The sequence below is a fragment of the Xenopus tropicalis genome, chromosome 6 (assembly GCF_000004195.4).
Source record: "Xenopus tropicalis strain Nigerian chromosome 6, UCB_Xtro_10.0, whole genome shotgun sequence".
Taxonomy (NCBI): Eukaryota; Metazoa; Chordata; class Amphibia; order Anura; family Pipidae; genus Xenopus; species Xenopus tropicalis.
This window is the reverse complement of record NC_030682.2, coordinates 3,027,737-3,089,912: the sequence shown is the minus strand read 5'-3', so window position 1 is coordinate 3,089,912 and position 62,176 is coordinate 3,027,737. Positions and strand designations below refer to the sequence as shown.

The window sequence follows — 62,176 nt, the reverse complement described above, 5'->3', positions numbered from 1 at the left end:
GAAACTTAGCAGTAGCGGCTGCATTTCCCACCCTGGGCTTATACTCGAGTCAATACGTTTTTCCAGTTTTCTTAGGTAAAATTAGGTACCTCGGCTTATATTCCGATCGGCTTATACTCGAGTATATACGGTATATCTTAGTTGGGATCAAGTACAGGTACTGTTTTATTATTACAGAGAAAAGGGAATCATTTAACCATTAAATAAACCCAATAGGGCTGTTCTGCCCCCAATAAGGGGTAATTATATCTTAGTTGGGATCAAGTACAGGTACTGTTTTATTATTACAGAGAAAAGGGAATCATTTAACCATGAAATAAACCCAATAGGGCTGTTCTGCCCCAATAAGGGGTAATTATATCTTAGTTGGGATCAAGTACAGGTACTGTTTTATTATTACAGAGAAAAGGGAATCATTTAACCATTAAATAAACCCAATAGGGCTGTTCTGCCCCAATAAGGGGTAATTATATCTTAGTTGGGATCAAGTACAGGTACTGTTTTATTATTACAGAGAAAAGGGAATCATTTAACCATGAAATAAACCCAATAGGGCTGTTCTGCCCCAATAAGGGGTAATTATATCTTAGTTGGGATCAAGTACAGGTACTGTTTTATTATTACAGAGAAAAGGGAATCATTTAACCATTAAATAAACCCAATAGGGCTGTTCTGCCCCAATAAGGGGTAATTATATCTTAGTTGGGATCAAGTACAGGTACTGTTTTATTATTACAGAGAAAAGGGAATAATTTAACCATTAAATAAACCCAATAGGGCTGTTCTGCCCCCAATAAGGGGTAATTATATCTTAGTTGGGATCAAGTACAGGTACTGTTTTATTATTACAGAGAAAAGGGAATCATTTAACCATTAAATAAACCCAATAGGGCTGTTCTGCCCCCAATAAGGGGTAATTATATCTTAGTTGGGATCAAGTACAGGTACTGTTTTATTATTACAGAGAAAAGGGAATCATTTAACCATTAAATAAACCCAATAGGGCTGTTCTGCCCCAATAAGGGGTAATTATATCTTAGTTGGGATCAAGTACAGGTACGGTTTTATTATTATAGGGTTCGTGACCTGAATTATTTCATTAAAATGGAGTCTATGGGAGACGGGCTTTCTGTAAGTTGGAGCTTTCTGGATAATGGGTTTCCGGATAAGGGATCCCATACCTGTACTAAAACACAAACATAACAAACTTGTTACTGATGGCCATCACACGTTAGTGTCGGCACATTTTCAGAGAAAAGTGTTAGAAAACAAAACAACATTGGATTGCATTTTAGACAACATTAGTTTGAATGGTAAATTAGTTGGGTGATTAAAACAAGAGGATTGGAGAGGTTTCACCCACAGCAGAGACTGTAACCATTTCATCATAAGATGTGGCTGGGTGTCTGACTTTCCTAAATAAAATAAAGGAATAAAGAAAACCCAACAAGGAATCAAAACAAACACAATGAATAATTACAGTTGGAAATAGCTCCCATGTTCATTGGGTTTCTGTTGGTTTGTACAGTAGTTGGCTCATTCCAAGGCAAACGGTTCCATGTTATTGTGTATATACAAGAGTGCCCATTTCTAATCAGCGCCTTATACTCTTCCCCCCTTGGGCACCTTGTGTAATAATAAACACGGTAATTCAAACTGTCACAATGAACAAAAATCTCCAAAAAGTACTGCGAGCATTTGGGTGGGGCGGGTTTTTACCAGTTGTGGCGCCGATGGTGTAAACTCTCAATAATTGGGCTGAACCATGTCTGGTGCATTTCCCCCAGGGGTTAATGAGAGGGGCAGTTTGGTTCCCTCACTGTAATAATAATGAGAAAAGGCCCAACTCACACACAGACAGTGGGACATTCATGTTAAACAGGTGCCTGAGGGAGTGAGGCTGCACCTTTATTGTGTTACATAGTTTCCCCCCAGGGGGCAAATTAAGGCTCCACCCTCTCATTATCCCATGCTAATTACCTGCCTTTGATAAACATGTGACTATGCTAATGAAGGGCGTTAGAGTACAGGAACCCATCAGCCTTCCTTTCCATATTGTGGGAGGAACCTTTTCCCCCAAACAAAGGCCCCGCCCATAGGGGGTGGGATCCAAAATGGGCTAAAAAGCTGCGGGAATGAGAGCTGAGTTAGTTTGGGGAAGAGACGTGTGGGTACAGGGTACAGGGGCTCTGCAGGCTAATGAGGAGACTCTGCCCAAGGACAGGTAACTATATCAGTGTTTCCTTGGCACTGATCCCTGAATTCTGTGCCACTGGGCTCAGCTTGTGGCTACTGATTTGCCTATTTGTTTGCCTCTCATACTGCTCACTTATTGCTTTTGTGCCCTTATGTCATACTGTGCTTATGGCTCATTTATTCATGTTGGGGGGATTTATTGGGGCGCGGGCTCCCTTTGTTTAATGCTGTATTGCACTTACTGGGGGGCTTGGGTTTCCTGTTTGTCGGTTTAGCTAAGATTTTATGATATGTATATGGTTACTTATTTGTTGTTTTGCCCTTTCCGTAATTTATTGTATGTTATTATCTGTAATACTCTCCTCAAATCCCCCCCTAACTGGCCTTCAGGCTGGGCCCCCTTAGCCCATAACAAGGTTACAGATATATAGAAACATTGGGGTAACAGTCACCCCGCTATAGTTCCAGGGGTACCCAGGGCACAAATAAGCACTCACCCCAAATCCCCCCCTAACTGGCCTTCAGGCTGGGCCCCCTTAGCCCATAACAAGGTTACAGATATATAGAAACATTGGGGTAACAGTCACCCCGCTATAGTTCCAGGGGTACCCAGGGCACAAATAAGCACTCACCCCAAATCCCCCCTAACTGGCCTTCAGGCTGGGCCCCCTTAGCCCATAACAAGGTTACAGATATATAGAAACATTGGGGTAACAGTCACCCCGCTATAGTTCCAGGGGTACCCAGGGCACAAATAAGCACTCACCCCAAATCCCCCCTAACTGGCCTTCAGGCTGGGCCCCCTTAGCCCATAACAAGGTTACAGACATATAGAAACATTGGGGTAACAGTCACCCCGCTATAGTTCCAGGGGTACCCAGGGCACAAATAAGCACTCACCCCAAATCCCCCCCTAACTGGCCTTCAGGCTGGGCCCCCTTAGCCCATAACAAGGTTACAGATATATAGAAACATTGGGGTAACAGAAACGTGATTGGCTAAAATGCAAATTGATAAAACTTAATTATTGATTAAAATGCTCTTTTTTTCTCAGTCTTTTACTTATTTACTTAAAAACAGAAGAGGCACAGAAGCCCCAGAAGCTGACAATTCTCTGATTCTTTGGATAAAGACAAGAGGCCATTAGACCGTGCAACTTCTCCAACACCAGGAAATCCACACATTGGGGAGAAAAATCTGTATCCGACTGAGAAAAAGCTTTAGAGCAATGAGCATTCCCAACTCCCAGATGGAACTTCCCTCAGTGGCACAACATGAATGCCCAGAATGTGGGAAAAGATTCTTGAAGAAAAACAAACTTATTATTCATTTCAGAGTTCACACTGGGGAGAAACCATTCATGTGCACGGAATGTGGGAAAAATTTCAGGCGAAAGCAATACCTTACAGAACACCAATTAATTCACACGGGGGAGAAACCATTCATGTGCACGGAATGTGGGAAAAATTTCAGGCGAAAGCAATACCTTACAGAACACCAATTAATTCACACTGGGGAGAAACCATTCATGTGCACGGAATGTGGGAAAAATTTCAGCCGAAAGCACTACCTTACAGAACACCAATTAATTCACACAGGGGAGAAACCATTCGTGTGCATGGAATGTGGGAAAAGTTTTAGAGTAAAGCATATCCTAACAGATCACCAGAGACTTCATACAGGGGAGAAACCCTATGCATGTACAGAATGTGATAAACAATTCAATTAAAGGAGTAGCCTTCTCGGCCACCAGAGGATTCATACAGGGGTGAAACCATTTGTGTGCATGGAATGTGGGAAAAGCTTCTCCGACAAGAGCACCTTTCAAAAGCACCAGAGAATTCACACGGGGGAGAACCCATTTTCTTGCACAGAATGTGGGAAATGTTTCACCACAAAGAGCCAGCTTACTCGCCATTACAAGGTTCACACAGGGGAGAAACCATTTTCTTGCACAGAATGTTGGAAATGTTTCCTTACAAAGACCAAGCTTAGCAGCCATTACATGGTTCACACAGGGGAGAAACCCTTTGCTTGCGCAGATTGTGGGAAATGTTTCACCAAAAAGAGCCAACTTAGCAGCCATTACAAGGTTCACACAGGGGAGAAACCCTTTGTTTGTGCAGATTGTGGAAAAAGTTTCATTTCAAAAGGAAACCTTACTAAACACCAGAGAATTCATGTGTGAGAGCAACTTTCATTTGTAGGGAATTCGGGAAACCTTATACTGCAAAGTCCAACCAGCAACACCATCATCCCCACAGGGGAGAAACCATCCACTCGCACAGAATGGGGTTTCCCCAATAGAAGGTTTCATCTCCTCCCCCAGAACATTCATACAGGGGAAGAGATACAGTCACTGATTTCTCCTCCATATTCTCCCATTCCAACATTGCCTATTGGCCATTGGAGCTGCCAATCATATCTGTAGGTACCAACCCACACACTATGGGGTTATTTGTATGTAAAATATATTCCTCAATAAATGTAATGCAATATTTCAGTTGTTTATTCCTCGTTTTATGTTTATTTTAGTGCTTCTTAGAGTTCGGTGCATTCTCTATGTGCTTAAGGGCAATTACACCTTTTCCATGGGAAATTTCCTAAATGAAAAATGTTTTTGATGCCTTGGGAATATCTTGGGCTGAGTGAAAACGTAAAGGGGAAATAATATATAAAAATAATATTGTGCCAATGAATTGTACTCATCTAAATAGAGAAGGAATGGGCTTAAAAAATGTTGTGTTTCAGACTGATTTATTGAGAAATTCCCTCAAACCTCACTAGCCCCGCCCATCTGTTCCACTTCCTGCTGCCTCCTTTCCCAGGCTGTGCAGGGGGCCGGTGGCACTGTAGGATAGGAACCAATTAGAAGCTAGGCTGACCTGATAGGGAACTGAAGCCTGTCTGTGCTTGTGTGACTGCAGGGACTTGGTTATCAAATGTTTAAAAGATTTTATGGTACTTAATATCAGAGCGATTGCAATGGGCCTTGTGTTTATATTATATCAAGGTTGATTCTGTGTTGCTGCCAATACAGTATTTCATCCAGAGGTTACATGGAGGGGCAGCTGAAGGGAGGCGCTCACCCATTTAGCTCCTGGATCGATTATACAACAGCCTCTTCTGATCAGCAGCCTTCTGTGTTTGGCCGACCTTATCCATAGCAGGATCCCATTCCTGTATGAGCAGGGTAAGGAAGAACTTGCTGATTTAGATGGGAACCCAGAGACGCAACTCTGTACTGGAACTCAACCTGTTATTAAGGAGTAGGTGAGTGGAGGAGAGGTCTGGGTAAGAAATAGAGAATACTGTATATACTCGAGTATAAGCCTAGTTTTTCAGCACCCAAAATGTGCTGAAAAAGTCACGCTTGGCTTATACTCAAATCGGGTGCCATGGGTCCCTCTAGACTAGCACCCTCTGTCCTTTGTGTGCAAATTAATCCCCCTGCAACCAGACCCCCCAGTGCCCTGGCCTAGGCTCCCACTAGCAATACTTATTTCCCCTTATATCCCTCCGGGACTGGGTCTGCTGCCAGTTTGTGCAATGAGTGGGGGGTAGTACTCATATTGTTTTTATTGACCCTCTTCTCCACTTACAGAGCTAGTTTACTGTTTTTCTTTTAAATAAATATTGGAAAACATATAACCCACTGATGCCTCAATTAATGTCATTTTATTGGTATTTATTTTGATTATTAAAACTTAGCAGTAGCAGCTGCATTTCCCACCCTGGGCTTATACTCGAGTCAATACGTTTTTCCAGTTTTCTTAGGTAAAATTAAGTAAGTCGGCTTATATTCCGATCGGCTTATACTCGAGTATATACGGTATATGTTCAAGATTTGAACAAAAGGGAGGAGCTGTTAATGAAAAAAGAAACCATCTTGTTTCTTTACTCCATCTTGTTCATATCATTTAATATCAGAGGGGTTTTAAATACATTTTATAACAATGTTTCTTTTTCCTGTTGTAAAAACATTTTTGATGAGTCCGCAAACTTGTGAAAAGAGGCCCCGTGGGTGTGTTGGGCGCGTTGGTCAACTGGGCCTCTCTGCCTGTTCTGTTCTTAGAGATAACAGCGCTACTACTGATACGGGAGTCTCAGGGTTATAAGACTAACAGGTTGTGTGACATTCGATGCAGTATCAGCTCAGAGACAGTTAAGAATGTCGGGATTCTGCCTTCGTACAAATACAATGCAGCTACAATCAAACTGGCCAGTCCAACAGTTTGTCCTTGACAGCTTCTCATATGATTAATGCGCTAATATGGTTAATATGATAGAATTAAGATATTAGGGCCGATTCACTAAAGTGCGTTAAAACGAGCGCTATTTATAGCATACATTATAAATTTTATCGCGTCTAATTTTTCACGTCTTAACGCTCGATTCACTAAAAAGATACTTGCATTCATTTAGACGCGATGCTGCTTGCCTTATTTTAGTTGCGAAGACTATTTACGTGCGGTTTTGATGGAACGAGCGCTAATCAACACATTGCGCACAAATAGTCGCCGCATGTGAATAAACGCACGCCATGTTAGCCATACACGCCATTACTTTCGGAAAACTACTGTACTGAAAATGCCCATTTCCCTGCAAACTGGCGGCTGCATCGCTCTGGGGCCAACACAGACTGAATAAATCCCACTGCAAAGTCCGTATTGTGTTCCCCAAGCTCATTTACTGTACTTTTCTATAATTACCACCTGCCCCAAGTAGGGGTTAATTTTTGCATAGAACAATGCGATATTTAGTGCGTCTAAGTGTTTGTGAATCATGCGTTAGTGTTATTTCTGCGCGCTAATTAACGCATGTGGTTGCATGTAAATTAACGCACACGACATGCAACAACGTATGCGATAATACTTTAGCGAATCACATGTTTTTTTCACGCCAATTTCAACGCAAAAAAGCATGTGATAAAACTTATCAGCCTTTAGTGAATCAGCCCTATTGTGTTTTATTGACTTGTATGTTAATGGGGGGATATGAGGCATATAATAATGAGGGTTAGGCTGGGAGATAATAGGAATGGCCTTAAGTTATCATATTAATGTTTATTGTTTTGTTTTCTTTAAAGCTCATTCTCAGGAACAAAATCCCTAGAAACATCATTACATCAGTGTTATGGTGCAGCATCAGTACAGCACTATATTCCCCATCCATTTGGAAGAACTTCTGGTTAAAAATCTACAACACAGCAGCCATTAGAGGGCGCCCTCTATAGCAGGCCAGACAGTATCCTCAGCACTAGGGATAATGCAGCTTGTGGGGCAGAGCTGGCAGCTTTTCATATTGTCAAACAAATCATTGTGTGTGTGTGTGTGTGTGTGTGTGTGTGTGTGTGTGTGTGTGTGTGTGTTTGTGTGCAAACACTTTATAGACAAATTAAAACAGTAGGAAGACCAGTAAATTGACTCCAGTTAAAACCTGCATATTATTGGATAATGAATATGCCTGTTTCTTATTGGCTCAGTAATTTGACTGACAGTGTTGTTTCACAGAATGGATATTTTATCAGTTTGGTGGAACTGAGTATTCCTTTTGTTTGGTAGAATGAATTCTGCGCTATAAAATCTTGCTTTCTGTCACACGCATCTATTTTGTCATGAAAATCTAGCTGGAATATGCTATTCAGTTACACCATTATATATTTCGTTAAAGTTTTGTATTACATTATTCATTCTGTAAGTAACTTTACACATAATTGTTTTTTGTATGGATGTTAAACATTTGTGAGACAGAACGCTTGTTAAAATTTACAGAATGGAGTTTGTAATATATTAATATCCTTTTGTGCATAAAATTGATTTTGTTCACAATTCTGTCTACTGGGGATTGCTTTTTGTATATAGAATGTATTTATATAGAGAAAATGTACTTTGGACAAACGGCCCCCCATAGTCCCCATGGGACGGGGACAAATGGTAAGCTTAGTGTCAAGCCAAGCGAGTCCGACGGGATTGCCACCCACAAGCACCTCACACTAGGCTGGAGGCTTAACCTGAGAGTGAGACAGGAAGCGCAGCAGTGGAGAGAGGCTGGAAGGCCAAATAGCGAAGTACCGTAGGAGTAAGTGAAGGCGTAGTCAAAACAGGTCCGGGTCAAGGCAGGCAGCAGTGTTCAGAAGCGGAGAGTCAGGCAGAGGGTCAAAATCACAAAGTTTCAAATCAGAAGGAATTGCTAGGCATGCAAAAAGCGATAACCGAGCAAAGTGTGTTGTTTTGAATGGGTTTTTAAATCTCCCGCCGACGTAGCGAGCGTCATGACGTCATCGCGCACGCGTGCGTCAAGTACAAGCGTCGCGCATGCGCACACGCGCGCTGGAACGCAAATGGCGCATGCGTTCCATTCGCCGAACGCTATGCGCTGAAGGGACTCGGCGGCGGCAGAGCCGGTGAGTGCCCTTACATGGCCCCCCCCTTAGGAGCGGCCTCCGGACGCGAACCTTGCTTTTAGAATCATACTTGCGGTGGAACTTCTGTAATATCTCAGGTGCATGAATATTACGAGCTGGTTCCCAAGAATTCTCTTCCCGACCGTACCCCTTCCATTTAACAAATATTGAGGTTGTCTCCCCCTTAGCCTGTAATCAAGGATGTCCTCAACCTCAAATTCTTCTTGACCGTCGACTCTGATGGGAGGAGGTGGGATAGGGACCCGTCCAACAAAAGAATTAGCAGTCACTGGTTTCAATAAAGCAGTATGGAAAACTGGATGGATACGCCAGGAATTAGGAAGCTTAAGCTGAAACGCCACAGGATTGATTTGTTTGAGAATCTCGAAAGGACCAAGAAAACGGTGACCCAGCTTCCGTGTAGGACAAGATAATTTAAGGTTTACAGAAGAGAGCCAAACCTTATCGCCTACTTTAAAATTGGGATCTTTACCTCTCCTTCTATCCGCGTAAGACTTGAAGCTGTCCTGGGCTTTTTTGATAGCTTCCTGCAGAGTCTTAAAGTTCTCTTTTAAAAATAATAACCGTTCTTTTACAGCAGGAACGGAGATTTCATTAAACGAAGAGGGAAAGATGGCAGGATGCAAGCCGTAATTGGCAAAGAAAGGGGATTGTTGGATGGAGTGATGCAAACTATTGTTGTATGCAAATTCCGCAAGGGGCAACAAGGAAACCCAATCGTCTTGACGATAGGAAGTGAAACACCTTAGATATTGCTCTAGGGTCTGATTGGTTCTCTCCGTCTGCCCATTAGTTTGAGGATGAAAAGCCGAAGAAAGAGACATCCTGATTTGCAAAGCTTGGCATAAGGACCTCCAAAATTGAGACGTAAACTGAGTTCCTCTATCAGAAATTATCTCATCGGGCACCCCATGTAATCTGACAATTTCTTTAATAAAGTATTCTGCGGTGGAGGCAGCAGAGGGAAGCTTGGGAAGGGGAATAAAATGAGCCATCTTGGTTAGACGATCCACTATGACAAAAATAGTTGTGTGTCCTGAAGACGGAGGTAAGTCTGAAATAAAGTCCATAGAAATGGATCCCCAAGGTCTGGAAGGAACTGGAAGGGGAAGCAGTGAACCCAAAGGCTTAGTACGTGAGTCCTTGGATCTAGCACAAATTTCACAGGACTTGGTATACTTAGTGCAGTCTGAAGTTAATTTAGGCCACCAAAAGAATCTTTTGGCTAGAACAATAGTCTTTTTAATACCAGGGTGACCTGCCAACTTTCAGGTACAAAAATTTTGTCCTTAAAAAAGAATAGTCCATCCTTAGAGGTCAAATCCAAACCAGAGGGAATGGATACTGAGGCTTGCCTAATCTGGTCAATCAAAGAGCATTGAATGAACAAAAAATTTTGAGGTGAGAGGACCGTCTCAGGTGAGGTTGGAGCAGTTTCTTGAGTAGAGTGGATTCTGGATAACGCATCTGCTTTGGAGTTTTTAGAGCCTGGACGGTAGGTAAGATGAAAATTGAACCTCATGAAGAAAAGTGCCCATCGCGCTTGTCGAGGTCTAAGTCTCTTGGCGACACGGAGATACTCCAGATTCTTATGATCAGTATAAATCAAGATGGGGTGAGGACCACCCTCCAGGAGATACCGCCATTCTTCTAAGGCAAGTTTGATGGCTAGGAGTTCTCGATCGGCTACATCATAATTTTGTTCAGACTTATTCATCTTCCGCGAAAAATAGGCGACCGGATGAAGTGCTCCAGAGGCGGGAAATCTTTGAGAGAGAACGGTGCCCACTGCAGATTCTGAAGCGTCGACTTCTAAAATGAAAGGTCTTGCCGGATCTGGATGCTGAAGGATAGGTGCAGAGGTAAATAGAGTTTTTAACAATTCAAAAGCGGATTGAGCCTGAGGTGTCCAGTGGAATTTCGTACTTAAGCTGGTTAACCGTGTAATAGGTAACATAATCTGTGAGAAACCTTTAATAAACCTCCTGTAGAAGTTCGCAAATCCAATAAAACGTTGGACGTCTTTTCGGGACAAAGGAACCAGCCAGTCCAGAATGGCTGAGATCTTCTTTTGGTCCATTTGAATTCCTTCAGCCGAGATGATAAACCCAAGGAATTCAATAGAAGTCTTGTCAAATTCACATTTTTCAAATTTAGCAAACAGTTGGTGAGAACCGAGCCGAGAGAATATTTTTTCCATATGGACTCGATGCTCTGCCACCGATTTGGAAAAGACTAGGATGTCATCTAAGTAAATAATAACAAAAACGTCCAAATAATCTCTGAAGACATCATTAACAAAATGCTGGAACGTTGCTGGAGCGTTACAGAGACCGAAGGGCATGACTAGATATTCAAAGTGTCCGTATCTGGTACGAAAAGCGGTCTTCCATTCATCCCCTTCTCTTATTCTGACCAAGTTGTAGGCGCCTCTCAAATCAAGTTTAGAAAAGATCTTTGCTTCCCTGAGTCTTTGGAAGAGTTCCGGAATCAGAGGTAAAGGATACCTGTTCTTAATTGTAATGGAATTAAGATTTCGGTAATCAATGCAAGGCCTCAATGTGTGATCTTTTTTTTCCACGAAGAAGATTCCAGCTCCTGCAGGGGAGGTTGATGGGCGGATGAAACGTTTAGCTAGGTTTTCTTCCAGATAGCTACACAGGGCCTCTAACTCAGGCTCAGCTAGGGGATAAATTCGCCCAAAAGGTATTTGGGATCCCAGGAAAATTTCAATAGGACAGTCGTACTTTCGGTGAGGAGGTAGAGTGTCTGCTCCCTTTTTGTCAAAGACATCCAGGAAATTATAGTATTCCGGAGGTAGATTGGGAAACTTCTCTGACAGTCTCTCTGAAGAAACACAGCATAATTTTTGTAGATCAGGAAGAGGTAGACAATGAGTGCGGCAGAAGCTAGAAGAAAAGGTAATCCTGCCTTTATCCCAGTCCACTACTGGGTTGTGTTTGCGTAACCATGGCAATCCAACAATAATAGGTGAGAACGGGGAAGTTACCACATCAAAACTTAATTCTTCAGAGTGAATTTTATTTATAATGACACGTAAGGGAATGGACTCTTTCAAGATAGGACCGGAACTGATTGGAGAACCATCTGCCACTCGGATGAGGAGAGGGAGTGGCTTGGGCAATAGGGGGATCTTATGATAGTCTGCAATCTTAGAGTCCAGAAAACAGCCACTAGCTCCGGAATCAAGGATGGCCGGGAGCTCCAGGATCTTGTCTTCCCACTGAAGAGAGAGAGAGAAAGTGAGCAAGGGAGCGAAATAAGGCCGAGGCTCAGATGTATGTAGCAAAGGACCCTTACGAGGAGGAGATGGGCGAGTAGGGCAACCATTGAGAAGATGACCCGACAGGCCGCAATAAAGGCAGAGGTTCAATCTCCTCCGTCGAATGCGTTCCTCAGGGGATAGAGAAGGCCGAAGGGCACCAATTTGCATAGGTTCGGGCTCTGAGGACGTAGAGGGTCCGGAGTCAACTCGAATCGGCGGCGAGGCCTTTGGTAACACCCAGGATGACTGGAATTGACTGGCCTTTTCCGACCTCCTTTCTCTAAGGCGTTGGTCGATTTGAATTGATAATTGTATCAGGCCTTCCAGAGAGTCCGGGATTCCAATCCTAGCCAATTCGTCTTTTAGAAGGGAAGAAAGGCCAAGATGGAACTGATGTTTAAGTGCCGCTTGATTCCAATCTGTGTCAGCTGAAAATTTACGGAAGTCAATGGTGTAATCCTCCACAGGACGGGTTCCTTGACGGAGGTTCCTCAGGGCCGCTTCCGCTGTACTGACTCGATGGGGATCATCATACAGGACGGCCATTGCTTGGAAAAAAGCATCCACAGTATGCAGGACTGTGCTCTGTTGCTCCATTAACCGAAAAGCCCAGGATTGCGGCTGCCCCCGTAGTAGAGACATAACCACACCAACTTTCACCTGTTCAGTGGAATAAGTCTGTGGCTGGAGCATAAACAGAAGTTTACAGGCATTAACAAAAGTTCTGAAAGCACTGCGTTCCCCAGAGAACTTGTCCGGTAACGGTATCTTGGGTTCTGGGGCTGTGGCACCTAGCGGAGGAGGAGGCATTGCCACGGGAGCAGGAGGCGGAGCCGGGAGCTGAATGGCCTGTAGTTGCTCTTGGACTTGATTGTAGTCCGCTTGGAGCTCTCTCACAGCGTGAGCAAGGGCGGCAATCTGCTGGGTCAACGTGACAAGAGGAGAAGTATCTTCCTCACGATCCATGGCTCGGTTATACTGTCAAGCCAAGCGAGTCCGACGGGATTGCCACCCACAAGCACCTCACACTAGGCTGGAGGCTTAACCTGAGAGTGAGACAGGAAGCGCAGCAGTGGAGAGAGGCTGGAAGGCCAAATAGCGAAGTACCGTAGGAGTAAGCGAAGGCGTAGTCAAAACAGGTCCGGGTCAAGGCAGGCAGCAGGGTTCAGAAGCGGAGAGTCAGGCAGAGGGTCAAAATCACAAAGTTTCAAATCAGAAGGAATTGCTAGGCATGCAAAAAGCGATAACCGAGCAAAGTGTGTTGTTTTGAATGGGTTTTTAAATCTCCCGCCGACGTAGCGAGCGTCATGACGTCATCGCGCACGCGTGCGTCAAGTACAAGCGTCGCGCATGCGCACGCGCGCGCTGGAACGCAAATGGCGCATGCGTTCCATTCGCCGAACGCTATGCGCTGAAGGGACTCGGCGGCGGCGGAGCCGGTGAGTGCCCTTACACTTAGTGTAATTCTACATACATTCAGTCTTCTTGGGTTCTTCTGGAATGAGGTTCTGAGATCCAGGTTTCCTTTAGAAGCTGTTTCCCCCCCGTTTGGGTTGGTTGGTACATCCCACTGAGCGCTGACAGGGAGTTACTAAGGGAACAGTAAGTACATATTAATATTGATGTTGCTGCTCAACTCATTTATTCACCCATTACCATGTCAACGTTTTGTCCTTTTGTCCTTCATCATGAGACGGAGCCTCCCCCCGACACTGATACAGTAACGGCTGAATAAACAGGCGGAGCAGTAACAGCCGTATCTGTGTGAGCAGCTCCAGTTGCTATGGGTCACTGCTACGGAGACGTTACTAGGGATCCAGGGAACGGTACCAGCTATAGACCCAGGCGAGTGTGGGGAGTCTGGTCTGATTGGCTGAAAACTCCTAAAGAGAAATGGGAATTATATAGTAAATAAAGTACCCCCTTTTGTAAAATATAAAGATATTATAAGTCACAGAGGAGTCCCATGACCATATAAAGGGATGGGGCTGTAGGGCGAGGGCTTTTATACAGAACATTGAACTCCGAGGTGACTTCTAATATTCTCATATTTTACAAAAGGGGTAACTTTATTTATTATAATATACAAGTTTCAGTGAGTCATGTGACAGAAATGACATCACTAAGCTCCGATTATAACTGATGACATCACTAAGCTCCGATTATAACTGATGACATCACTAAGCATCGTTTATAAGGATATAATTTATAGTTTGGTCCCATAGGGAAATGATACATTTCAGGAAATCATAATGACTGTGATTCTGGGGAACCCTGGGGTCACCCCCAATTCCAACCCCGGCACAGTTCCATGGTTCCCACCGGGCCTGTGTCAGTAGGTGGCACACAGATTGGGCATAAGAATCATAACTGCGCCCCCTGGAAATGAAACAAAATGGAGTTTCAACGTTTGTGTCTGACACTTTCCAATACATGAAAAGCCACATTTATTAATCCCTGATTAAAGTTTTAGTTGGTTAAAAAGCTCAAGTTGAAGGTTATTCTACTTTTATTCTACCAAAACTGTAACACAAGATGTGACTGGAAAATATGAATCCTCTGAATTGGTTTTACCAGTTGTGGCGCCGATGGTGTAAACTCTCAATTACTGGGCGGAACCATGTCTGGTGCATTGCCCCCAGGGGTTAATGGGAGGGGCAGTTTGGTTCCCTCACTGTAATAATAATGAGAAAAGGCCCAACTCACACACAGACAGTGGGACATTCATGTTAAACAGGTGCCTGAGGGAGTGAGGCTGCACCTTTATTGTGTTACATAGTTTCCCCCCAGGGGGCAAATTAAGGCTCCACCCTCTCGTTATCCCATGCTAATTACCTGCCTTTGATAAACATGTGACTATGCTAATGAAGGGCGTTAGAGTACAGGAACCCATCAGCCTTCCTTTCCATATTGTGGGAGGAACCTTTTCCCCCAAACAAAGGCCCCGCCCATAGGGGGTGGGATCCAAAATGGGCTAAAAAGCTGCGGGAATGAGAGCTGAGTTAGTTTGGGGAAGAGACGTGTGGGTACAGGGTACAGGGGCTCTGCAGGCTAATGAGGAGACTCTGCCCAAGGACAGGTAACTATATCAGTGTTTCCTTGGCACTGATCCCTGAATTCTGTGCCACTGGGCTCAGCTTGTGGCTACTGATTTGCCTATTTGTTTGCCTCTCATACTGCTCACTTATTGCTTTTGTGCCCTTATGTGATTGCTTTGCTCTTTTCAGTGCTTATTTCAGTATATATTATTTCCAAGAATAATGCTTTGTTTATTACATGACTGAGGGGCTCATTTACTAACCACCAATTCACTCAATTCAGATTTTTTTTTTTGAAGTCGCAATTTGCCAGTTTAAACTTACCAAGTGTAGAAGTCAGTGGGGAAGGTCCTTTCCCTTCCCTTGAAGTTCTTTCTTTAGTCTCAAGACTTTAGAGATGTCACTGGGCTTTGTCCGAAAACTCAACCTCTAAAATTCTCGCAGCGACTGATAAAGTCTAGATGTTCGTGGTGACAACTCAAAAAAATCAAGTTTTTTGTGACTTTTCTCACAGTGACTTTTCCTTCGGACTTTTTTTCTAGTAGATATTAGACGTTCGGGAAAACAAATTTAGTTGATTTTGAAAATAAAAAATGGAGATCGATTGGGACGCTCTGTCGTGCCCTCAAGTTGCCTGACTATCAGGATGGGACACTTTAGCCCTTAGCAGGTTTATAGATCACTTGGCTGCGGTCACTTGGCTATAGTTCTAGGTAAGTTAATAGTTGATGCCATAAAGCAGGGCAGGGCTGCTGCTTTAATCATAATTACAGTTGTTTTAGTGAAAGTGCCGATTAACAACAAAGCAAATACGAGCAGAAACTCAACTGACAAAAGTACAAAAACAATATGAAAGTTCTTGGTTTATTATTGACAGTTTGTTTTACTGTTGATTCCAATCTGAATGTCATTACTTCTTCTCTTTAACATATTTGCTTGAAAAAAAGAAGCTCCACTTCTCTGATTCTTTGGATAAAGACAAGAGGCCATTAGACCATGCAACTTCTCCAACACCGGGAAATCCACACATTGGAGAGAAAAATCTGTATCCGACTGAGAAAAAGCTTTAGTGCAATGAGCATTCCCAACTCCCAGATGGAACTTCCCTCAGTGGCACAACATGAATGCCCAGAATGTGGGAAAAGATTCTCAAAACAGAAGATACTTAATATTCACCAGAAAATTCACACAGAGGGAAACCCCTATACATGCACAGAATGTGGGAAACACTTCTCTCAAATGAATAGTGTACGCAGACACCAGAGGATTCATACAGGGATAAAACCATTTGTGTGTATAGAATGTGGGAAAAGCTTTTCCCGTAAAAGCAGCCTGCAGGAACATTTCAAATTTCACACAGGGGAAAGGCTATTTCCTTGTGTAGAATGTGGGAAAAGTTTCTTTTCAAAGAGCCACCTTACCAGGCATCACCGAGCTCACACAGGGGAGAAACCATTTCCTTGTGTAGAATGTGGGAAAAGTTTCTTTTCAAAGGGCCACCTTACCAGGCATCACCGAACTCACACAGGGGAGAAACCATTTCCTTGTGCAGAATGTGGAAAAGGTTTCATTTCAAAGTTCAATCTTACCAGTCATCAACAAACTCACACAGGGGAGAAACCATTTCCTTGTGGAGAATGTGGGAAAAGTTTCTTTTCAAAGAGTGACCTTACCAGTCATCAAGAAACTCACACTGGGGATAAACCTTTTCCTTGTGCAGAATGTGGGAAAAGTTTCTCCGATAAAAGATACCTTCAGAAACACCAGAGAATTCACACAGGGGAGAAACCCTATGCATGTACAGAATGTGATAAACAGTTCTCTGAAATGGGTAATCTACTCAGGCACCAGAGGATTCATACGGGGATCAAACCATTTGTTTGCATGGAATGTGGGAAAAGCTTCTCCGATAAAAGATACCTTCAGAAACACCAGAGAATTCACACAGGGGAGAAACCCTATGCATGTACAGAATGTGATAAACAGTTCTCTGAAATGGGTAATCTACTCAGGCACCAGAGGATTCATACGGGGATCAAACCATTTGTTTGCATGGAATGTGGGAAAAGCTTCTCCGATAAAAGATACCTTCAGAAACACCAGAGAATTCACACAGGGGAGAAACCCTATTCATGTAACCAATTGTGATAAACACTTCTCTGAAAGGGATACTCTACTCAGGCACCAGAAGATTCATACGGGGATCAAACCATTTGTTTGTAAGGAATGTGGGAAAAGCTTCTCCCAGAATAGCCGCCTGCAGGCACATTTTAATGTTCACAAGAGGAGAAACCATTTCCTTGTGCAGAATGTGAGAAACAATTCTCTCGCACGATTAACTCACGTGGCATTGCAACCTTTCCCATGCACAACTGTCTAACTAACTGGGACTAACTAACTAACTGGGACTAACTAACTAACTAACTGGGACTAACTAACTAACTGGGACTAACTAACTAACTAACTGGGAATTTTCGATACAATTTGGCGCAATGATTACATTGATAATGATTGAAATTAAGGAGTGAATCTATCGATTTATTGTGTTTTCCCGTACAGTTAGAAGACAAAGTGTCCCCGTCCTTAATATATTGGCAAGTGATGCATCTATGGCAGGGATCCCCAACCTCCTTTACTTGTGAGCCCCACTCGGATGTAATAAGGTTTGGGGAGCCACACAAGCATGAAAAAAGTTCTTTGGGTGCCAAATAAGGGCTGTGATTGGCCATTAGGTAGCCCCATGGGGACGGCGGGCCTGCAGGAGGCTCTGCTTGGAGTAAAACTGTGTCTCTGGGCTTCCAAAACTTGTCTCCAAGTCAGAGATTTAAAAATGGCACGTACTTTGGGGCCACTGGGAGCAACATCCAAGGGGGTGGTGAGTAACAAGCTGCTCACAAGCTACTGGTTGGGGATCACTGCTCTATGGGCATCGACAAGAACCTTTCAATCTGAGCCACATTTTGTGTTCATTAAAGAGAATATGAGTATCACTTGGGGACAAAATATTCCCAAGCGTACGGGATTTTCTCTCTCATTATATAGTGGACTCAAAGTCCGTAAATATACAGGTAACTGGGTTGTCCGGACCTTTTTAGATACAGCACACAGAAGAAAGAGAATTCAATAGTCAGGTTTGTTGAGGACTTGATGGACGGAGTTATTTGAGATGAAGACATTTGAAATATGGAAGAAGAGGGGATGGTGGTAGAGGACACACAAATCTCTTTCTTTCTATATTTAATAAACAGTTTCATACTTACTGTGATCTTCCTTTCCCAGACGGACTCCATGTCAGTACTTATTGGGATAGCCCCTCCCTCCTGCTCATCAGAAGGACCCTCCCCGAATCTTCAAAAGACCAACCGCACCCACTTACATCTTTGTAACAAGCTTCTAATTACCAGTAAAAAAGGGGGGGAACCCACTGACATGGAGTTTGTGTAGGAAAGGAAGATCTCGGTAAGTATGAAACCATCTTCCCTTCTCCCTAGACAACCTCCATGTCAGTTCTTACGGGATGTACCAAGCTACTCTTTCCCAATGGGAGGGCAATGGGCTCTATCAGAAACCTGTTATAAGGAATGCTCTAAAATTAAGAGAGAGCCGACAAATATGTCATCTCTAAGTGAACATAACACAACGATTCCATGTAGAAGTCCCAGAATAAGACAAGGATAAGGATAAGCCTACAGTATAGACCCTATACCCCAGAATAAGACAAGGATAAGCCTACAGTATAGACCCTATACCCCAGAATAAGACAAGGATAAGCCTACAGTATAGACCCTATACCCCAGAATAAGACAAGGATAAGGATAAGCCTACAGTATAGACCCTATACCCCAGAATAAGACAAGGATAAGCCTACAGTACAGACCCTATACCCCAGAATAAGACAAGGATAAGGATAAGCCTACAGTATAGACCCAATACCCCAGAATAAGACAAGGATAAGGATAAGCCTACAGTATAGACCCTATACCCCAGAATAAGACAAGGATAAGGATAAGCCTACAGTATAGACCCTATACCCCAGAATAAGACAAGGATAAGCCTACAGTATAGACCCTATACCCCAGAATAAGACAAGGATAAGGATAAGCCTACAGTATAGACCCTATACCCCAGAATAAGACAAGGATAAGAATAAGCCTACAGTATAGACCCTATACCCCAGAATAAGACAAGGATAAGAATAAGCCTACAGTATAGACCCTATACCCCAGAATTAGACAAGGATAAGCCTACAGTATAGACCCTATACCCCAGAATAAGACAAGGATAAGGATAAGCCTACAGTATAGACCCTATACCCCAGAATAAGACAAGGATAAGGATAAGCCTACAGTATAGACCCTATACCCCAGAATAAGACAAGGTTAAGGATAAGCCTACAGCATAGACCCTATACCCCAGAATAAGACAAGGATAAGCCTACAGTATAGACCCTATACCCCAGAATCAGAGGTGCTAGCAAACCCCCAGAATGAGGAAAATATAGAGACCTGTAAGAAACAATTAGTAGAAGGGAGAACCCCAACACAGGCCTTGAAAAGGTATAGCCCTATAGACATTTTAACAAGGTATAAAGGGCACAGGTAAGTATGAGGTTGTACAATAAATACCGACTAAAGGTAGAAACAACTGTCTAGTAATCAGATCTGTTCTAACCAAAAGCTAAACCCAAGGAACAAGTACGAGGGCACCTGGGGTGAGAAGTACTTACTCAGTGTAGGATCATATGTGTGGGAACTAACAATGGCAAGCCCCAGTACCAGCTTCATATCCAGCCTAGTGGCACCCAGACCAACTACTTATGGAAAAGAACCATTGTTGGATGACAAACCGTAGCAACCTTATGAGAAAAGTCTACCTTGTTACCCCTAAAGGTTTTCAGGTATAAAATAACCCCAGAGATGCTCAAAAGGCAATCACATGAGCCAGGGAGACGGGCTGTAGCACCCAGAATCAGCCTTCCTACACAACATAAGCCCCATAAACCAAGCTGGCCCTGGGATTTCATGGACTACTTGAATATACCAGAATGGCTGCTAATCCATCAGACTAGAGCTTTATTGGGACAGATGACCAAGTGTACATGAAACTCGGCCACTCCTGGACTGGGGTTTAGAATATATTCTGATTTCATGAGGAAAAAACTTACCTTCGTAGAGCATCGTTATAATGTGAAAACCCATGAACAAAGAGAAACCACCCGAGTGTCCTATCTGAGAAGTTACCCAGACAGAGAGCCCTCTAACCAGCAACCTAGATACAACCTGTGCAGCCAAGGTAAACCACTCGGTGTTTTGTATGAACATGCCCTTGGGAGCTTGACTAAATAGCATTACCAGTGACCTAACGATTATCTCTATTTATCTAGAAGAGTGATTCTCAACCTTCCTAATGGCGCGACCCTTTAATACAGTTCCTCGTGTTGTGGTGACCCCCAACCATAAAATATGTGTTTTCCGATGGTCTTAGGCGACCCCTGTGAAAGGGTTGGACCCCCAGGTTGAGAACCGCTGATCTAGAAGATTAAAACCTACAATGCAGGTAGAAGCTGGGGCAGAACTACCCTGTAACAACTGTAGCACCTTAAGCAAGGCAGAGACTATGATACTGCAAGTTACTACGATGCAAGACATAATAGCCAGAGGCAATAAATAAGGTAAAATATATATTCCCTGCTTTGGGAACAAAGAAAAAGTAACAGGAGACATTAAGGCTCAGGCCCCTAACTAACTATGCCTAATTACTGACTGACCCTTGACTAACTGCCACCTCCCTCTCTCATCTGTAAAGATAAAAGGGTGTAGGGGCCACATACACCACTGCCACATGACGCCCTTTGGGCAGGCCTGGAGGGCACGCAGATGGGGGAACAAGCACTTGCCACCAAATGCTCAGATGGCAAAACATAAAGCCAGCCCAACCCAACACAAAGCCAGCCCAACCTAACACAAAGCCAGCCCAACCTAACACAAACCCAACCCAAACCAACCCAACACAAAGCCAGCCCAACCCAACACAAAGCCAAACCAACCCAACACAAAGCCAGCCCAACCCAACTGGCAGAAGGAGCTCAGCACTATGACAAACACAACGCCAGCCCAACCTAACACAAAGCCGGCCCAACCCAACACAAAGCCAGCCCAACCCAACACAAAGCCGGCCCAACCTAACACAAAGCCGGCCCAACCCAACACAAAGCCGGCCCAACCTAACACAAAGCCAGCCCAACCTAACACAAAGCCGGCCCAACCCAACACAAAGCCGGCCCAACCCAACACAAAGCCGGCCCAACCTAACACAAAGCCGGCCCAACCCAACACAAAGCCAGCCCAACCTAACACAAAGCCGGCCCAACCCAACACAAAGCCAGCCCAACCCAACACAAAGCCAGCCCAACCCAACACAAAGCCAGCCCAACCTAACACAAAGCCAGCCCAACCTAACACAAACCCAACCCAAACCAACCCAACACAAAGCCAGCCCAACCCAACACAAAGCCAAACCAACCCAACACAAAGCCAGCCCAACCCAACTGGCAGAAGGAGCTCAGCACTATGACAAACACAACGCCAGCCCAACCTAACACAAAGCCGGCCCAACCCAACACAAAGCCAGCCCAACCCAACACAAAGCCAGCCCAACCTAACACAAAGCCGGCCCAACCCAACACAAAGCCGGTCCAACCTAACACAAAGCCAGCCCAACCTAACACAAAGCCGGCCCAACCCAACACAAAGCCGACCCAACCCAACACAAAGCCGGCCCAACCTAACACAAAGCCGGCCCAACCCAACACAAAGCCGGCCCAACCTAACACAAAGCCGGCCCAACCCAACACAAAGCCGGCCCAACCCAACACAAAGCCAGCCCAACCCAACACAAAGCCAGCCCAACCCAACACAAAGCCGGCCCAACACAAAGCCAGCCCAACCTAACACAAAGCCAGCCCAACACAAAGCCAGCCCAACCTAACACAAAGCCGGCCCAACACAAAGCCAGCCCAACCTAACACAAAGCCAGCCCAACACAAAGCCAGCCCAACCTAACACAAAGCCAGCCCAACACAAAGCCAGCCCAACCTAACACAAAGCCGGCCCAACACAAAGCCAGCCCAACCTAACACAAAGCCAGCCCAACCCAACACAAAGCCAGCCCAACCCAACACAAAGCCAGCCCAACCCAACACAAAGCCAGCCCAACCCAACACAAAGCCAGCCCAACCCAACACAAGCTGACCTAAACCAGCCTAACCCAACACAAGCTGACCTAAACCAGCCCAACCCAACACAAGCTGACCTAAGCCAGCCACCATGCACACAGCCTCCAGTGCACCAGGTCCAGTCAGATAGATGTGTTTGACCTCTGACTGCTGACCTTAAACCCAACCAAGACGTTCATACCTTCTTGCCCCTAACACAGATCCACTACCCAACCCTACCTGCAGGGGGAAACCTTTATCCTGACACAAAACTGTGTAAACCAGAAGGGATATCACTGTGGGCTGTGGCCTAGATTTGTGGAAAGGCAAGTAAAGGCCATACTGGGGCAGATACAGGGGCAGGTTCAGCAGCTTATAGGGTCTTCCTGACTGATATCTGGCCTAAAACTGGGCAGATCTTGATCAGGCAGGTTTTACCAACCCCGGCCCACTCCCTGCAGAAATGTTAGGTTCTCCACCCCCCGAATGCAGTCGTAAGGAGGAAGCAGGGGTTTACGGATGGGGGTGGCAGCCCCAGTGAACCCCCAAATCCAACACTGTGTAGCCATGTAATACAGCCACTCTAGAGCCCTGGGACTGATCACTTACTCACACACTCTCTGTATAGTACGATGTGTAGTTCAACAACACCATAATAGGCACAGCCACGTAATTCAGCCACTCCCATTCCATTGTCAGAGGCAGGGAAACAGCTGCTGAGTGAGCAGAACCTACCCCTGGGCTCATACCTAGTAAGTACCCCCTCAGTGGGGCAGCTGGGTGCTAGGGACCGCCCACTGGTGTATGGAGTTCAGCAGCACAGTCCGGCCATTGGGCAAGGAGCCGCCCAGTTCGGTGTTACTTACACAACATCCCTAGTCAGCCAGGCACATACAGTGTGTTGTACATCTGCTTTTTTACCCACAATGCAGCAGGCGCGCTCTATTCTTTAGGCTGAAGGGGGCAGCACCGTAAGACCCCTCTTGTTATTAATGATAATGTGCCACTCGATGCTGCTATATAAACAAATGATGATCCCCCAGAAGTGCAACCGCATAACTGACCCCTTTCCCCTGCACTCAGGAGCAGCTGAGCTGTGTTGTAGTTGAACTAGAGCTCACTACAGACTGCTCATAGGGCCTACACACCATACTATACAAACGGCCGGTCTGTATCAACTTCTACAGTGGCTGAATCACATGGCTACATTTATGGTGTAGTAGTTGAACTGTAGCTCAGCACATTATTAAGAGACTGCTATAAGCTAACTGGGGCAATATTACATGACCCAGGCATCATCCACAGCAACCTTACGCTAAACTTACTAACCAATAAAATGCGTGACACAATAGCATCTTGGAATGATACCGGCCACAGCTTTATTAATTTTAGCAATACAATTCCAAACATCACAATTTAATAGTATACAAGTCATCATTTACATCATTTATAACAAAACATATTAACATTGTAAATATTACATAACATACAACATCATGATAACTTGAGCCCCTGTCAGTCTGCCCCTCCTTACCTGAAGCACTATCCTCCAGCCGTAAAGCCTCCTAGCCCGGAGGATAGGCCGCCAAACCGTACTTACAAAAGAGACTCCACCTTACCGGGAGCCCCCCGCCATCACCTTTTAGCATTTCCCCTGTAATACATCTGCAATAATGGCCACCCACCTTAGGGGTTACACCATCCCACCAAGGTAAGCCTCTCTTACCGGCCCAAATATTTACCCGGCAGACTGACAAGGGCCCGCCTAATGCTGTGACGAATACCCTTCTAAAATTTCTTACCCCCAATTTGCCTGTTTACCCTACTAACTAACTATAACTTGTGTACCCCGGCCCTCATTGGCCACACTTGTGACAACTAGAAAAACAACAAACCCCAGACCAGAATACCACCCCCTTTTCTAGGGAGGGCGGGTGGGGAACTTTTCTTTCCTGCTTGCATCCACAAAATGGTTGCAAGTTCACCCTGCCTCACACTAAAGATGGCCACCTACTCCTCCCCCCAGCCTAACCCTTCCCACTCACTTAAACCCACCTATTGGGCTCCGGCATGGGATGGGCCTGGGTCATGCTGCCCCTCCTCCAAGCTGGGCTGTTATCCGTGGCTTACTTAATAATAGGGGGAGGCCAAACCCTTGAGCCAAACAATCTACAGAGCACATTAGGGTCACTGCTATGGGAATTATGTAAAGTTCTGATATTTTATCAGTTTTGTGGAACTGAATATTCATTTTGCTGACAGAATGAATTCTGTGCTATGGAATCTTCCTTTCTGTCAAGCACTGATTTTGTATATGTTACTCAGTTACACCATTATGTATTTGGTCCACAGGGCTGGATTTAAGTATAGGGTGCCCCTAGGCCAAACGCAGGCCCCGCCCCCAGCTCACACACGCCCCTCCCCCTACTTGCACTCACACCTCCCAGCTGCTGCTGCTACCGATCGCCAGCACTATCAGCACTAATTGGCCCCCCGAGCTTTGCTGCCCTGGGCCCGGGCCTGTGTCCAAGTTTTGTTTTACAAAATTCACACTAATCACCCATAACTGGTTCTGTTGTATTGAATTTACACATTTGTGGAAGTGAATTCTTGTTAAAATGTACAGAATGGAGTTTGTAATATAATGAGATCCTTTTGTGCACAAAAATCATTCTTCACTAGAAATATGTCTTTTGTATTTCACCTGTGTATGTGGCCAGACATTCTGTGTACTGGGGATTGTTTTTTGTAACCAGAATAAAATTTTGTAGACAAAATGTACTTGGGACAAATGGCACCCTGTAGTTCCCTGTACATCATTTATCTACCCCCCCCCCCCACAGGCCTTCCATAAACTGTGTTGTAACACCTGCCTCTGTCTGTCCCACCATTTTATTTGCATGTTTTAGACAATAGAGTCTGTAAGGGAGTGGGGGAGTGAGTGAGGGAGGGAGTGAGTGAGAAAGTGAGTGAGTGGGGGAGTGAGTGAGAAAGTGAGTGAGTGAGTGGGGGAGTGAGTGAGAAAGTGAGTGAGTGGGGGAGTGAGTGAGAAAGTGAGTGAGTGGGGGAGTGAGTGAGAAAGTGAGTGAGTGGGAGAGTGAGTGAGAAAGTGAGTGGGGGAGTGAGTGAGAAAGTGAGTGAGTGGGGGAGTGAGAAAGTGAGTGAGTGGGGGAGTGAGAAAGTGAGTGAGTGGGGGAGTGAGTGAGGGAGTGAGTGGGGGAGTGAGGTAGTGAGTGAGTGAGAAAGTGAGTGAGTGGGGGAGTGAGGTAGTGAGTGAGTGAGTGGGGGAGTGAGTGAGAAAGTGAGTGAGTGGGGGAGTGAGGTAGTGAGTGAGAAAGTGAGCGAGTGGGGGAGTGAGTGAGTGGGGGAGTGAGGTAGTGAGTGGGGAAGTGAGTGAGTGGGGAAGTGAGTGAGTGAGGGAGTGAGTGAGAAAGTGAGTGAGTGGGGGAGTGAGTGAGAAAGTGAGTGAGTGGGGGAGTGAGTGAGAAAGTGAGTGAGTGGGAGAGTGAGTGAGAAAGTGAGTGAGTGGGGGAGTGAGTGAGAAAGTGAGTGAGTGATAAAGTGAGTGAGTGGGGGAGTGAGTGAGAAAGTGAGTGAGTGGGAGAGTGAGTGAGAAAGTGAGTGAGTGGGGGAGTGAGTGAGAAAGTGAGTGAGTGGGGGAGTGAGGTAGTGAGTGAGAAAGTGAGCGAGTGGGGGAGTGAGTGAGTGGGGGAGTGAGGTAGTGAGTGAGTGGGGAAGTGAGTGAGTGGGGAAGTGAGTGAGTGAGGGAGTGAGTGAGAAAGTGAGTGAGTGGGGGAGTGAGTGAGAAAGTGAGTGAGTGGGGGAGTGAGTGAGAAAGTGAGTGAGTGAGAAAGTGAGTGAGTGGGGGAGTGAGTGAGAAAGTGAGTGAGTGGGGGAGTGAGTGATAAAGTGAGTGAGTGGGGGAGTGAGTGAGAAAGTGAGTGAGTGGGAGAGTGAGTGAGAAAGTGAGTGAGTGGGGGGGTGAGTGAGAAAGTGAGTGAGTGGGGGAGTGAGTGAGAAAGTGAGTGAGTGGGGGAGTGAGTGAGAAAGTGAGTGAGTGGGGGAGTGAGTGGGGGAGTGAGTGGGGGAGTGAGGTAGTAAGTGAGTGAGAAAGTGAGTGAGTGGGGGAGTGAGTGAGAAAGTGAGTGAGTGGGGGAGTGAGGTAGTGAGTGAGTGAGTGGGGGAGTGAGTGAGAAAGTGAGTGAGTGGGGGAGTGAGGTAGTGAGTGAGAAAGTGAGCGAGTGGGGGAGTGAGTGAGTGGGGGAGTGAGGTAGTGAGTGAGTGGGGAAGTGAGTGAGTGGGGGAGTGAGGTAGTGAGTGAGTGGGGGAGTGAGGTAGTGAGTGAGTGGGGGAGTGAGGTAGTGAGTGAGTGGGGGAGTGAGGTAGTGAGTGAGTAACAAAGTGAGTGAGTGGGGAAGTGTGTGATTGGAGGAGTGAGTGAGTGGGGGAGTGAGTGAGTGGGGAAGTGTTTGATTGGAGGAGTGAGTGAGTGGGGGAGTGAGTGAGTGGGGGAGTGAGTGAGTGGGGGAGTGAGATAGTGAGTGAGTAACAAAGTGAGTGAGTGGGGAAGTGTGTGATTGGAGGAGTGAGTGAGTGGGGAAGTGTTTGATTGGAGGAGTGAGTGGGGGAGTGAGTGAGTGGGGGAGTGAGGTAGTGAGTGAGTGGGGGAGTGAGGTAGTGAGTGAGTAACAAAGTGAGTGAGTGGGGAAGTGTGTGATTGGAGGAGTGAGTGGGTGGGGGAGTGAGTGAGTGGGGGAGTGAGTGAGTGGGGGAGTGAGGTAGTGAGTGAGTAACAAAGTGAGTGAGTGGGGAAGTGTGTGATTGGAGGAGTGAGTGAGTGGGGGAGTGAGTGAGTGGGGAAGTGTTTGATTGGAGGAGTGAGTGAGTGGGGGAGTGAGTGAGTGGGGGAGTGAGTGAGTGGGGAAGTGTGTGATTGGAGGAGTGAGTGAGTGGGGAAGTGTTTGATTGGAGGAGTGAGTGAGTGGGGGAGTGAGTGAGTGGGGAAGTGTTTGATTGGAGGAGTGAGTGAGTGGGGGAGTGAGTGGGGAAGTGTTTGATTGGAGGAGTGAGTGGGTGGGGGAGTGAGTGAGTGGGGGAGTGAGTGAGTGGGGGAGTGAGTGAGTGGGGGAGTGAGGTAGTGAGTGAGTAACAAAGTGAGTGAGTGGGGAAGTGTGTGATTGGAGGAGTGAGTGAGTGGGAAAGTGAGTGAGTGGGGAAGTGTTTGATTGGAGGAGTGAGTGAGTGGGGGAGTGAGTGAGTGGGGGAGTGAGTGAGTGGGGGAGTGAGTGAGTGGGGAAGTGTTTGATTGGAGGAGTGAGTGAGTGGGGGAGTGAGTGAGTGGAGGAGTGAATGAGTGGGGGAGTGAGTGGGGGAGTGAGTGAGTGGGGGAGTGAGTGAGTGGGGGAGTGAGTGAGGGAGTGAGTGACAGATATGGAGGGAATGAGAGAAGAATAAAAAAGCAACTGAACCAACAAGAAGCCCAGACATAGCCCCCCGGGCCCCCCACTGTTCCCCTGTGTATCCCTGTGCCACTAACAGTCAGTACCCGGGGGGGGGGGCAGCTTGTGCCGGAACCTTCCTATTGGGGCAATTCCGGGCCCCACGGTTTCCAATGACTCACTGTACCAATGAGGGGCTCAGGGCTGTGCCAGAAATGTGCCCCATCTGCCCCTCATTATTCTGTTCCTAATGGGGGGGGGGCATTTATTTTACAAAATGGGCACAAAAATTCATGGTAAAAAAATTTGCAACGTGAGGAAAAAGTCACGTCAAAAAAAGTTGCGGGCGAGTGAAACAAAGTGCAGGGGAGTTGCAGTTGCACAGTTGCTGCTACAGAGCCACATGGGGCTGCGGGGGGGGGTGTCTGTGACTGACAGCGGCAGCTGGATCTCTAACACAGGGCTCTGGGACACAAGCTATTTGATTGGCTAATATGGTTACTATGCCCCTCCCCCATTCAGCAGCTGCTGGGCACTAAGTGTGGTTGGGTCAGTAGGAACAGCGACCCCTCAGCTCCAATCCAACTGAGCCCTGAGATCCCACGGGGAACAGATCCGCAGATCCGCAGGTAAAGGGGAAGCTAGAACTTTATTATTCACTTTATTATCTTATGCATACTGTTATGGTATCTCTCTGTACAGGCTATGAGCAAACTTAGGGGGCTGTTCCTGCTGAATTGTGCTTAGTACAGGGGAATCCCTATGTGCCATAGTTTTATGGTATCTCTCTGTACAGGCTATGAGCAAACTTAGGGGGCTGTTCCTGCTGAATTGTGCTTAGTACAGGGGAATCCCTATGTGCCATAGTTTTATGGTATCTCTCTGTACAGGCTATGAGCAAACTTAGGGGGCTGTTCCTGCTGAATTGTGCTTAGTACAGGGGAATCCCTATGTGCCATAGTTTTATGGTATCTCTCTGTACAGGCTATGAGCAAACTTAGGGGGCTGTTCCTGCTGAATTGTGCTTAGTACAGGGGAATCCCTATGCTGCCATAGTTTTATGGTATCTCTTTGTACAGGCTATGGGCAAACTTAGGGGGCTGTTCCTGCTGAATTGTGCTTAGTACAGGGCAGTACAGGGCAGTATGGGGCAAAAATGTTATTCTTTGATTATGGACTGTTCTCATCTTTTTTTCTCTTCCCTTCTTAGATATTTTGTGATTGGATAAAGACAAGAGGCCATTGGACTGGGCAACGTCTCCAACACCAGGAAGTCCATAAAATGAGCATTCCTGACTCCCAGAAGGAACGTCCCTCGGTGGCAAAACGATACGAATGCCTGGAATGTGGGAAAAGCTTCTCATCCAAAAGCAGCTTGTATACTCACCAGCGAATCCACACGGAGGGGAAACCATTCATGTGCTCGGAATGTGGGAAGAGCTTCTCCGATGCGTGGTACCTTAAATGTCACCAGAGAGTTCACACCGGGGAGAAACCCTATGCCTGTACAGAGTGTGGGAAAATGTTCAGAGTAAAGAGAGCTCTCACCCGGCACCAGATGAGCCACACCGGGGTGAAACCATTCACGTGCCCCGAATGTGGGAAAAGCTTCTCCCGCAAGTGCCACCTGGAGAAACACTGCAACATCCACACAGGGGAGAAACCATTCACTTGTTCGGAATGCGGGAAAAGTTTCAGTCTAAAGGAACGTCTCGACAGACATCTTGTTATTCACACAGGGGAGAAACCGTTGTCTTGTTCGGAATGCGGGGAACGTTTCAGTGTAAAGGAAAGCCTCGCCAGGCATCTCGCCACTCACACAGGGGAGAAACCATTGCCTTGTTCCGAATGTGGGAAAGGTTTCATGTTAAAGGAAAGCCTCGCCAGGCATCTCACCACTCACGTAAGTGGGAACCCATTCACCTGCACAGAGTGTGGGAAGCATTTTGCTTTAAAGAGTGACCTTCTGCGCCATCACCGTATTCACACCGGGGAGAAACCATTCACCTGCACGGAATGTGGGAAACGTTTTGCTTTAAAGAGCCACCTTTTGCGCCATCACCGTATTCACACGGGGGAGAAACCATTCACCTGCACGGAATGTGGGAAACGTTTTGCTCTAAAGAGCCACCTTCTGCGCCATCATCGTATTCACACGGGGGAGAAACCATTCACCTGCACGGAATGTGGGAGTCATTTCCGTCTGAAACGCGCGCTGATCCGGCACCAGAGAACCCACTCCCAAAAGTGATCTCTGGTTTTGCCCAGAATGGAGCTTCTCTAATAGATCAGCCATACGAGCAGGGTCATTATGTGGGGGGCAGTCGTCTTGGGCCCAGTGGGTTTAGGGGGTACTATTAGCTGGGGGGCCCTATGGGACGGGAGCTTGGGTGCCAGTAACAGCTTTCTGTGAAGTGTAAGTCCCGGTAAAGCCACATTGGGATTGGATGGGCTGGAGGGGAAGTACAAACTGCAGCCATCCAATCCCTGTGCCGTTTTAATGGGACTTGCTGGTTTCCCTTTGGGCTAAACATTAACCCTATCTGTAACAATGGCCCCTTTATTGGAGCTCCCTATAGATCCTCTCAGGTCCCTGTCTGGGTTTCACATGAGGGGTGGGCGTGTCCTAATGGTCCAGAAGCACAGTAGGAGGGGGAGAGCCAATCACAGCCCTGCACTCACACAAACACAGACAGGCTTCAGTTCCCTATCAGGTTCCTATCCTACAGTGCCGCTGCCCCTCCTATACCAACATTGCCCATTGGTCACTGCAGCAGCCAATCATATCTGTAAGTATCACATTGGGTTCTTCTCTCTCCCTGGATACCATATGGCCCCAAACTCCCTGGGGTTGCTGTTTGTTAGAATATATAACTGAATAAATATAACACATCACTTCAGTAAGTCGTCTCCATCTTGTTTTGCTCAGTCTGGGTGCCCCCCCCGGCCCATAAGGTTATTTAAGGGAAGGTTTGGTGCCCAACTAATTGAAAAGTTGCTTGGAGTTGGCCATTGGATAGTATATAGAATTAACTTAAAGGGGCGGTTCACCTTTCAGTATGTTATAGACTGGCCAATACTAAGCAACTTTTCCATTGGTCGTCATTATTTATTTATAGTTTTTCAGTTATTTCCCTTCTTCTTCTTCTTTGCAGCTTTCAAATGGGGGTCATTGACCCCGGCAGCCAAACCCTATTGCTCTGTGAGGCTCCAGTTTTATTGTTATTGTTACTTTTTATTCCTTATCTTTCTATTCAGCCCCTCCCCTATTCATACTCCTGTCTCTCATTCAAACCCCTCCCTGGTTGCTAAGGAATTTTAGATCCTAGCAACCAGATAGCTGCAGAAACTTCAAACTGGAGAGCTGCTAAAATAAGCAGTGAAATAACACAAAATGAAGACCAATTGCAAAATGTCTCAGAATATTACTCTCTACACCCTACTAACAGTTTACTCAGAAGGGAACAACCCCTTTAAAGGTGAATTACCCCTTTAGGCAGTAAAAAAATTGGACTGGTGGTTTAAATGAAGATTGTGCCTGTGTGGCTAGTGATTCATTGGGATGTGTCCCGGCACTAGGACCATGAAGCCATGTCTGCCTGTGACATACAGACTGGGGGAGGGGCTAGAGCAGCAGTTGCAGGCAGTTAGATACACAAAATGTCAGTTTTTAGTTGTGAACCCCCCCTGGCTGGTTCTTTACCCTGATAACTTGCCCTGGAGCCCCCAGAAACCGGGGGTAGGAGCTGATCCAATGAATGGAGAGGAAAATCTGCAGAAAAGGAAAATCCCAGAACCTGGAAATAAGAGGTAAAGCAGCTTCTCGGGGGCTCAGGGCTCACCCCAAGGCAGAAACTCAATGGTACTGAGGTACTGATCCAATAGAAATACACCGGGATTAACCCTAGTATTTAGCAACGGAGCTGGCTTATAGGTTGGGCCCCTGGGCATGCTGGGAGTTGTAGTTCTGGGCTGTATATCAGTATATAGACGTGTCTCTGGCTCTGGGTTTATATTTCCTGAATTCCTGATACCCCTAACAACTGCCCCATGATCTGCCCCAGGCCTGGGGGTATTTACTGTATGTACACTGTCTGTGGGGCTTGTTGGGTCTGGGCCCCTGGGTTCCCTTGTTCAGATGCTGTCACATGATACGGACCCCCGGCCTGTCCTACACTCACTCACCCCCAGTCTGTCCTACACTCACTCACCCCCGGTCTGTCCTACACTCACTCACCCCCAGTCTGTCCTACACTCACTCACCCCCGGCCTGTCCTACACTCACTCACCCCCGGTCTGTCCTACACTCACTCACCCCCAGTCTGTCCTACACTCACTCACCCCCGGCCTGTCCTACACTCACTCACCCCCGGTCTGTCCTACACTCACTCACCCCCGGCCTGTCCTACACTCACTCACCCCCGGCCTGTCCTACACTCACTCACCCCCAGTCTGTCCTACACTCACTCACCCCCGGCCTGTCCTACACTCACTCACCCCCGGTCTGTCCTACACTCACTCACCCCCGGTCTGTCCTACACTCACTCACCCCCGGTCTGTCCTACACTCACTCACCCCCGGTCTGTCCTACACTCACTCACCCCCGGTCTGTCCTACACTCACTCAACCCCGGTCTGGCCAGTCCTACACTTACTCACCCCCGGTCTGGCCTGTCCTACACTCACTCACCCCTGGTCTGTCCTACACTCACTCACCCCTGGCCAGTCCTACACTCACTCACCCCCGGTCTGTCCTACACTCACTCACCCCCGGTCTGTCCTACACTCACTCACCCCCGGTCTGTCCCACACTCACCCCCAATCTGTTCTACACTCACTCACCCCCAGTATGTCCTACACTCACTCACCCCCAGTCTGTCCTTCACTCACTCACCCCCGGTCTGTCCTACACTCACGGTGAGTGAGTGTAGGACAGACCGGGGGTGAGTGAGTGAAGGACAGACTGGGGGTGAGTGAGTGTAGGACTGTCCTACACTCACTCACCCCCGGTCTGGCCTGTCCTACACTCACTCACCCCCGGCCTGTCCTACACTCACTCACCCCCAGTCTGTCCTACACTCACTCACCCCTGGTCTGGCCGGTCCTACACTCACTCACCCCCGGTCTGGCCTGTCCTACACTCACTCACCCCCGGTCTGGCCGGTCCTACACTCGCTCACCCCCAGTCTGTCCTTCACTCACTCACCCCCGGTCTGGCCTGTCCTACACTCACCCCCGGTCTGTCCTTCACTCACTCACCCCCGGTCTGGCCTGTCCTACACTCGCTCACCCCCGGTCTGGCCAGTCCTACACTCACTCACCCCCAGTCTGTCCTTCACTCACTCACCCCCGGTCTGGCCTGTCCTACACTCACCCCCGGTCTGTCCTTCACTCACTCACCCCCGGTCTGGCCTGTCCTACACTCGCTCACCCCCAGTCTGTCCTTCACTCACTCACCCCCGGTCTGGCCTGTCCTACACTCACTCACCCCCGGTCTGGCCTGTCCTACACTCACTCACCCCCGGTCTGTCCTACCCCCACTCACCCCCGGTCTGTCCTACCCTCACTCACCCCCCGGTCTGTCCTACACTCACTCACCCCCAGTCTGTCCTACACTCACTCACCCCCCGGTCTGTCCTTCACTCACTCACCCCGGTCTGGCCTGTCCTACACTCACTCCACCCCCGGTCTGGCCTGTCCTACACTCACTCACCCCCGGTCTGGCCAGTCCTACACTCACTCACCCCCGGTCTGGCCTGTCCTACACTCACTCACCCCCGGTCTGGCCTGTCCTACACTCACTCACCCCGGTCTGGCCTGTCTTACACTCACTCACCCCCAGTCTGTCCTACAGTCACTCACCCCCGGTCTGTCCTACACTCACTCACCCCCGGTCTGGCCTGTCCTACACTCACTCACCCCCGGTCTGGCCTGTCTTACACTCACTCACCCCCAGTCTGTCCTACACTCACTCACCCCCGGTCTGTCCTACACTCACTCACCCCCAGTCTGTCCTACACTCACTCACCCCCAGTCTGTCCTACACTCACTCACCCCCCGGTCTGTCCCACACTCACCCCCAATCTGTTCTACACTCACTCACCCCCCGGGCCGGTTATTGGGCCCCCGAGTTCCCTTGTTCAGACGCTGTTGGGTTAAAGGGACCCGACAGACACAGACAAATAGTGAATCTCATAACAAGGACAAGTTGTACAATAACAGGGCGGACAAGGTTATAATAACAACTAAAGTAGCACAGAATTGTGTATTAATATGTTATCCCCTCCCTCGGGGGCTCAGGGCTCACCCCAAGGCAGCAACTCAATGGTACTGAGGTACTGATCCAATAGAAATACACCGGGATTAACCCTAGTATTTAGCAAGGGAGCTGGCTTATAGGTTGGGCCCCTGGGCATGCTGGGAGTTGTAGTTCTGGGCTGTATATCAGTATATAGACGTGTCTCTGGCTCTGGGTTTATATTTCCTGAATTCCTGATACCCCTAACAACTGCCCCATGATCTGCCCCGGGCCTGGGGGTATTTAGCATGAATGGTGTATAACCTGCAGGTACTGTATATATACGGCTTCTTCATTGTGTCCTGGTAACTCACCATAACCATTTAGTCTTAAAGGAACAGTAACATAAATATTTTAATACCTTTCCCCCCCCCCAAACCTCTCTAATGGCGGCCCCAGCCTATTGCCCCTTGTGCAGCAGGTAAAACTTTAGTTACAAACTAACTGGGAGTTGGCTCCATGTCGGAGGACCTTCAGCACCTAAAGGGGCGTTTCACCCCCTTATAGAAAGGCCAATTCTAAACAACTTTTTAATTGGTCTGCATTATTTGTTTTATGTTGTTTTTGAAATATTTGCCTTCTTTGCAGCTTTCAAAAGGGGGTCGCTGACCCCTGAGCCAAAAACCTACAGTATATCAGGCAGGTCCCCCTCCTATTCAGATATCTCTCATCCAAACCACTCCCCGGTTGCTAAGGTCATTTGGATCCTAGCAACCAAATAGCTGCTTAAATTCCAAGCCAGAGAGCTGCCCATCAAAAACTGAAATGATTAAAAAAAAACTACAACTAATAAAAAATAAAGACCAATTGCAATCTCAGAATATGACTCTCTACATCATACTAAAAGGTAAAGGAGAAGGAAAGGCATTTCGGCAGGTAACTTGCCAATAGATTTGCCCCAATAGTACAAGCTAGAACGCTGGAGGCTTTACCTGCCCTAGTAGCTCCCTCAACATAGCAGCGGCCATTTTAGCTCGGTTTCTCTTAGTAGCTCAGATTACAGCACAGCTGGGAGGGGGAGCGAGTGGAGTCGCGGATAAATAAAACATAAGATCCTCCGATGTGAAGCCAACTTCCACTTCAGCGCACACAGGGATCCAATCACCCGTCACCTTTTTGCCCTGTTGCTATGGAGCAGTTTGTTAGGAAAATTTTAGCTGATCAAAAAACACAAGGGGGAATAGGCTAGGCCTGTTATTAGGGATGTTTTGGGGTACATAAGAGATGTTTTGGGGTACATAAGAGATGTTTTGGGGTATTCAAATGTTTTCATTAAGGATGCACCAAACCCACTTTTTTGGGTTCGGCTGAACCCACTCTGAATAATTCGGCCGAATCCCGAACTGGATCCGAACCCTAATTAGCATGTGGTAATTGGGATCGGAAGGGGTTAAAAATGGTTGTGCATGGTGAAAATATTTTTCACCTGACAGTTTAACCCTTTTCGAATGCTAATTAGCATATGCTAATTAGGATTCCGATTTGGTTCGGCCAGGAATAAAGCCTGGTATCGGCCGGATCCTGAACTGAATCCGGGATTTGGTGCATCCCTAGTTTTCATGTTACTGTCCCTTTAAATTATTTTGTATTCCACGCCCTACCCCCCAGTACTAGTTTCTGCTTCTATCAATGTAGTTGTTTTTCTCTTTAGATCTGACCTGACCATGAAGCGAAGTCTTGGTGCCCCAATATCCTCTGTAATGGAGATGTCAACGGTGAACTGGGCCAATAGAAGGGGATATAGTGGGAGTCAACGGAACCTCAAACAAACCCAAAGTCAAGTGATCAGGGGGTCGCTCCCCAGTAGAACGTTCAGCCACAATAACCAGAACCATCACACGGGCCATAGACATGAATGGACCCTGAGGAGAAGCAGATACTCTCTGAACAATACAAACATGGATGTAAGTTGGGGACCCTCAGAAACTAAACGTTTTCTAAGAACCCAGAAAGTTGTGAAGCCCTTTGTGTGCTCTAAATGTGGGAGGAGATTTTGTAGCCGCCGGAACCTTCTCACCCACCAGAGAATCCACACGGGCAGGAGCTTTGTCTGCTCTAAATGTGGGAAATGTTTCTCTCACCAGAAGATGCTAATTGCTCATAAATGGGTTCATACTGGGAGGAAACCATTCACCTGCACTGAATGTAATAAGGGCTTCTTATGGAACAGGGACCTTCAGGAAAACCAAGAGATCCACAAAGAAGAAAAGCCAAGTGTCAGTCAACATGTGACTCAAATGGAGAGAGAGAGTACCCTCGTTGATACAACTGAACTCAATGCTCATCTTCAGACTCACAGAGAGAAACCGCTACTCTGCAACGAGACCGGTCAAAGCTGCAGAAATGAGAGTAAACTCAAAGCAGATCATGGGATTTTCACTGGCCAAAAGCCCCTTCTCTGCACGGAGTGTGGAAAAGCATTTACAAGTAAGCGTGCCCTCAAGGTTCACCTTAGGGTTCATGCAGAACCGAGGCCATTTGTTTGTACCGAGTGTGGGAAAAGCTTCAAAGCTAAGTGTAAACTCAATGTTCACCTGCGGATCCACACAGGAGAGCAGCGCTACGTGTGTACGGAGTGTGGGAAATGCTTTAGGGACAGGTTTGGCCTTAATGAACATCATCGTATTCACACGGGAGAGAAACCATTCATCTGCACTGAATGCGGGAAAAGCTTCTGCAGAAAGACCCCCCTTGATGCTCATATTCAAACTCACACCCGAGCAAGCCTCTTTGTCTGCCCCGAGTGTGGGAGGAGCTACAAGGACAAGAGGAATTTAAATGATCATCTTAATGTTCACACTGGAAAGACTTACCCGTGCACCGAGTGTGGGAAATCCTTTCCACTGAAGAGAAGCCTTCAAAGGCATCTAATGATCCACACTGGGGAGAAGCCATTTGAATGCATGGAATGTGGAAAAAGCTTCAGGTACAAGAGTAAGCTGGACATCCATTACCGTATTCATACTGGGGTTGAACCATTTGTGTGTTCAGAATGCGGGAAACGGTTTCGGTTGAAGCATCTGCTTGAATATCACCAAATGGGACACACCGGGGAGAAACCATTTGTCTGCACTGAGTGTGGGAAGAGTTTCAGGGTTCAGCGTCAACTCACTCTCCATCTTCAAACTCACACAGGGGAGAAACCATTTGTCTGCACTGAGTGTGGGAAGAGTTTCAGGGTTCAGGGTGAACTCACTGTCCATCTTCAAACTCACACAGGGGAGAAACCATTTGAGTGTAGCGAGTGTGGGAAGAGTTTCAGGTTTAAGCGTCAACTCACTCTCCATCTTCAAACTCACACAGGGGAGAAACCATTTGTCTGCACTGAGTGTGGGAAGAGTTTCAGGGTTCAGAGTGAACTCACTGTTCATCTTCAAACTCACACAGGGGAGAAACCATTTGACTGTAGTGAGTGTGGGAAGAGTTTCAGGGTTAAGCGTCAACTCACTCTCCATTTTCAAACTCACACAGGGGAGAAACCATTTGACTGTAGCGAGTGTGGGAAGAGGTTCAGGGTTAAGCGTCAACTCACTCTCCATCTTCAAATTCACACAGGGGAGAAACCATTTGTCTGCACTGAGTGTGGGAAGAGTTTCAGGGTTCAGGGTAAACTCACTGTCCATCTTCAAACTCACACAGGGGAGAAACCATTTGACTGTAGCGAGTGTGGGAAGAGTTTCAGGGTTAAGAGTCAACTCAATCTCCATCTTCAAACTCACACAGGGGAGAAACCATTTGACTGTAGCGAGTGTGGGAAGAGTTTCAGGGTTAAGCATCAACTCACTCTCCATCTTCAAACTCACACAGGGGAGAAACCATTTGACTGTAGCGAGTGTGGGAAGAGTTTCAGGGTTAAGCATCAACTCACTCTCCATCTTCAAACTCACACAGGGGAGAAACCATTTGACTGTAGCGAGTGTGGGAAGAGTTTCAGGGTTAAGCGTCAACTCACTCTCCATCTTCAAATTCACACAGGGGAGAAACCATTTGTCTGCACTGAGTGTGGGAAGAGTTTCAGGGTGAAGGGTAAACTCACTGTCCATCTTCAAACTCACACAGGGGAGAAACCATTTGACTGTAGCGAGTGTGGGAAGAGTTTCAGGGTTAAGCGTCAACTCACTCTCCATCTTCAAACTCACACAGGGGAGAAACCATTTGACTGTAGCGAGTGTGGGATGAGTTTCAGGGTTAAGCGTCAACTCACTATCCATCTTCAGACTCATACAGGGGAGAAACCATTTGACTGTAGAGAGTGTGGGAAGAGTTTCAGGGTTAAGCGTCAACTCACTCTCCATCTTCAAACTCACACAGGGGAGAAACCATTTGACTGTAGTGAGTGTGGGAAGAGTTTCAAGGTTAAGCGTCAACTCACTCTCCATCTTCAAATTCACACAGGGGAGAAACCATTTGTCTGCACTGAGTGTGGGAAGAGTTTCAGGGTTCAGGGTAAACTCACTGTCCATCTTCAAACTCACACAGGGGAGAAACCATTTGTCTGCACTGAGTGTGGGAAGAGCTTCCGGAGTAAAAGAAGCTTAAGTTCCCATCAAAAGGTTCACAAATAAGAGTCTTGTAGAAATGCTGTATAAGGTGTGTGTATTAAACCCTTCTGACAGTGCTAAGAGTAGTCTGATAAGGCCAATATGGCACCACTTCCCCATCGCCCCAACCCATTTTGCCAATGATAGACAAGGTCCTGCTCATAGTCCCCATTCTGATTAATTTCACGGCTGTTTCTGTACCTTGAAGGTCAGGGCTCTGCCCAGAAAAATCAGATTTGTCAACTGCAGTCTCCACCAATCCATTCCGTACAGACCTTGCTTTGTGTTTTGGGGCATTATCGTGTTAAAACAAGAAAGGACCTTTCTCCAAAGTAGGAAGCACAGAGTTATTAAAGATGTCCCCGTAGACGGTAGGGTTAGGTTTGCTTACAATGGCACCAGTGGCCCAAACCATGAAAACAGCCTATCATTCCTTCTCCACTAAACGTTACAGTTGCCATTATGCATTTGGAGAGGCGGGGCATGTGTATGTCATGCACATGAGCAAATGGACATGCAGAGGTCCTGTGCCTTCCAAAATACATCCCAGAAGTCCGCTAGTGTTCTTCTGTCATCTGCCAAACCCTGACCTTTTTTGATGGTGAAATGTTATTTTTCACTCCATTTTCACCCCTCTAGTTGTACTGACGGTTACACCACTCCAACTGACACTTGGCATTAAATATGGTGAAGTTCCGCTTGTGTGCCGCCGCACCGCCATAAAAATTTTCTGCCCTCCCTTCCAGAGAGAGTCTGGAGCTCGCCATTGAGTGTTCCACCTGAGGATGTAGAGTTTTTGTTTAGAAAATGTTTCAGTCGTTGATATACAAAGAGTGGGTGCCAATGGGGCATTCTCTGAGTGGGGTTCCTAGTTAGGTCCAATGGGGTTCATTAATGAAAAGAAGGTAAAACCCATTCGGATTAGAAGAAAGCTGGGAAGGTGTGGAACTGATAATAATGACTTACCTCATACCTCGGCTTGGTTTGCTGTTTGCTAAAAGCTGCCCCGGCCCAGGGCATTTTTGTAGAATCTCCTCGTCACTGTTTGGCTTCTTCTGTACTCGAGTATAAGCTGATCGGAATATAAGCCGAGGTACCTAATTTTACCTAAGCAAACTGGAAAAATTATTGACTTGAGTATAAGCCCAGGGTGGGAAATGCAGCCGCTACTGCTAAGTTTCAATAATCAAAATAAATACCAATAAAATGACGTTAATTGAGGCATCAGTGGGGTATATGTTTTTCAATATTTATTTCAAAGAAAAACAGTAAACTAGCTCTGTATGCGGAGAAGAGGGTCAACAAAAACAATATGAGTACTACCCCACGCTCATTGCACATTGGCAAACTGGCAGCTAACCCAGTCCCGGAGGGAAGTATTGCTAGTGGGAGCCTAGGCCAGGGCAATGGAGGGTCTGGTTGTGGGGGGCCTAATTTGCACACAAAGGAGAGAGGGTGCTAGTCTAGAGGGACCCATGGCCCCCGACTCGAGTATAAGCCGAGGGTGACTTTTTCAGCACATTTTGGGTGCTGAAAAACTAGGCTTATACTCGAGTGTCATGTTGGAGCAGTAAGGCTCCACATAGTTTTTTAATTTTCAATTTAGAAAAGTCTGGTTGAAATCCACATTTGAGGGAAACCCTTCCAGTAGGGGGTAATTCACAAATATCCCCTAAAGACACAACCAGGACTGTGGAAGGTGACAACATAAACAACTTCACCAGACAATGCAGGGCCAGCCCGTGGGAGCAGGAAGCTGGTTTCTTTGATCTGTTGATAAAGAGAGACAAAGTGTGGCCCTAGAACAGCAGGGGGAACAGCATACAGAAAATATGGATTATAGAAAGGGGTCCATATCTCCTCTGCTTTAGGGTTCCCATGCTCACACATAGGGTTTATGGGGGGGCCCCATGCTTCTCAATGATACCAAACAGGGACTGCCTATACCCACCAGTTAGGGGGATAGTTTCTGGGGGGCTGGGATATGAGACCCCCCTCATGTTTGGTATCATTTTGATCGCCCACATATGGGTTAAAACAATTCCCTACTTTCATAATAATATTGAGTACTGGCAAGTGCCAATATTATATGAAAAGAAACTGGCATGAGAAGTACAGCTTTCTAAAGAGGGTGGGTGGGGACCACCCAAAGGGGTCATGTGACCAGTTCCTGGGCACTCCCTCCTCAGGCATACGGTAATGAGGGAGGGGCCCAGCGGGGGATAAAAGCACACATGCACATTCTTTAGCTCATTCTGGAGGCCTCAACTTATGTTGGGGGGGGGCTCAGGACTTTCAACCTCTTGCCTCAGGGGACACAACAGATCACTCGGTAATGTACTAGGGTTTTCTCTGTGTTTTTATCCCCGTTTATTTTATTGACTGTTTTGCATGTATGTTTCTCTTTTGTAACATCTTTTTAAAACTGCACTGTTTACCCTGTAATATTAAATATAAAATTTAATAAGTTTAGTCCTTTGGCTCTATTCCCACGTACCTTGTATGACTGCTCAGGCCTAGGTGTATTAACTGTTTGGTTGTATGTATGTGTATTGGGTAGAGGGCAGATTCTGTGTAGGTGCTAATTAACTAGTGGGCTGCTAGCAGGGGGGTGGGTTTGACTGTAATTTTAACCCTGTGGCTGCTAGTGTGCTGTTAAATTAGTGAGAACTAACCCTAACTGCAGTAAGAAAGTTTGTGTGTGATACATTTGTGTAATTAGGTTTCTATCGCCTGTTAATGATAGATGGGGGCAGGGAATAGTTGTATTTGGGGTGGGGGGGTGTTTGGGGGTGTCTGACATTAGTCTAACCTGTGTGTAAGGGGACTGAGTGTAACCCCTTGTCTCCCAGTCCCGGTGTCACGTGCGCCTGTGAGTGGCGTTTCCCTGACATCGAGTATATACAGTAAGTCATTATAATCACAGAGGGCACCTAACCTTTGGCATCTCCCAGTAGTTTTCTCTTATGGACATTGAGGCATTTGGTACAGAAGAACCAGGGAAGACTTTGAGTTCTGCACAAACAGTCCCTGTTTTCTTGGACATCTCCTAAGTAGATTTTACATCAATTGTCTCATTGTCTTATTGTGTATCATTTGCACCAATGTATGCAACAAATATACACCTGTACATAGGGACGTTATGACGGAGTATGGGAGTGGCCAAGTATAGAGATAACGCCCCACAGTACAGAAGAACAAAGAACTGCTCTTACGGCCAAACAGGTGGCTCTGCCGTCCAGGCCGGGGTAGTAGTGACCGAGGCTTGGGAACAGAACCAGTAATGTCTCAGCCACAATGACTGGAATGGAGGAGATAACAGGTGATTCCTCAACATTATCTGCCAAGCTCAGTATCCACAAGAGGCCTCCCCCTATCCCTGGCCCTGCAGCAATGGGACAGAGAGCAGAACCCCAGCCCCACTCTCTAGTCGCTCTATTAATATCAGGAGCGTTGGGGAGACTTGTCTCCTGGGAGAGGACTATGCCTGTATGGGGGGCTTAAAGTGTTTTCTTGCTGTTGACATTGGATTAGATTAAAGGCTTGAAAGTCATCATTAAATATTGTTTTCTATGATCCCTTTTTGTTATTTTCTCAACTCGGTTAGTGTCTCCCTCTAGCTGGGCTCGGCCAGGGTATTGTGTTAGCCCTTCTATGGGCGCCATCCCCCCAGTTGCAAACTGGTCTACGGTACTTTTCTGTCCCATCAGCCACCCAGAGACAACACCACACTGACCGCACCAGCAAGTTTCAGCCACAGCATCACTTTTCGCCCCTTTTTCCAATTGCCCATCGAGCGACATTGACGTACAGTGCTGCCAACTGGGCACCGCAGGAGGAGCTTGGGGTGGGTGGCTCTCCATTTGACTGACGTGATAAGAAGCGTAAAAGAAGCAAAATGTCTGCCCCCTGGAAATTGTGCCCCCACCCCAATGATTGCACCCTATGCATGTGCCTATTCCTGCCCTCTGGGGCACAGAATCTATTGACCCGAGTACATTAGGAGATGGGATCATCACTTAGAGTTATTGCTTCATCAGAGCCTTCTAGTCTATAGCTTCCCCCCTACCCTTTTGTGGGATTATCTCTTCATTAGTTGGGATTATTCTCACTGCTGATGGATTATCGTTCAGTTTCCTTTATCTCTTCTATTCAACCTTTACCTCCCGTCCTCCTTATGCTCTTGTTTTTGTATTATTTCCGACGCCTCGTCCACCGCACACCCTATATGTTATTATCTGATCAGATTTATTTGGTTGATTAGAGAAAAGAAAAAGCAGAGATTCCAAACTGTTATTTTTTGCTGCCAAGGAACCAGCTAAGGAAGGTTTCAGTAGCCGGACTGAGTGAGGGTGTAGGGGTCGGTCTGGGCTCACAGACACTACTACTTCAGGCAATGGGGCTCTTTATTGCACTATTAACTACATGGTGTCTCAGAGTTTCTATGGGAACCAGCCTGCACTTAGCGGTTCTGCCTGCAGAGGGTGCCAGTGTTGGGCACTGCCGCTTACTGGAACATGTGGGTACAGCTGGGCAGTCTTCCCTGTATAACGAGACTAACAACATGGGGTTATTGGCAGCCGCCTGTATAAGCCAGAATGGGAACAGTCCCTGGTGGTTTGATTCTTTCTGCCAACCACAAAGGCAGCTTCCAAAGGGGCCAATCACATGACATTCTGGGTGGGCCATTGTAGGGGCTGGGCCAATGGGGTGCCAATTGGTGCTTTGGGCAATGACACATGAGATTAGTGACCCCATAATTAAAATGAACCCTCTCTAGCGGTGGCAACTAATGCCCTCTGAATGCTTTCCCAGTGGGGATACTGTCAATGGCTGCTGGGAACCCACGGGTGTTGCTTTGCCCCACAAGAAACCTTCAGAGATTTACATTATTGTCGGTGGGAAAAAATTCAGCGGAGATTAATTATGGGGTAACTAATCTCCTCATTGCCCTTACAGGGGGGCTTGGGGGCAGCTATGCCCATTGTGTTACAGGGGGGCCGGGCTTTGTTTCCCCTTACACTAGGGGCCAATTACCTTATCAATTTAGATTAAATACAGAAATATCATTGTGTTTAACCTTTTCATCTAGAAATTCACCTGATAATAATAATAATAATGAGAAAAGGCCCAACTCACACACAGACAGTGGGACATTCATGTTAAACAGGTGCCTGAGGGAGTGAGGCTGCACCTTTATTGTGTTACATAGTTTCCCCCCAGGGGGCAAATGAAGGCTCCACCCTTCCTGCCCAGGGGGCAAATTAAGGCTCCACCCTCTCGTTATCCCATGCTAATTACCTGCCTTTGATAAACATGTGACTATGCTAATGAAGGGCGTTAGAGTACAGGAACCCATCAGCCTTCCTTTCCATATTGTGGGAGGAACCTTTTCCCCCAAACAAAGGCCCCGCCCATAGGGGGTGGGATCCAAAATGGGCTAAAAAGCTGCGGGAATGAGAGCTGAGTTAGTTTGGGGAAGAGACGTGTGGGTACAGGGTACAGGGGCTCTGCAGGCTAATGAGGAGACTCTGCCCAAGGACAGGTAACTATATCAGTGTTTCCTTGGCACTGATCCCTGAATTCTGTGCCACTGGGCTCAGCTTGTGGCTACTGATTTGCCTATTTGTTTGCCTCTCATACTGCTCACTTATTGCTTTTGTGCCCTTATGTCATACTGTGCTTATGGCTCATTTATTCATGTTGGGGGGATTTATTGGGGCGCGGGCTCCCTTTGTTTAATGCTCTATTGCACTTACTGGGGGGCTTGGGGCCCCTGGGATCTGCTCTCCGTTTGTCATTGTGGGTTTGTCTTTGTGATATTTATGTAGTTTCTGTAACTGGTGTTTTGCCATTTTCCTTGATTATTTTATTGTATATTATTATTTGTAATATTCACCCCAAACTCCCCCTAACTGGGCTTCAGGCTGGGCCCCCTTAGCCCATAACAAGGTTACAGATATATAGAAACATTGGGGTAACAGTCACCCCGCTATAGTTCCAGGGGTACCCAGGGCACAAATAAGCACTCACCCCAAATCCCCCCCTAACTGGCCTTCAGGCTGGGCCCCCTTAGCCCATAACAAGGTTACAGATATATAGAAACATTGGGGTAACAGTCACCCCGCTATAGTTCCAGGGGTACCCAGGGCACAAATAAGCACTCACCCCAAATCCCCCCCTAACTGACCTTTAGGCTGGGCCCCCTTAGCCCATAACAAGGTTACAGATATATAGAAACATTGGGGTAACAGTCACCCCGCTATAGTTCCAGGGGTACCCAGGGCACAAATAAGCACTCACCCCAAATCCCCCCCTAACTGGCCTTCAGGCTGGGCCCCCTTAGCCCATAACAAGGTTACAGATATATAGAAACATTGGGGTAACAGTCACCCCACTATAGTTCCAGGGGTACCCAGGGCACAAATAAGCCCTCACCCCAAATCCCCCCCTAACTGGCCTTCAGGCTGGGCCCCTTAGCCCATAACAAGGTTACAGATATATAGAAACATTGGGGTAACAGTCACCCCGCTATAGTTCCAGGGGTACCCAGGGCACAAATAAGCACTCACCCCAAATCCCCCCCTAACTGGCCTTCAGGCTGGGCCCCCTTAGCCCATAACAAGGTTACAGATATATAGAAACATTGGGGTAACAGTCACCCTGCTATAGTTCCAGGGGTACCCAGGGCACAAATAAGCACTCACCCCTAATCCCCCCCTAACTGGCCTTCAGGCTGGGCCCCCTTAGCCCATAACAAGGTTACAGATATATAGAAACATTGGGGTAACAGTCACCCCGCTATAGTTCCAGGGGTACCCAGGGCACAAATAAGCCCCCAAATCCCCCCCTAACTGGCCTTCAGGCTGGGCCCCCTTAGCCCATAACAAGGTTACAGATATATAGAAACATTGGAGTAACAAAAACTTTAGTGGCTAAACTGCAAAATGAAAAACCGCAATTATTGACTAAATTTCTATTTTTTCTTACTCTTTTACTTATTTACTTAAAAACAGAAGAGGCACAGAAGTCCCAGGAGCTGACAATTCTCTGATTCTTTGGATAAAGACAAGAGGCCATTAGACCGTGCAACTTCTCCAACACCAGGAAATCCACACATTGGAGAGAAAAATCTGTATCAGACTGAGAAAAAGCTTTAGTGCAATGAGCATTCCCAACTCCCAGATGGAACTTCCCTCAGTGGCACAACATGAATGCCCAGAATCTGGGAAAAGATTCTCGGAAAAAAACAAACTTATTATTCATCACAGAGTCCACACTGGGGAGAAACCATTCATGTGCACGGAATGTGGGAAAAGTTTCAGGCTAAAGCAATGTCTTACAGAACACCAATTATTTCACACGGGGGAGAAACCATTCATGTGCACGGAATGTGGGAAAAGTTTCATGCGAAAGCAACACCTTACAGCACACCAATTAATTCACACGGGGGAGAAACCATTCATGTGTACGGAATGTGGGAGAAGTTTCAGGCAAAAGCAAATGCTTACAGAACACCAATTTATTCACACAGGGGAGAAACCATTCATGTGTACGGAATGTGGGAAAAGTTTCAGGCATAAACAGGCCTTTGTACAACATCAGTTAATTCACACAGGGGAGAAACCATTCATGTGCAAAGAATGTGGGAAAAGTTTTAGAGTAATGCAAATCCTAACAGATCACCAGAGACTTCATACAGGGGAGAAACCCTATGCATGTACAGAATGTGATAAACAATTCAATAAAAGGAGTAACCTTCTCAGCCACCAGAAGATTCATACAGGGGTAAAACCATTTGTGTGCTTGGAATGTGGGAAAACCTTCTCCAACAAGAGCAACTATCAGAGGCACCAGAGAATTCACACAGGGGAGAAACCCTATGCATGTACAGAATGTGATAAACAATTCAATATAAGGAGTAGCCTTCTCAGCCACCAGAAGATTCATACAGGGGTAAAACCATTTGTGTGCATGGAATGTGGGAAAAGCTTCTCCAACAAGAGCAACTTTCAGAGGCACCAGAGAATTCACACGGGGGAGAAACCATTTTCTTGCACAGAATGTGGGAAATGTTTCACCACAAAGAGCCAGCTTAGCAGCCATTACACTGTTCACACAGGGGAGAAACCATTTTCTTGCACAGAATGTGGGAAACGTTTCACCACAAAGAGCCAGCTTAGCAGCCATTACATGATTCACACAGGGGAGAAACCCTTTGCTTGTGCAGATTGTGAGAAAAGATTCGCTTCAAAGAGAACTCTTACCAAACACCAGAGAATTCATGTGCGAGAGCAACTTTCATGTGTAGGGAATTTGGGAAACCTTATACTGCAAAGTCCAACCAGCAACACCATCAAAAAATTATAGGATTAAAAAAATGTAGCAATTAAATTGAGATATTAACCTGTACAACCTTGCATGTGGTTATCTTATATTGGATGCGCCTCATTTTCCAGCCCATACCTTGTGTTTATTAATATGGTAGTCATGTAAGCACTTGTGAGTGTCCTTTTATTAAATAATTTGATTATTGAAACTTAGCAGTAGCGGCTGCATTTCCCACCCTGGGCTTATACTCGAGTCAATAAGTTTTTCCTGTTTTCTTAGGTAAAATTAGGTACCTCGGCTTATATTCGGATCGGCTTATACTCGAGTATATACGGTATATCTTAGTTGGGATCAAGTACAGGTACTGTTTTATTATTACAGAGAAAAGGGAATCATTTAACCATGAAATAAACCCAATAGGGCTGTTCTGCCCCCAATAAGGGGTAATTATATCTTAGTTGGGATCAAGTACAGGTACTGTTTTATTATTACAGAGAAAAGGGAATCATTTAATCATGAAATAAACCCAATAGGGCTGTTCTGCCCCCAATAAGGGGTAATTATATCTTAGTTGGGATCAAGTACAGGTACGGTTTTATTATTACAGAGAAAAGGGAATCATTTAACCATTAAATAAACCCAATAGGGCTGTTCTGCCCCCAATAAGGGGTAATTATATCTTAGTTGGGATCAAGTACAGGTACGGTTTTATTATTATAGGGTTCGTGACCTGAATTATTTCATTAAAATGGAGTCTATGGTAGATGGGCTTTCTGTAAGTCTGAGCTTTCTGGATAATGGGTTTCCGGATAAGGGATCCCATACCTGTACTAAAACACAAACATAACAAACTTGTTACTGATGGCCATCACACGTTAGTGTCGGCACATTTTCAGAGAAAAGTGATAGAAAACAAAACAACATTGGATTGCATGTTAGACAACATTAGTTTGAATGGTAAATTAGTTGGGTGATTAAAACAAGAGGATTGGGGAGGTTTCACCCACAGCAGAGACTGTAACTATTTCATCATAAGATGTGGCTGGGTGTCTGACTTTCCTAAATAAAATAAAGGAATAAAGAAAACCCAACAAGGAAGCAAAACAAACACAATGAATAATTACAGTTGGAAATAGCTCCCATGTTCATTGGGTTTCTGTTGGTTTGTACAGTAGTTGGCTCATTCCAAGGCAAACGGTTCCATGTTATTGTGTATATACAAGAGTGCCCATTTCTAATCAGCGCCTTATACTCTTCCCCCCTTGGGCACCTTGTGTAATAATAAACACGGTAATTCAAACTGTCACAATGAACAAAAATCTCCAAAAAGTACTGAAGCATTTGGGTGGGGCGGGTAATGTTTGTGTGCAGGGGTCTCCCCTCTCTGCATTTATTGTCTTCTCCTCTCACAGAAGAACAAAGGACTGGCTTTGAAGGGTTAATTACCTTTACTCTTTCAGGCTAATCTGTGAGGGCCCTTGAAGAAATTGTGCATTACCCGTTGGAAAACAAAAGGTTGTTCATTTTCCCCACAATAACTGGGGGGGGGGGGGGCTCTGGTTCTGTTTGGTACCTTACTGTGGGTATTGCCATTGTAATGACTCCTTTCTGTGTTTATAACAGGGATACAAGGGGTTACATGGAATTAATTCCCAGTTCCATTCCTTGATCTGAAAGGCTTACGTTTCTGTAAAACACTGAAACACCGTTGCATTAATACAATAATCTCCCCATAAGCATGTGTTTGGGGGGCCAATAAACACCCACATTTTGCCTAAATTTGCAAAGCTCATCCAAAAATTAAAAACTTATTGTATTGAGAGTCGTCTCTGTTTCCAGTTCTGCCTTTACCAATGTGGTCAGCTGCCCAAAGCCTGTTAGCAACAACCAACGGGTTCCATTTTGTCTTTGCTTTGTTTTGTCTGCAGCCATAAAGCCTCCCTCACTATAAGCTCCAATATTGGTGGCGAATATCCCCCACGTGCCCCCAGCCTTACGCAGCCGTATGTTTGGCGAGACAGTTACCAGAATATTATTAGACTGCATTTGCACTCTCACCTGATAATAATAATAATAATGAGAAAAGGCCCAACTCACACACAGACAGTGGGACATTCATGTTAAACAGGTGCCTGAGGGAGTGAGGCTGCACCTTTATTGTGTTACATAGTTTCCCCCCAGGGGGCAAATGAAGGCTCCACCCTTCCTGCCCAGGGGGCAAATTAAGGCTCCACCCTCTCGTTATCCCATGCTAATTACCTGCCTTTGATAAACATGTGACTATGCTAATGAAGGGCGTTAGAGTACAGGAACCCATCAGCCTTCCTTTCCATATTGTGGGAGGAACCTTTTCCCCCAAACAAAGGCCCCGCCCATAGGGGGTGGGATCCAAAATGGGCTAAAAAGCTGCGGGAATGAGAGCTGAGTTAGTTTGGGGAAGAGACGTGTGGGTACAGGGTACAGGGGCTCTGCAGGCTAATGAGGAGACTCTGCCCAAGGACAGGTAACTATATCAGTGTTTCCTTGGCACTGATCCCTGAATTCTGTGCCACTGGGCTCAGCTTGTGGCTACTGATTTGCCTATTTGTTTGCCTCTCATACTGCTCACTTATTGCTTTTGTGCCCTTATGTCATACTGTGCTTATGGCTCATTTATTCATGTTGGGGGGATTTATTGGGGCGCGGGCTCCCTTTGTTTAATGCTGTATTGCACTTATTGGGGGGCTTGGGGTTTCTGTAACTGGTGTTTTGCCCTTTTTCCTTATTATTTCAGTAATTATTATCTGTAAGAATAATGCTGTTATACCTTCCCTAGAAGGTATGTGCTCTCGGATATTTATTAATTAATGTTTTGCACTTTTCAGTAATTATTTCAGTACTGCCTTTATTCTGGGTTCAGTTAGTAACAGGGTATAGTTTAGTTAAAGGGGCGGGTCACCTTACTATGTTATAGAATGTTCTATTCCTGGCAACTTTACAATTGGTCTTTATTATTTATAGTTTTCACTATTTGCCTTACACACTTTGCAGCTTTCAAATGGGGGTCACTGACCCCGACAGCCAAAAACTACTGCTCTGTGCACTTACAAATATATTAATGTTGTTACTTTTTATTATTTATCTTACTATTCAGCCCCTCTCCTATTCATATTCCAGGCTTTCATTTAACCCACTGCCTGGTTGCTAAGGTAAACCAGATAGTTACTAACATTCCATACTGGAGAGCTGCTGATTAAAACGCTTAATAACTGAAAAACTACAAAAAATACAAAATGGAAACCAATTGCAAATTGTCTCAGAATATCTATGTCTGTATCATATTAATAGTAACAATAATTAGGTAAGAATTTGTTCAAATTGCAAACACTCTTAGATAATAAATGCCTACATCAGACTAACAGTTATGTACGAGCGCCCCTTTAATGCCATAGAGTAGGGCAGGAATTAGGAGAAACTAATAAATAAACAACAAAAGGGCAAATACAAAAACCAATGTAAATCTCTTGTTTCTTGACTGACTGTACATTTTTATTATTGATCACATTCTGAATGACTCTTCCTTTTTACATATTTGTATGAAATACAGACTATTCAGAAGCCCCAGAAACCAAGGATTCTGTGTTTAAATAAAGACAAGAGGCCATTAGACCTTTGAACTTCAACAGCAACAGAAAATCTGCACATTGGAAAGAAACAGTGCTTTAGTGCAATGAGCATTCCCGACTCCCAGAAGGAACTTCCCTCAGTAATAAAACATTTCAAATGCCCAGAATGTGGGAGAAGATACTCGAGCAAAGGCAGTCTTATTATTCACCAGAGAGTTCACACAGGGGAGAAACCATTCATGTGCACAGAATGTGGGAAAAATTTCTCAAAAAAATACGGACTTGTTGTTCACCAGAGAGTTCACACAGGAGAGAAACCATTCATGTGTACAGAATGTGGGAAAAGATTCACAGAAAAAAACTACCTTATTATTCACCAGACTCTTCACACCGGGGAGAAGCCATTCACATGCACAGAATGTGGGAAAGGATTTTCAGAAAAAAGGAAATGTGTTATTCATCAGAGAGTTCACACTGGGGAGAAACCATTCACATGCACAGAATGTGGAAAATGTTTCTCTGTTAAGTCAGGCCTGAAAAGCCACCAAAGAATTCATACAGGGGAGAAACCTTATACATGCACAGAATGTGGGAAATCCTTCACTTTAAACAGCCATCTAGTTAGACACCAGAGGATTCATACAGGAATTAAACCATTCGCATGCACAGAATGTGGCAAAAGCTTCTCTGCACATCACAAGCTTTCCTTACACAAAAGAGTCCACACAGGGGAGAAACCATTCACTTGCACAGAATGTGGCAAAAGCTTCTCTGCACATGACAAGCTTTCCTTACACAAAAGAGTCCACACAGGGGAGAAACCATTCACTTGCACAGAATGTGGCAAAAGCTTCTCTGCACATCACATGCTTTCCTTACACAAAAGAGTCCACACAGGGGAGAAACCATTCACTTGCACAGAATGTGGGAAAAGCTTCCGTCAACAGACACACCTTGAAATACACCAGAGGTTTCACACAGGGGAGAAACTTTATACATGCACAGAATGTGGGAAATCCTTCACTGTAAACAGCAATCTAGTTAGACACCAGAAGATTCATACAGGGGAGAAACCTTATACATGCACAGAATGTGGGAAATCCTTCACTGTAAACAGCCATCTAGTTAGACACCAGAAGATTCATACAGGGGAGAAACCTTATACATGCACAGAATGTGGGAAATCCTTCACTGTAAACAGCCATCTAGTCAACCACCAGAAGATTCATACAGGAATAAAACCATTCATGCGTATGGAATGTGGGAAAAGCTCTTCGCAACAAAGTTCCCTTAGGGAATCTATTTGAACCCAAACACCCAAGATGGATTGTCAATGTGTAGTTAGGGCTTAGCCCCCCCTATCCCTGGCCCTGCAGCAATGGGACAGAGAGCAGAACCCCAGCCCCACTCTCTAGTCGCTCTATTAATATCAGGAGCGTTGGGGAGACTTGTCTCCTGGAAGAGGACTATGCCTGTATACCCCCAAGTTCATGTGTAAAACCCTGTTTCATCTAAATAAACCATTTTCATAAAAATATACTTTTTTTTTTTTTAAATATTGTTTTTATTTGCATATTATCAAATATATCTATTACAACATTTGTGATGAGATATTGACTTGCATACATCTTGGTAGTAATAGAATATTGGTAATGAGAACATTTAAGTTTAACATTTAACCTTTACAGTATAACAAAATTGGAACTTTCTACTCATAGCTAGTTTACCTGGGCCTCGTGAGAGTTACTTCTCGTGTTGGTGTATGGCCAACATTCTGTTTATTTGTTGGCTCCTGGGGGGTTCGTAGTTTTGCTGATCAATTTCTTGGTGCTGTAGGTTTTGGAAGTACTGGGATGCTTCGACTAGGAGTGGATATTCCTTGAGTATTTCTGTATCATACCATGTAGTTTGTCTAAATGTGTAGATTGTAAGATATTTAGTTGTTTGGGGTAGGAGGGATATATATATATATGAGCCATGTATTGAAAAAATTTCCAGTAATTTGTTCTTTTCTAGTTGTTGCTTCGAGCCAGTCCATGTAAAAAATGTGGTGTAATTTTTGTTTTAATGCTATAGATGGGATAACATCTGAGGTTAGCCATTGATGTAAAATTGTCTTCCGGGCTGCTGCCGACAGTTTCCCCGCCAGTAATTTCTCAAATTTGGTTAGTTGTGTGTAGGTTGTAGTTGTGCTAAATAGTGCCCATTCTAGTTTTATTTGAAAGGGTTTTCCCATCATCTGCGTCCAGTATGAGGCTATTTCTTTCCAAAAGAATTGTATTTTGGGACACGACCATAGGTTGTGAATTAAGTTGGCGTTTGGGGAGCGGCATCTGAGACATTGATTTGATGGTAGACTGCCCATATTGTGTCTCCTGTCTGGGGTGAGATAGGCATTGTGAAGGATTTGTATTGTCCTGTCTTGATATTTACAGACGGAGATCAATTTCATGGCACCTGTGTGTTGTTTTAGGATGACAGATGTATTTGTGTTTGGGATGTTGGTTGTCCATTTGAAGGTGTGCTGTTTTTCTTTGTCCTTATCCATTAGTGTTCTGATGGTTTGGTATATAACGGAGATGTTTTGCTTTGTGTTTTTATCTTTCCAGATTCTATTTATTGGGCTGTTTTTGTCTTTATCTGTTAGTAGTTTTACAATTTGTATTGTGTAGTGGACAATTTGTATGCGTAAGTACATATATGGAGCAATAAATGGGTATGTTTTATTTAAGTCAGTTTGTGATATGATTGTATGGCCGTTTCCCAATAGGTCTTGGATGTTATAGAGTCCATTTCTACTCCATTGAGTTAGGGTGGGGTTATGGAGACCCGTAGGAAAGTCTTTATCTCCTATCCATGATAGGTATGGCGAGATGTTCAATGATATGTCATGTCTTCGTCTTACCGTATGCCATGCTTTGTGGGTATCTATGAATAGGGGGTTATTTTGTATACTATATGGGAGTTGTGTCGGGGGTGTAAGTAGTTGGTAGTTGATGGAATAGCTTCCGATTAAATGTTGGTCTAGTGTTGTTGTTGTGTAGAGACTTCTGTTTAATAGCCAGTCTCCTGCGTACCTAAGGAGAGCAGCTTCGTTATATTCTTTGGTGTTGGGAAGATTGAGTCCCCCTAATTGTTTAGGCTGTTCCAGTTTGGCGAGATTTATTCTGGGACGTTTTTTGTTCCAGATGAAAGTTCTGAAGATGTTATTCAGCCTCTTTAAGTCTGTGGTTTTAATGTAATATGACGCCTCCTAGTATGATATTGGTGGCCCTGGGGCCAAACGATCGGATTATGTGGGCAGCAATGGGGCAGTCGGTTCGAGGACCGCATCAACGAGCCGATGCGGTCCCCGATCCGACCTGATTTTCTAACCTGGCCGATCGAGATCTGGCCGATTTCAGGCCAGATATCGGTCGGCCAGGCCGCTCTGCTCTCCCCATACACGGGCCGATTAGCTGCCGAATCGGTCCAAGGGACCGATATCGGCAGCTATAGTCGGCCCGTGTATGGGGACCTTAAGTTAGGCTTTGTTATAAAGATTTGTTTGTGCATAATATGTTCAATGTGCAGAGTCTCAGTCCTCAACACTTGCAGTATAGGTGGCTTTAAGGTAAGTGGGTTTAGGTTTTTGCACCTGACTTTGGCAGGGTGCTTTATTTTTTAAGGAGGTATAACGTTGTGGCAGGTGTGGGTTAATTTCGCCGCGGGGGCGTTGCTGTGTGCGGTGCTCTTGGCTCGAAGAAGGTCTGGCCTGTACTTCCTGTTGTGCAAATCGTGTTACGATCCCCTTATTTTCACCCTCCCGTGGCCGGACTTACTGTAAGTAATGATGTTTGGCGATGTGGGCTACTCTGTTCCGCCTTGATGTTGTTTTATTTGCGTGGGTAGGGTAGTGCTCATCGCCAGTTTGTCCGGTCCGGGTCCGCGATGTGGGTGCGCTGTGTTCCGGGGTTGCAGGGGAGAGTTGAGCTAGGCGGTGGTTTCTGCCTTTTCCCCCTCACTATCCGCTCACCAGGCTTTTAGTTTGAGCTTTAATTGGGCTCAGTTTGAAAGATGGTAGCTAACGGCGTGGGTCCTGGTTTGGGAGCTCATCTAAAACACGGTCCAAAATATACTTTTTTAGTAATATGTGCTATTGGGTAATCCTAAATAGAAAGTTGCCATTTTAAGTACTAAGGGCCGCCCCCTGGGATCATAGGAGTCACAGTGCACACAAACAAGCCAAGGCACACATCGGCTGCGTTTGATACGGTTGACCACTCCCTCCTGATGCAAATTCTGCATTCGATTGGTCTCCGTAGTCAGGCTGCATCCTGGGTCTCTTCCTACCTCTCTAACCGTTCATTCACTGTCTCCTATGCCAACAACACCTCATCTCCAGTTCCTCTTAATGTGGGGGTACCCCAAGGCTCTGTACTTAATGTGGGGGTACCCCAAGGCTCTGTACTTAATGTGGGGGTACCCCATGGCTCTGTACTTAATGTGGGGGTACCCCAAGGCTCTGTACTTAATGTGGGGGTACCCCAAGGCTCTGTACTTAATGTGGGGGTACCCCAAGGCTCTGTACTTAATGTGGGGGTACCCCATGGCTCTGTACTTAATGTGGGGGTACCTCAAGGCTCTGTACTTAATGTGGGGGTACCCCAAGGCTCTGTACTTAATGTGGGGGTACCCCAAGGCTCTGTACTTAATGTGGGGGTACCTCAAGGCTCTGTACTTAATGTGGGGGTACCCCAAGGCTCTGTACTTAATGTGGGGGTACCCCATGGCTCTGTACTTAATGTGGGGGTACCCCATGGCTCTGTACTTAATGTGGGGGTACCCCAAGGCTCTGTACTTAATGTGGGGCTACCCCAAGGCTCTGTACTTGGGCCGTTGTTGTTCTCCCTCTACACGCTGTCGTTGGGAGATCTTATCCATTCATTTGGCTTCAAATCCCATCTGTATGCTGATGATATCCAAATTTATTTGTCAACCCCTTCATTAACAGTTGAAACTGAAACTCAAATCTCTAACTGCCTCCTGGCCATCTCTAACTGCCTCCTAGCTATCTCTAACTGCCTCCTGGCCATCTCTAACTGCCTCCTGGCCATCTCTAACTGCCTCCTGGCTATCTCTAACTGCCTCCTGGCTATCTCTAACTGGATGAACCAACGCCACCTCAAACTGAACCTAACAAAAACTGAACTAATGATCTTTCCGCCTAAGCCTGGCCCTACCCCCCCTTTTCTATCTCTATTGATGGCACCCTCATCAACCCTGTTGATTCGGCGCGTTGTTTGGGGGGGATCTTTGACTCCAGTCTCTCCTTTTCTGACCATACTAACACCACTGTCAAAACCTGTCACTTTTTCTTACGCAATATTGCCAAAATCCGTCCCTTTCCCTCTACTGTAACAGCTAGGCTGCTCATGCATGCGTTCATCCTATCCCGACAGTATATAGAATTAACTTAAAGGGGAAGTTCACCTTAACTTTCAGTATGTTATAGACTGGCCAATACTAAGCAACTTTTCCATTGGTCGTCATTATTTATTTATAGTTTTTCAGTTATTTCCCTTCTTCTTCTTCTTTGCAGCTTTCAAATGGGGGTCACTGACCCCGGCAGCCAAACCCTATTGCTCTGTGAGGCTCCAGTTTTATTGTTATTGTTACTTTTTATTCCTTATCTTTCTATTCAGCCCCTCCCCTATTCATATTCCCATCTGTCATTCAAACCCCTCCCTGGTTGCTAAGGAAATTTAGATCCTAGCAACCAGATAGCTGCAGAAACTTCAAACTGGAGAGCTGCTAAAATAAGCAGTGAAATAACACAAAATGAAGGCCAATTGCAAAATGTCTCAGAATATTACTCTCTACACCCTACTAACAGTTTACTCAGAAGGGAACAACCCCTTTAAAGGTGAATTACCCCTTTAGGCAGTAAAAAAATTGGACTGGTGGTTTAAATGAAGATTGTGCCTGTGTGGCTAGTGATTCATTGGGATGTGTCCCGGCACTAGGACCATGAAGCCACTGTCTGCCTGTGACATACAGACTGGGGGAGGGGCTAGAGCAGCAGTTGCAGGCAGTTAGATACACAAAATGTCAGTTTTTAGTTGTGAATCCCCCCTGGCTGGTTCTTTACCCTGATAACTTGCCCTGGAGCCCCCAGAAACCGGGGGTAGGAGCTGATCCAATGAATGGAGAGGAAAATCTGCAGAAAAGGAAAATCCCAGAACCTGGAAGTGAGAGGTAAAGCAGCTTCTCGGGGGCTCAGGGCTCGCCCCAAGGCAGAAACTCAATGGTACTGACGTACTGATCCAATAGAAATACACCGGGATTAACCCTAGTATTTAGCAACGGAGCTGGTCTATAGGTTGGGCCCCTGGGCATGCTGGGAGTTGTAGTTCTGGGCTGTATATCAGTATATAGACGTGTCTCTGGCTCTGGGTTTATATTTTCTGAATCCCTGATACCCCTAACAACTGCCCCATGATCTGCCCCAGGCCTGGGGGTATTTACTGTATATACACTGTCTGTGGGGCTTGTTGGGTCTGGGCCCCCGGGTTCCCTTGTTCAGACGCTGTCACATGATACGGACCCCCGGCCTGTCCTACACTCACTCACCCCCAGTCTGTCCTACACTCACTCACCCCCGGTCTGTCCTACACTCACTCACCCCCGGCCTGTCCTACACTCACTCACCCCCGGTCTGTCCTACACTCACTCACCCCCAGTCTGTCCTACACTCACTCACCCCCGGTCTGTCCTACACTCACTCACCCCCGGTCTGTCCTACACTCACTCACCCCCGGCCTGTCCTACACTCACTCACCCCCAGTCTGTCCTACACTCACTCACCCCCGGTCTGTCCTACACTCACTCACCCCCGGCCTGTCCTACACTCACTCACCCCTGGTCTGTTCTACACTCACCCCCGGTCTGTCCTACACTCACTCACCCCAGGTCTGTCCTACACTCACTCACCCCCGGCCTGTCCTACACTCACTCACCCCCAGTCTGTCCTACACTCACTCACCCCCGGTCTGTTCTACACTCACTCACCCCCAATCTGTTCTACACTCACTCACCCCCAATCTGTTCTACACTCACTCACCCCCAGTCTGTCCTACACTCACTCACCCCCGGTCTGTCCTACACTCACTAACCCCCGGTCTGTGCTACACTCACTCACCCCCGGTCTGTCCTACACTCACTCACCCCCAGTCTGTCCTACACTCACTCACCCCCGGTCTGGCCAGTCCTACACTCACTCACCCCCGGTCTGGCCTGTCCTACACTCACTCACCCCTGGTCTGTCCTACACTCACTCACCCCCAGTCTATCCTACACTCACTCACCCCCGGTCTGTCCTACACTCACTCACCCCCAATCTGTTCTACACTCACTCACCCCCGGTCTGTCCTACACTCACTCACCCCCAATCTGTTCTACACTCACTCACCCCCGGTCTGTCCTACACTCACTCACCCCCAATCTGTTCTACACTCACTCACCCCCAATCTGTTCTACACTCACTCACCCCCAGTCTGTCCTACACTCACTCACCCCCGGTCTGGCCTGTCCTACACTCACTCACCCCCGGTCTGGCCTGTCCTACACTCACTCACCCCCGGTCTGGCCAGTCCTACACTCACTCACCACCAGTCTGTCCTTCACTCACTCACCCCCGGTCTGGCCTGTCCTACACTCACTCACCCCCGGTCTGGCCAGTCCTACACTCACTCACCCCCGGTCTGGCCAGTCCTACACTCACTCACCCCCGGTCTGGCCAGTCCTACACTCACTCACCACCAGTCTGTCCTTCACTCACTCACCCCCGGTCTGGCCTGTCCTACACTCACTCACCCCCGGTCTGGCCAGTCCTACACTCACTCACCCCCGGTCTGTCCTACACTCACTCACCCCCAGTCTGGCCAGTCCTACACTCACTCACCCCCGGTCTGGCCAGTCCTACACTCACTCACCCCCGGTCTGGCCAGTCCTACACTCACTCACCCCCGGTCTGGCCAGTCCTACACTCACTCACCCCCGGTCTGTCCTACACTCACTCACCCCCAGTCTGTCCTACACTCACTCACCCCTGGTCTGGCCGGTCCTACACTCACTCACCCCCGGTCTGGCCGGTCCTACACTCACTCACCCCCGGTCTGGCCTGTCCTAAACTCACTCACCCCCGGTCTGGCCAGTCCTACACTCACTCACCCCCGGTCTGGCCTGTCCTACACTCACTCACGCCCGGTCTGGCCTGTCCTACCCTCACTCACCCCCAGTCTGTCCTACACTCACTCACCCCCCGGGCCGGTTATTGGGCCCCCGGGTTCCCTTGTTCAGACGCTGTTGGGTTAAAGGGACCCGAGAGACACAGACAAATAGTGAATCTCATAACAAGGACAAGTTGTACAATAACAGGGCGGACAAGGTTATAATAACAACTAAAGTAGCACAGAATTGTGTATTAATATGTTATCCCCTCCCTCGGGGGCTCAGGGCTCACCCCAAGGCAGAAACTCAATGGTACTGAGGTACTGATCCAATAGAAATACACCAGGAATAACCCTAGTATTTAGCAAGGGAGCTGGCTTATAGGTTGGGCCCCCTGGGCATGCTGGGAGTTGTAGTTCTGGGCTGTATATCAGTATATAGATGTGTCTCTGGCTCTGGGTTTATATTTCCTGAATTCCTGATACCCCTAACAACTGCCCCATGATCTGCCCCGGGCCTGGGGGTATTTAGCATGAATGGTGTATAACCTGCAGGTACTGTATATATACGGCTTCTTCATTGTGTCCTGGTAACTCACCATAACCATTTAGTCTTAAAGGAACAGTAACATAAATATTTTAATACCTTATCCCCCCCAAACCTCTCTAATGGCGGCCCCAGCCTATTGCCCCTTGTGCAGCAGGTAAAACTTTAGTTACAAACTAACTGGAAATTGGCTCCACGTCGGAGGACCTTCAGCACCTAAAGGGGCGTTTCACCCCCTTATAGAAAGGCCAATTCTAAGCAACTTTTTAATTGGTCTGCATTATTTGTTTTATGTTGTTTTTGAAATATTTGCCTTCTTTGCAGCTTTCAAAAGGGGGTCGCTGACCCCTGAGCCAAAAACCTACAGTATATCAGGCAGGTCCCCCTCCTATTCAGATATCTCTCATCCAAACCACTCCCCGGTTGCTAAGGTCATTTGGATCCTAGCAACCAAATAGCTGCTTAAATTCCAAGCCAGAGAGCTGCCCATCAAAAACTGAAATGATTAAAAAAAAAACTACAACTAATAAAAAATAAAGACCAATTGCAATCTCAGAATATGACTCTCTACATCGTACTAAAAGGTAAAGGAGAAGGAAAGGCATTTCGGCAGGTAACTTGCCAATAGATTTGCCCCAATAGTACAAGCTAGAACGCTGGAGGCTTTACCTGCCCTAGCAGCTCCCTCTGTTTGTGTAACATAGCAGCGGCCATTTTAGCTCGGTTTCTCTTAGTAGCTCAGATTACAGCACAGCTGAGAGGGGGACCGAGTGGAGTCGCGGATAAATAAAACATAAGATCCTCCGATGTGAAGCCAACTTCCACTTCAGCGCACACAGGGATCCAATCACCCGTCACCTTTTTGCCCTGTTGCTATGGAGCAGTTTGTTAGGAAAATTTTAGCTGATCAAAAAACACAAGGGGGAATAGGCTAGGCCTGTTATTAGGGATGTTTTGGGGTACATAAGAGATGTTTTGGGGCATTCAAATGTTTTCATTAAGGATGCACCAAACCCACTGGATCCGAACCCTAATTAGCATGTGGTAATTGGGATCGGAAGGGGTTAAAAATGGTTGTGCATGGTGAAAATATTTTTCACCTGACAGTTTAACCCTTTTCGAATGCTAATTAGCATATGCTAATTAGGATTCCGATTTGGTTCGGCCAGGAATAAAATAAAGCCTGGTATCGGCCGGATCCTGAACTGAATCCGGGATTTGGTGCATCCCTAGTTTTCATGTTACTGTCCCTTTAAATTATTTTGTATTCCACGCCCTACCCCCCAGTACTAGTTTCTGCTTCTATCAATGTAGTTGTTTTTCTCTTTAGATCTGACCTGACCATGAAGCGAAGTCTTGGTGCCCCAATATCCTCTGTAATGGAAATGTCAACGGTGAACTGGGCCAATAGAAGGGGATATAGTGGGAGTCAACGGAACCTCAAACAAACCCAAAGTCAAGTGATCAGGGGGTCGCTCCCTAGTAGAACGTTCAGCCACAATAACCAGAACCATCACACGGGCCATAGACATGAATGGACCCTGAGGAGAAGCAGATACTCTCTGAACAATACAAACATGGATGTAAGTTGGGGACCCTCAGAAACTAAACGTTTTCTAAGAACCCAGAAAGTTGTGAAGCCCTTTGTGTGCTCTAAATGTGGGAGGAGATTTTGTAGCCGCCGGAACCTTCTCACCCACCAGAGAATCCACAAGGGCAGGAGCTTTGTCTGCTCTAAATGTGGGAAATGTTTCTCTCACCAGAAGATGCTCATTGCTCATAAATTGGTTCATACTGGGAGGAAACCATTCACCTGCACTGAATGTAATAAGGGCTTCTTATGGAACAGGGACCTTCAGGAACACCAAGAGATCCACAAAGAAGAAAAGCCAAGTGTCAGTCAACATGTGACTCAAATGGAGAGAGAGAGTACCCTCGTTGATACAACTGAACTCAATGCTCATCTTCAGACTCACAGAGAGAAACCGCTACTCTGCAACGAGACCGGTCAAAGCTGCGGAAATAAGAGTAAACTCAAAGCAGATCGTGGGATTTCCACTGGCCAAAAGCCCCTTCTCTGCACGGAGTGTGGAAAAGCATTTACAAGTAAGCGTGCCCTCAAGGTTCACCTTAGGGTTCATGCAGAACCGAGGCCATTTGTTTGTACCGAGTGTGGGAAAAGCTTCAAAGCTAAGTGTAAACTCAATGTTCACCTGCGGATCCACACAGGAGAGCAGCGCTACGTGTGTACGGAGTGTGGGAAATGCTTTCGGGACAGGTTTGGCCTTAATGAACATCATCGTATTCACACGGGAGAGAAACCATTCATCTGCACTGAATGCGGGAAAAGCTTCTGCAGAAAGACCCACCTTGATGCTCATATTCAAACTCACACCCGAGCAAGCCTCTTTGTCTGCCCTGAGTGTGGGAGGAGCTACAAGGACAAGAGGAATTTAAATGATCATCTTAATGTTCACACTGGAAAGACTTACCCTTGCACCGAGTGTGGGAGGAGCTACAAGCAAAAGAGGAATTTAAATGATCATCTTAATGTTCACACTGGAAAGACCTACCCGTGCACCGAGTGTGGGAAATCCTTTCCACTGAAGAGAAGCCTTCAAAGGCATCTAATGATCCACACTGGGGAGAAGCCATTTGAATGCACGGAATGTGGAAAAAGCTTCAGGTACAAGAGTAAGCTGGACATCCATTACCGTATTCATACTGGGGTTGAACCATTTGTGTGTTCAGAATGCGGGAAACGGTTTCGGTTGAAGCATCTGCTTGAATATCACCAAATGGGACACACCGGGGAGAAACCATTTGTCTGCACTGAATGTGGGAAGAGTTTCAGGGTTCAGCGTCAACTCACTCTCCATCTTCAAACTCACACAGGGGAGAAACCATTTGTCTGCACTGAGTGTGGGAAGAGTTTCAGGGTTCCGGGTGAACTCACTGTCCATCTTCAAACTCACACAGGGGAGAAACCATTTGAGTGTAGCGAGTGTGGGAAGAGTTTCAGGTTTAAGCGTCAACTCACTCTCCAT

At 46.3% G+C, this 62,176-nt stretch overlaps 4 protein-coding genes and 1 pseudogene across 6 annotated transcripts; all 5 read left to right on the top strand.

Moving 5' to 3' along the window:
* The first annotated feature begins 2,168 nt into the window (after positions 1-2,168).
* Positions 2,169-4,694, top strand: znf350 (zinc finger protein 350). Its single transcript, NM_001016767.2, is given in 4 exon segments — positions 2,169-2,224; positions 3,277-3,533; positions 3,618-4,599; positions 4,631-4,694. Coding segments are annotated over 2 exon segments (876 nt in total). The 5' UTR covers positions 2,169-2,224; positions 3,277-3,424; the 3' UTR covers positions 4,385-4,599; positions 4,631-4,694.
* Positions 4,695-14,400: 9,706 nt separating this feature from the next.
* LOC105947729 (zinc finger protein 260-like) lies at positions 14,401-30,121 on the top strand. Its single transcript, XM_031904332.1, has 3 exons — positions 14,401-14,988; positions 15,895-17,085; positions 28,940-30,121. The coding sequence occupies exons 2-3, from the start codon at positions 15,944-15,946 to the stop codon at positions 29,847-29,849; spliced, it is 2,052 nt and encodes a 683-aa protein (XP_031760192.1). The 5' UTR covers positions 14,401-14,988; positions 15,895-15,943; the 3' UTR covers positions 29,850-30,121.
* Positions 30,122-31,166: 1,045 nt separating this feature from the next.
* Positions 31,167-52,466, top strand: LOC549508 (uncharacterized). 2 transcript variants are annotated; one of them, XM_031903387.1, is made up of 3 exons: positions 31,167-31,408; positions 35,547-38,458; positions 50,424-52,466. In XM_031903387.1, the coding sequence occupies exons 1-3, from the start codon at positions 31,182-31,184 to the stop codon at positions 51,677-51,679; spliced, it is 4,395 nt and encodes a 1,464-aa protein (XP_031759247.1). In that variant the 5' UTR covers positions 31,167-31,181; the 3' UTR covers positions 51,680-52,466.
* Positions 40,727-46,848, top strand: LOC108644828 (gastrula zinc finger protein XlCGF26.1-like). 2 transcript variants are annotated; one of them, XM_031904284.1, is made up of 3 exons: positions 40,735-40,768; positions 41,572-43,981; positions 45,453-46,848. In XM_031904284.1, exon 3 carries the CDS (start codon positions 45,601-45,603, stop codon positions 46,804-46,806), a length of 1,206 nt encoding a protein of 401 aa, XP_031760144.1. In that variant the 5' UTR covers positions 40,735-40,768; positions 41,572-43,981; positions 45,453-45,600; the 3' UTR covers positions 46,807-46,848. The 2 variants fall into 2 exon arrangements, with proteins under 2 accessions (XP_017945181.1, XP_031760144.1); XM_018089692.2 differs by lacking the exon at positions 41,572-43,981 and having other exon boundaries at positions 40,727-40,768.
* A 3,832-nt stretch (positions 52,467-56,298) lies between the features above and the next one.
* The window catches only part of LOC105947723, a 15,238-nt pseudogene continuing 9,360 nt past the window's right edge, over positions 56,299-62,176 (top strand).

Excerpts from the sequence above, each read along its gene's own strand:
- LOC105947729 (XM_031904332.1), top strand. The coding sequence starts at position 15,944 with ATGCAACTTCTCCAACACCGGGAAATCCACACATTGGAGAGAAAAATC. Across the intron at positions 17,086-28,939 it reads GAGAAACCCTATTCATGTAA|GGAATGTGGGAAAAGCTTCT; the intron begins CCAATTGTGATA and ends ATACGAATGCCT.
- LOC108644828 (XM_018089692.2), top strand. The coding sequence starts at position 45,601 with ATGAGCATTCCCAACTCCCAGATGGAACTTCCCTCAGTGGCACAACAT.
- LOC549508 (XM_031903387.1), top strand. The coding sequence starts at position 31,182 with ATGAAGCCATGTCTGCCTGTGACATACAGACTGGGGGAGGGGCTAGAG. Across the intron at positions 31,409-35,546 it reads CCAGAACCTGGAAATAAGAG|ATCTGACCTGACCATGAAGC; the intron begins GTAAAGCAGCTT and ends TTTTCTCTTTAG. Across the intron at positions 38,459-50,423 it reads CCATCAAAAGGTTCACAAAT|CTTCAACAGCAACAGAAAAT; the intron begins AAGAGTCTTGTA and ends TAGACCTTTGAA.